This window comes from Garra rufa, chromosome 1, assembly GCF_049309525.1.
Source record: "Garra rufa chromosome 1, GarRuf1.0, whole genome shotgun sequence".
Taxonomy (NCBI): domain Eukaryota; kingdom Metazoa; phylum Chordata; class Actinopteri; order Cypriniformes; family Cyprinidae; genus Garra; species Garra rufa.
This window is the reverse complement of record NC_133361.1, coordinates 36,308,322-36,380,410: the sequence shown is the minus strand read 5'-3', so window position 1 is coordinate 36,380,410 and position 72,089 is coordinate 36,308,322. Positions and strand designations below refer to the sequence as shown.

General features: G+C 38.0%; 1 protein-coding gene across 1 annotated transcript; it reads left to right on the top strand.

Annotated features, from left to right (window-relative positions):
* Positions 1-18,448: 18,448 nt before the first annotated feature.
* cacng3b (calcium channel, voltage-dependent, gamma subunit 3b) lies at positions 18,449-69,261 on the top strand. Its single transcript, XM_073834686.1, has 4 exons — positions 18,449-19,497; positions 55,420-55,503; positions 65,733-65,873; positions 66,630-69,261. The coding sequence occupies exons 1-4, from the start codon at positions 19,287-19,289 to the stop codon at positions 67,121-67,123; spliced, it is 930 nt and encodes a 309-aa protein (XP_073690787.1). The 5' UTR covers positions 18,449-19,286; the 3' UTR covers positions 67,124-69,261.
* The last annotated feature ends 2,828 nt before the right edge of the window (positions 69,262-72,089 follow it).

Here is a 72,089-nt window from a genome sequence, read left to right as displayed (position 1 = left end):
ATCATCAAATCATTATAGCCATTAGTCATTTAGAGGTAGCTGCATAGTGAAAAGTCATACTCTAACTGCGGCGCTCGTAATTAAGCATGTTGACAAGTATGTTTCTGTAAACGTACAGAAATTCCTCTGCCTTGGAGAGGGTGTGTAATCTGACAGCTCTCACGTCAGATCCTTGGGGGATTTCCTCTATCAGTCTCAGTTTCGTGGGGATTTACAAATTGAATCTCCCAGCACAGCAAAATCACACAACATGGTCTCCGCCATTGGTTTATCCACCATTGCAGACTGTTTTGGATAAAATTTAGGAATTTTCCAAGTAAATGTTTCTTCTATAAGGTTATTTACAGGGATATATATAGAAAAAACATGGGAAAAAAACAATTGTAAAAATATTCCAACAATGGAACAGTGGACCTTAGATTGTGTTCACACTTCTAGTTCGGTCCAGACCAAAAAGAAAATTATACATTTGGTCCTGGTCTGCTTAGCATTCAGGGTGTGTTCACACTTGTCATGTTTGGTTTGATTGAAACAAACTCTGGTGCAATTGCTCTGTTAATGTGGTTTGTTTGAGTAAGTGTGAACACTACCATCCAAACCCTAGTGTGTACCAAATAAGCAGACCGAGACCGCAAAAAAATGGATCTCTGTCCGCTTCCAAATGAACTCTGCTGCAGTTCAATAAAATATGAGTGCAACACAGACCAAATACTTCTTTGGTCGTAGTCCAGCAGACGGCATTAGGTGTAGTCGACTTGAAGCGCTGCTGAGCAGACTGATCAGTGAATAGGTACTTTGATTGGCTACTTTAAGTCGTAGGCACCTATTCCTTTTGTTTGGAGTTTTCAGTGAGTTCCATCGCCAAATATACGTCATTCAAACTGTCACGAATCTTTTGCAAATGGTGTGATGACGACATATGCAAAGTTCATATGATTCTTTAGGGTCTTAATAAAAAGTCTCTAATATACTTTGGTTAAAAATTCTCAATAGTAGTGTAAAAAAACACCCTTTTACCTTAATAAAATCAGCTCTCCAAAATTTCAGCTCATTTTAAGACATGGCCCCTTTAAATGCCACCGAGCTCTGCTTGCTCTGCCCCTCTCTAGGATTATGTTTACTTTAGCCGCATTTAGCTGCATTTAGCCACATTTATCGGCGAAACTTGCCAACAAAGCACATTATTAAGAAAGGCCATTTGCAAAGATGCATAAAAAAAACCTTATACTCACTTCTGCTGTGGTTGAGGCTGCATCACGAATGATCGGGATTGGCGCTTTCCATTTAAAAACGAAAGTAATGTTAAACCTCTTTTTTTGTCAATTAGAGTCTTCCTCTGCACCGGAGTCACACAATACCAATTGTATTCGGACTGTTTCAGCTCGGTGAGGGCGGGTCTAAGGTAAGACGCTAATGTCAATCAAACATGTTTCGTCACAACGACAAGAAGCTAAGAATGATCTGATTTTAAATAGGGGATATTACTTTTATAGATTAAAAAACACCACTGGGTGGATTTTTATCATTGTGTGATGGTTGTGTACACAAACTGCCAACACACATTAATGTTCAAACAACATGTAAAAGTTGTAAAAGTTTTGCACCCGATGACCCCTTTAAAGTACCCGTTACAGCGATCTATCACGCCACATTAAAATGTGCCAAAATGGTATTTATTGCTTGGATTTTCTAATGAAATTAACAGAATTTGAAATCTGAGACGTTTCATATCAAAAGTAACAAAGCACGGAACTTAGCCTATTGCGATTTATTAGATTGGAGGCGCACTATGTAGCTGTTCATTCATCAGCTGAAAGCAGCATAGGCCAAAAGATTGATTGTGATTTAGGTCGATATTGGTAAATCAACATTGGTTCATTAAAATAAGAATATTAAATTAAATGCAACTCAAAAATAAAAGCAATTAAATGTGTTATTATAATTAAAATAGGAAAATTAAAATGACGGGTAATAATAGATTATGACAGAATTTTTACGACCCTGTTCGTCAAAATGACAGTGTTAAAAAATAAACGCAACCTCTGGTCAGGATAGAGCCATATTTAATGTTGACTGGAATAAAAAGTAGTGGAGTAGATGGTGTTTACAAGTTTTAAATTTAAAAACAATGGCCTAATATCATATGCAGCTCAATAGCAAGTAGCAAACTTTTAGTTTGTTTCCTTCTTTGAAGTTCCTGGTTCAGTATGAATACAATAATGAATAAAAGACAGAAAATTGTGATTTCATGGGCCCTGAATGCTTTTCACACAACAGATGCCATTTAGTAAATCATAGATTAACTATTCTGAATGATCTTCAGTGCCCAGTGGAAAGATGGGAACTTACTGAACTTTCAGCCTGCTAGCTTACTTTTTCAAAACCAAGATAAAATATGCATACATAATCGATTTTTATTGGCAGTGACTTCCCAAAAACAAGTTTGTTTGTTTTTATTTTACACTTAAATATGTAAAAATAAACACTTTTCCTCTTGGCCTGGACACGAGTTTTGGCCTAAATAATCTTTTAACTGCATAGATAATTATTGTGGTTGGACCCTGAAGCCTCTTTAGATTTTAAATAGCACACACTAGACTGCGATATATACTACATTAAATAGGTACATCAGTGCTCTGTTTTGTCTCTCTTAACACAATGCTTTTTCTCCCCCCCACTTTTACAGTTATAATGAACAGTGGTGCAGTCCTCTTGTGGTCTGGCCTGTGATGCTCCGCTGCACCAGAGGCTGTTCAGAAACATCATCCATTGCAGTTGACAAGGATGAATTTGAGCAATACTAGGGCATGTGTGTTTAGTCCAGGGTCAATGCACTTCACAAATGATGACAGACTCCATGGTTAATATCCATAACTGCAGTGGGCTTAGCGCTTCGGTTGTGCCCACCCAAGACTGAGGCAGCCTGTTGTCCTAAAGCTACGTGGGAACGCTGCGTTTCTCAATGTAAATGCAAATTTAGCTCTGTTTTGTGGATGGTTTGACCTTAATGAAGGTTATAGCCTTTCTCATCCGAAGCTCTGTTTAACATCTTACATAAAGTGTTTACACGGCGTAGCGCTGTGCGACAAAATTTGTCTCCGGTCCCCCTTGTTCTCGCTGCTCGACATGTTGGCTCGCAGACTGAAGCGATTCTGAAGGTCTTTGATTGTGTGGGTGAGCAGAGGCTGCATTCCCGAGCTTTCAGCGAGCGCAGACTCATCCGCAGGGCTTTACCTTACTGCTACCTGTGGCTTTATTTATCATGTTCACTCTGCAGTGACTAAAACTACTTTACAAGCCACAGCGCGGAATTAATGAAGGATTCTGACACAGGCACCTTCCCCCAGGGTTCTAAAAATAATTACCAAGATAAATACAAAGCAGTTTTTTGTCTTTCCTTATTAATTATCACGTTACAGCAAATATTAAGGCTACCAGCACTTTTTAAACTGGTTTGTTTATGTTCATTACAGAGTCCATTTTGGGGCTCTAATTGGAATGGGTACTGCTGTTCTCGGTGGAGATCTTCAAAGTGCCTCTGTAGAGCTTTTGCTTTAAACCGAGCTTCGCTCTACCCATTTTTCTGTCAAACCGGATATGGACTGGTCTTGGAGCTTGGAGTCTTCATAAACACTAGGTTAAGGTGGTGTTCATCACTAAAATTAGCCTCAGATGTACTGGGCGCCAAATGTAATATGACTAATTTTATTGGCTGAATGAATTATGTAACAAGAAAAGCAGTATTTCGTAGAAAAACAAGAGCTAGTTGCATTCCAGTTGAAAAGTCAGCACTTCAAAAACTAATTTGAACTTTTTATTTCATACTGTAGAGCATGGTGCTAGCAATGCCACGGTCATGCCAAGGGAATATAGGAATTAATAGAAACTATAAATGTATTTATGTTTGAATGAAAGTGTCTGCAGTATGTGAACTTTTAGAAAATACCTTTCATAGACAAAATGCATTTGGTGAGAATGCATATTTTCGTCTTTGATTATAGATCAAATGTTGTGACATGCAAAATCACAAAATAAATTGAAATAAAAAACAGAAAATCTGTTTAAACGAGTAGTTGACTTCCAGAACAAAAATTTACAGATAATTTTCTCACCCCTTCGTCATCCAAGATGTTCATGTCTGTCTCTTGAGGAAAACATCTCAGGAATTATCTCCATAGTGGACTTCTATGGTGCCCCCAAGTTTGAACTTCTAAAATGCAGTTTAAATGCAGTTTAAATGGTTCTAAATGATCCCAGCTGAGGAAGAAGGGTCTTACCTATCAAAACGATTGGTCATTTTCGAAGCAAATTGACAGTTTAAATACTTTTTAACCTCAAACGTTCGTCTAGGTCTGCGTGAATGCTGTTTTTTTCCGGTTCAAGACAGTTAGGGTATGTTAAAAAAACTCCCATCTCATTTTCTCCTCCAACTTTAAAATCGTCCTACAACACTGCAGAAGTACCAACCCAGTGTTCACAAAGTGAACATGCAAAGAAGATCAAACGTCCTTTACAAAAAAAAGGTAAAACAGCGATGTAGGCCGATTTTGAAGAAAACGAGATGGGAGTTTTTCAACATACCCTAACTGTATTGACCCGGATCATACAGACTACGCATGTGCATCGCAGAGACAAGAGAAGACAAGACGAGCATTTGTGGTTAAAAAGTATATGTTTGTCAATTTGTTTGCAAAAATGACCAATTGTTTCACTAGATAAGAACCTTCTTCCTCGGCTGGGATTGTTTAGAGCCATTTGAAGCTGTATTTAAACTGCATTTTGAAAGTCTAAACTCGCGGGCTGCATCGAAGTCCACTATATGTAGATAATTCCTGAAATGTTTTCCTCAAGAAACATAATTTTTTTCGACTGAAGAAATAAAGACATGAACATCTTTGATGACAAAGGGGTGAGTAAATGATCTTTAAATTACTGTTTTGGAAGTGAACTAATCCTTTAATGGACAAAATGCATAGAACAAAAAACATTTTAAGGTATTAAAAAAAAACTGTGGTTGCCAGAACTTAATAAAAATGCACTTAAAGGGGTGATGAGATGAGAAATCAAATTTGCCTTGATCTTTTGGCATATAAGAGGTCTTTGTACCATTAAAAAAATCCTGCAACTTTCATAGCTTAAGACGTCCTCCTCATTATAAACGAAGCCTTTATTTAATCAAGCTTCAGAAACGACTCTGTGTGGATCCTATAGGACAAGATGACGTCAGCTAGCACCAGTCGTTTGCATAAACTCCGCCTCCAGAGCAAGACATGAACATAGGCCCTGTCCACCGGCATTCAGTCGCTAATGGCTGACTTGATCACGCTGAATGAGAGTGTAACGTCGTGTCTAAAGCAAATAGAAATTATAATCTCTTCCGTTGTCTTGTCTAGACTGGGTACAGATACAGATGCGCGTTCATTTCTGACACAGTCCACGCAGTTGAGTCTGTCAGCAATAGGACAAATGGAGTGAAAGAACGTGCGCTTTGACACGTTTGCTTTAAACAGCTTGTTCGTGTCTTTGTACAGATATCAGAAGGATCCCAGCGTAAGGAACAAGCGGATAGTTTATTTTTAATGACATCCGAGATCGTGTCAGAGGATTGATTGGAGCATTTTGTTTTGTAAACAGGGCACAGTGTCATGGAGAGTTTAACAGAGTTCATGTTAAAAGATGAAGCGGTACTAGATCTGACTGCAGCTGCATCACAAACGGTAAGTAAATGATTTCATAAAGCTTTGTCTGTAAATGACTGTTTCATTTTGAGTGCTGATACTGTTTCCTATGCAATGGCATTAGTCAGTCATGACAGTGGTCGATTACTGAGAAGCCTTAAAGGAACCGCCCCTTAAAAACAGCCTGTTTCTGAGTGAGGTTAAGAATGAGGTTTAAAACTAATTATTTTGTCAAGTATTTATTTGTGGAATACGAACATATTAAAATAATTTAAAAAATCCATGTTATGACCCTTTTAAATTTATAGTAAAAACTATATAGTTTGAAGTGCTAAAATCTTTTTGGACCTTTACAATACACCGACAACCAAAAGTCATCATGAATCAAAGCTAGATACAAGTACCTCACAAGTAGATACTAATAATAAAGGTGCGCACAGTGTCATGCACACAAATGCAAAACACCATCAGGTACTCTAAAAATGCTGGGTTAAAAACAATCCAGTGCTGGGTCAAATATGTTTACTCAGCGAATTGACTGTTTTGACCTAACGGTTGGGTTAAATGTTTAACCCAACCTTCTTGGTAGTTTTACTTAACTCAACTATTATTTAAAAATGACTATATGGCTGGCTTAAAATGAACCCAAAATAGGTTGTAAATTAAAAATCAGACACACAATTACTAGAGGCATCAGCAATAATCAAAAGGTGAAAATTTATTAATAAGCAATTTGTTTTTAACCCAACGTTTATAGGAACTAACTTGACACAATAACTGAACAATCATTAATTTAACAACATAAGATGTAACATAAATGTAACATTTCAATGAACAACCATCAAATGTGAAATATCACAAAGGGAATTCTGGGAATGCCAATTTACAGTGTTTTACTGTATAAGAGGAGAAGATTTTCACTTCAAAAAAGTATTTTACTGTAAAATTACCTAAAATGTCCAGTTAGGTTTATGATGTTTTTTTATTATCTACTAAAAAAATACCAAAGTTATGTGCTCAACAGTAAAGGAACTTAAATTTTAAATTTTTAAATTTTTGTGCTGACTTTACAATTCTTTTGACGAAATGCAACTGGCTTTTGTCTTTCTGCAGAACTTCTGCCTTAGAACTGCTCGCATAGAACTAGTCACTGGCTGCAGTCTTTATGCGGGCCTGAAAAAAACATCAAAAGAGAGCAGGAATCGCTTGGTTATCCAAATGACATTGTATTTCGCTTTTCTGTTCCTTTCCCCCTTCCCTGCGCTCCCTCTCGTTGCCCTCAGCCAGTCTTCATTTTTGTCTTTTTACTCAACTTTTCCTCCCCTCACATCTTCTGTTTCTCTCCATACTAATGGAAAGAGAAAGTTGAGAGTTACCTGTGCTGGGTCCTGCTTCTTTGCCTCTGCCTGAAGTAATTTCTATGCTAATGAGACTCTCAATAAGATAAGACAGTCAGCAAGGGCTGCCTCTCCAACACAGACTTTATGATGAGAGGTGTTGCCGGCTTTGCCCTCTGTGTCTATCCGTTCATGCGGATATTTATCTTTTATTCATTCACTTTCATTCAGATTCTGTCAGCTTAACTGTTTGTAAGGTTTTCTTTTCCTGTCTAATGGCATTAGATGCTGTGGAGCAATGCCCGAGATCATAGGCAAGGGCTAATGGAGAAGTCATCATACTCGACTCGTTCTGCATACTGCCTTGGATGACATGAGCTGCTGCATGGGCTTGTCTCGTGTTCGTTCTTTATTATTTCCCCCTTATAGTACAACCTGCCTTTGAATACATCAGAACTTATTTCTACGCAGCTGCTAAATGTGACAAATTACTAAAAAGTTTGGAAGCAGGTGCCGTTGCCACCTGTTCTGACAGCATGGAAATTCTTGTTGTCCTTGCCGTCCAGATTGGGTGTTTTGTCCACGGTAACTGTCTTGCACTAGGACTCGCCGTTGTGTTAGCCGACCGTGATTACTGTTAGACGCGACTTAGTATGCATGCTGAAGCCCAAGTCTTTGACATTCAAAGGCATTTGGGTCTGCCATAGCAAATTAAAATGCATTTAGTTTGCAATCCCATAAGAAAGGGTTGAAAGGAGAATTTTAATGAACGGTAATGAAATGCTGATATAATGGGGAATGTGACAAATATCTGCAAAGAGAGCTGCTATTCCTCAAATGAAGAGCAGAATTGTGATTATATTCTTAAGAACAAGGGAGAAAGGAGTATTAAAACCACAATACGAGAATGTCGCTACTGTCAGAAACACAATCACAATGGATATTCATTTTTTGAGGTGACATTTTACATAGAGACTGCCTTTATAACGTGCTGCGAGTGACACTATAACTTTTATGGATTGCCTCAGATATACAATATAATAAAAGCAGCTAAATAATTCAGAAACCGCACAGCAACATTTATATATGTGACCCTGGACCACAAAACCAGTCTTGAGTAGCATGGGTATATTTGCAGCAATAGCCAAAAACACACTGTATGGGTCAAAATTATCGATTTTTCTTTTATGCCAAAAATCATTAGGATATTAAGCAAAGATCATGTTTCATTGAAGATATTTTGTTAATTTCCTACCATAAATATATCACAACTTAATTTTCGATTAGTAATATACATTGCTAGGAACTTCATTTGGACAACTTTAAAGGCGATTTTCTCAATATTTAGATATTTTTGCTCCCTCAGATTACAGTTGTATCTCAGCCAAGTATTGATATCAGATTATATATAAATCTAAATTTTGAAAAATTATTTTTTGACCAATGAATCACACCCTTGCATGTGAAAGGAACAATTAAACTAATCAGAAATGACTAAAATGCTAACAGTTTTTAGTTTAATAGTGTCAAAGACAATTTATGAGAATAACTACATATTTTTACCCCAAACTTGCGTTATAGCGTCGATCGAGTGTTTGAAATAACTTCCTTCTGTGAACTGATTCTTATTGTATAGTATGTCGATATGTCAATTACCACTGCAGTATAAATATACATTATCTACGTAAAAATACTTGAGCTGGTTTAAAGGATAAACCATGCACTGTTATAATCGTGTGGTGCTTCTCATCATGTTACATCATACAAAACATTCTTTCTGTATTTTATTCGGATACAGCAACAGCTGGATGCTTTTGTCCATATAAGGGATTTCCTGAAAAGTCGTTTGTTTTATTACACCTGTGAGTCTCGCTTGTGGACTTTTGCTTGAGGACTTAATGCTCCATAATGGTGCTGCCACTGGATTATTATATGTCATATTATCGTATGTGTATTATTCATTTTTAAGTATTGCCAATACCAGTAGATTGCTAGGGGTATATTGTACCCCTAAATTGCACAATATTGATATCTCATTTTTTAAATATCACGGTTATCGTCAGTACTATTATATTGTAACACCTCTAGTCAGGGTCAGAAATTACTAAACCTGGGGAAAATGTAAAAAAAAAAAAAAAAGAACAAAAATGCCCCATAAATTTAAGACAAAAGGGGCAAAAAAATGCCCCTGCACAATTAAACAACATGTGATGGGTGACAATGAATGAAAAGTGTCAATTTGCGCAATTACATTTAGATTCGCTTACACTGCACCAGTTTTGTGCTGCGTTAAGCCTTATAACCAGACAAATGCATTTCTGTTGAATATAGGAATACATTGGCCAATCAGAGACACTTAGATTAGTCAGCGCTGAAAATGCGGGAGCTGTTGATGAGTGCACATGCTTTCAAATTCACATAATCTTTGCTAGACTTGGCTAACGTCATGGACCGTCATGCTTTCCAGAATGTGATGTACCCAAAGCAAAACAAAAATGTTTAATATTGTTTTCTATGTCGATATTAATAATCATCGTTTCAATATAAAGAGCAATAATCTACAATAAAAAAAATTGTCCAATGAGATTCTGTTTTTTTACACGTATAATAACTGTTAGTGACAACAGTTTAAAATATTGATTAAAGTAATTTGGTAAATTTAAGTATTTGACATTAAAGACAACATAGTATGTTTTTTTATACTAATAAAGGGGCAAATATTGTCCCTCAGTGATAAAGTTAATTTAACCCTTCCCCTAGTATATAATAATAAATAAATGATTAAAACTATTAATCAATCATATAATATTTGTTATTATTAGTATTATTGATGTTAATAAATATTTTAGCTGTTCATTTTGAACCCTGTTTGGGTGTAATCAATGGTTTAGGATTTATTTTGAAACTATTTTTACCCAAGAATTGCTACTAAATTTACAAAGAAACTGAATGTGACATGTTGAATTAAACATGACATTTCGACTGAAATAATGTTTTCTTGTAAAACATACTCTAAAAATCTGTTTCATTTACAACTTTTCATTTACTGAAGGCCAAGATCTGCTAAAAGTCAAAGTGTGCACATGGGGAAAATCGATGTTTGCCCATAATACACTGAATTTCTCTGTTTCTTCTAAAATTCTTTATTTCAGCCATTAGCTTTATTGCTGAAGGAACAGATTCCTTGTGCTTCTCTGTCACCCTTAAAGCTGAGCGATCTCACTGCATTCTAGCTCCATCAGCAAATGACACAGCTATGTGAACTGACCTTCATGGCGCTGGTCCCTCTAACATAAAACCCCACATCCCCATTTAAAGACAATCTGGAGCTCATTCACGGGCATTCATACAGTGCCAGATCAATCAAGCCCAGTGCCTCTGTGGGGAACTACTGTGAATGAGAGGTTAAAGAGGGATGTGAACAGAGGGGTTATCGTAATCACTTCACAGGAAATGGCACATGGTGAATAAATGGATTCATCTCAAAAGCTTGATGTCTTGTTATTGCAGTGTTCTTCGGGTGGAGTTCACCCACTCGCTTGGTTATTTGATAGCTTTAAAAATTATTACCTTTTTTTACTAGAATGTCATTCACATTGATTTCAGAATTGTATTATTGATTTGAATATGATATGAACAACGCAAAGCTGTGTCAGTGGGAAAGAAACCAAGTTTTTCGATTTAGACGACACTCTTTCGATTTGTACCATCTGTCATTATCCTTCCAGAGATTTGTAGCTAAGCATTTGAATTATAAAGCATTATTCATAGGATAACTTCATCCTCAATGCTTACGCTGGCTCTGGCAGAGGAAAGCAGGAAAAGCAGGCTGGGTTAAAGGTGCTTGCCGCTTGGTGAAAGAGGCGGGAATCACTAGCGTGGTTCCATGCTATATGCATGCATTATAAGGACCAAGTGAACAATTACAATGAAGTAAAACAGAAATGTCATTTCCAGGCTATATTTAGGGGTAGTGAAGACGGATATGTCATGTTAAACGAAGGGAGGATCTGTGAGAAAGCATATAACACTGAGCTGAAGTGGGAGGCAGACTTTGATCTGATCTTCACCCAGTGCAGGAGGTGATGTGTCACATTAGGTGTGACACATGCGTTTCTCATCTGCTCATTTATTTCACAACTTGAAATAATGTGCAAAAAATGCACCCTGACCTAGTGCACTTAATTACAATATTAAAATTAAATATAATAAATACATTAAAAATAATATCAAAATTGTTTCAATTTGCCTTAAATGTTACACTTGCACATAATAAAGCTATTTAGTCATAACATCAATTTGTAGGATTAGGCCAACCTTTAAGCCTATTTTCCACAAATTAATATAATTCTTTAGGTTCTTAATAAGAAGTCTATAACATGCTTTGGTTAAAATTTCTCAAGGGTAGTGAAAAAAAAAATGTTACCTGTTGCATGTTCCTTTAAATGCTCACCCTGCCACTTTCTACAGTGGGATGATGAGCCATAATGTTTACTTGAGCCGCATTTAGCTGCAAAACTTGCTAACTAGCACATTATTAAGAAAGTCCATTTGCAAAGATGCATAAAAAACCGTTATACTCACTTCTGCTGTCTGTAAAGGTGCATCTTGAATGATTTGCGTGCACATAGACGCAAATGTAGATTGAGTTCGGCACTTTCCTTTCAAAAACGAAAGTAACGTTAATCCTCTGCATCTTCAGGGGCTCAGATATCGGGAGTAAATGACGACTGCTATGTTTATTATTACAACCAACAACAGAGCACCTCAATCTGAGAAATTCTTGTACTGCACCAGAGTCGACACAATGGTGATCAGAGTCAGACTGTTTCAGCTTGGTGAGGGCGGGCCTAAGGTAGGTCGCTCATGTCAATCAACTATTTTGGGAGTGGCCTCAGAAGCTGAGAATGACCTGATTTTAAAAAGCGTATATTACTTTTAAAGATTAAAAACATACCACGGGGTGGATTTTTATCATTGTAGGGTGGTTATGTACACAAACTGCCAACACACATTAATGTGCAAACAACTTTTTACAATGTAAAAGTGAGTTTTGCATCCGTTGACCCCTTTAAAAACACAGTAGATTTTTCCATTGGCTTTAAGATAATTGCAGGAAATAAGCTCTGTGACTAACAAAAGTTGGTGTGAACATAGCTTTTATGAGTTTTGAAGCCTAAATTAAGTTGCCAGAGGCTAACCATGGCATATATAAAAACTAGACCACAGTCGCATGACTTCAATGTCACCATCACTAAGCTTCTGACAAATATTTTCCGTCTTTATTTAGAGGAGTAGTTCACTTCCAAAACAAAAACTAACAGATAATGTACTCACCCCCTTGTCATTCAAGATGTTCATGTCTTTCTTTCTTTAGTTGTAAAGAAATTATGTTTTTTGAGGAAAACATTGCCGAATTTTTCTCCATATAATGGACTTCTATGGTGCCCCCGAGTTTGAACTTCCAAAATGCAGTTTAAATGCATCTTCACAGGGCTCTAAATGATCCCAGCCGAGGAAGAAGAGTCTTATCTAGTGAAACGATCAGTTATTTTCTTTTCTTCTTTCTTTTTAACTTTCTTTTTCTACTTTTTAACTTCAAATGCTTGTCTTACTCTTAAGTGTACTCTGTGGTTTCGGGTTCAATACAGTTAGGGTATGTCAAAAAACTCCCATCTTATTTTCTCCTTCAACTTCAAAATCGTCCAACACAACTGCCAAAGTACTGGCCCCGTTTTTACAAAGTGAACATGCAATGTAAGTCAAACGCCCTTTACAAATAAGGTAAAACAGCGATTTAGGGTAATTTTGAAGTTGGAGGGAAAATTACATATTGATATTAAATGAAATTATGTCGAAAAATGGAAGTTTTGAACCAGAATACACAAGAGTTCAGGCAGAACTTCATTTTTCCTCATAGTATAACGTACAAAACTTGAGTGTGAGTGCAACTGCAAACACAACAAGGCTGTGAAAGGAGTTTTCCTGTTTGGCATCATGATGTCCCCAAAAACCTCTATAATCTTGTATTATCCATAGACTTTATTTCAGGCATTTAACCAAAATCCTTTAAAAAAACATTGACTTCAAAACAATGGAACCAGAAGTGCTAAAATACTAATTCGGCCTACATAATTATAGCATCCTTGGGACACATTAGACATCTGCAACACATATTTTGTACAAACAAATGTTGGATTTCTTTTATAGGCAGTAGGTAGCCCAGGATGGTTTTAATCATTGCACAAAGGTTAGAGGATGCAGTCCAATTAGAATGGATATTCAAATATTCAAAATCTCTTTTACTTCCATACACAATGTGCCCAAAAAGGCATAACAGAGGCCTTAATTTTCCTGTTTCACCATATATATCCAATCAGGATGTATCATGGACCAATCATGGTCAAAGTTAAACTATTCTAGACAATCAGCTTAAAGACTTTACTGCATGAGGACTGCTTGCTTAAGAAAAAGAAAAAGAAGAAAATAGGTTGCATTTGTCATAATGAAGGAGTGGGAGATAGACGTCTTCACCATGAGTAGGGCTCTCCATTCACATATAAATGATTATAATGGTTGTGCTGTGATAATGACACTCCGTGATTTGTTTAGTAGATTTTGTATATTGACTGTTGATATGAGAGATTATAACGTGTTGTTAATTATCAAGACTGTTGATATCAGGGGACATTATCATCTGTTATCAGCAAATATATAACAAATCAGCTGAAAACTTATATTAGCAACTAGTACAATTTGATGAATATTAATACCTCACTGAGCACTACTAAATGGATCCAATTCTGATTCCTCGTAATGATTTATCTTTCTTAACAGTTAATTTACTGATAAAAAATTAAAATAAGAGCAGTAACTCTTTATTTAAGGAGGTATTTTCATTACACCATTTTCAATTCAAAACAAAATACTTATGTGTTTTGGCCAACATGGCAACAGGGACTTGAGGGCCTGAAAACACAAAAGTTTTAAAAAATCTTTGAAAGTGATACCATTATCATCTTCGTGTAAACTACAAAAACAGGAAATCGTGAAAATGGTGGCATCATGCATATGCTTGTTACCTGTTCAGTCTACCCACCTTATTTTTCCTGTAAAAGTGGGCGTAGCCATTTGTAAATTTTATGGGTATGGCCTCCACATCCGGCTATTTTTAGCTTTACAAAATAGCTTGTTTTGGCTACTTTATATTGCAAATTGGTGACCCATACCATGTTATTTTAATGTATTATCTTATTTAGAACACCCTGGTTTGTAGTCCAAACAGTTTGACCATTTACTGCACGTTGTTATTCTTGTTATTTCCCTATAGCAGCTAATGAACTGGAAGTTTTGTTCATTAGGGTTACTTCTGCATTGAAGAATAAGGTGCAGGTACTGTATGTGCACAGATGTGTAGTTTTTCTTTAAAAAGTGACATCGCCAACTACTGGTCTGGCATGCATAGTATACATCATTTATAGTCATTTTCGCAAATTCATGTGAACAGGGTCGATTTAACAGCATTGTCATCTGTTTGCAAAACCTTTCAAAAATGCAAGAGACACATTTTTTTCCCATTTTTGTCATGTAAACATATACTAATTCTCACAGCATAATAGGCCATCAGTTTTTTCCTGTAATAGTGGATGCAGCCATTTGTAAATGTACTGTCTAGCTTTTAGTCTCATCTGTGTCCAGCTATTTTTAGCTGTACAAAACAGCTTGTTTTGCTACTTTATATTGCAAATTGGTGTGCATTACCATAATATGTAATGCACATAATGTAATGTAATGTAATGTATTATCTTAATTATAAACACTACTTTTTAGTGCAAACTTTTTTACTGTTTACTGCAAGTTGTTATTCTTCTTTTAGTTATTTCCGTATAGCATCTAATGAACCAGAAGTCTTACCCAACGTCTTACTTCCACGATGAATAAGGTGGATAGGTACTGTATGTGCACATGCACATATATATTTTTTTTTACTTTTTTTAGTACATCTTTGTCATGTAAATGTACCCCAATTCTCACAGCATAATACGCCAACAATTTTTGGTTTAGATACGGTTCAGTAAATGAGTCAGTCACAGATAATATTCAGCTTTTTGATTCTCTAAAAAGAATCAGCGCAAAGCATGTTTAGTTATTCACTGAAAAGAACAGATTAAAGGGATATTTTACCCAAAAATGAAAAGCAGCCTATTATTTACTCACCCTCCAGGCATTCTAGGTATATATGACTTCCTTCTTTCAGACAAATGCCATTGGACATATATTAAAAATTATCCTGGCACTTCCAGGCTTTAGAATGGCATATGCAGGTTTCTCTTCATCCATTCAAAACAAGTCCAATAAAGTGCATCGATCCATGATAAAAAAAAAGTGCCTCACACAGCTCCGGGGGGTGAATAAAGGCCTCCTGTAGCGAATCGATACGTTTTTGTAAGAAAAATAGACATATTTAAAACATAAGAATCACTTTAATCCAGCTTTCGCTCACTGTTGTACACGGAAGCAGCATTGAGCATGCGCCGCTCAGACTTGACGGATGCAGGCACATCGTGGAGTGAGGTAAACAAAGCACTGGTCATTAATTAGAAGTTCAAACGAGGATTTGTAATGAAAAATGTCAGAGGATTTCGATATAAACCAAGAGGAGACTGGTTTTCCTTTGCTAAAGTTAGGAAACTTTGCTTCCTTTGCTTCTGTAAACAAACGTTGGTTTTCACGAGACTTATGGTGCGTTCACACCGGACACGACTTGCGCGGAAAAAACGCGCTATTCGCGCGTAGTTGAATGCTTGAACATTTGAGTTTACTCGCGCCATTCGCGTGGTAAAATTCGCGTCATTCGCGCGTGACATTTTCTTCACAACAGACGCGAATTCGCGTCATGGGAGGGGCTTCAGTTCTGCCACTCGTCAGCGGGAAAGTAGTTGTAAAATAGGTGAATGAGCTCAATTTGCCAGCTTTAGCTTGCTTGTAGTCTCAATATGTATGTATATGTAGGTCAAATTGAGTAAAGAGCGTTTTTTAAAACTAACCAGATTGTCCGCCCTCTTCACTCACTTTCTTCCTAGCAAGATCCTTTTTATTCCTGTTTCTACAAAAGTCCAAATATTAGGGATGCTCATTTCGGTTAATTTTCCTGACCGACAACCGCTGCTCGTTATCCGATCATTAACCGTTAACTGATAAAATTAGAATAATAAATTAGTTTAAAATAAAAATAGAATGCACGAGTATCTGTGATGATACATTAAAAATACAAGCAAATGTTTTATTTTAACGTGCAAACAGCAGCATACAGAGCAACAACAAAAACTGTATTGACATATATTTAAATTATCATGCATCAGCAGCGCTTCTGAGAACAGAGAAAATCTGAATGAAAAAAAAAAGAATAATATAAATAGGCCTACACTAAATATGTATAAATTAAATAACTAGCTAATTAAGATGACAAAACTAAAACACACTGAATCCTTTTATGCGCTTTGAAGAACTGTACCCGGTCTTAATATATTCTTCTCGTCGGACATAAAAATATATAGCAGGCCAGCCAATACCTCAGTGTGCCTAGTTTTTAACATGTCCACATGCTGTACGGATAGGCAGGACCGCTGCCTGTTAACTCTTAGATCCGCGAAAAAAACACCATCACAAAAACCCTTTCAATTTGCGGTTCGGGACTTCCATCCACTGTCATATGCGTGTGGAGAAGCGCGTGTTTTACAGCGTTCAGCAATAGCCAATCACAGACATGTATGTTGATTTGATTATCGCTGTGGCCAATCACAGGAGGCTATGTTACAATCCACTCACCAACCAAAGTGCCGGTTTCAGTTTTGCTGATTTCTACACTTTCGCGAACTCTCTTATTAAAACAAAGAAAGTGTTGGCATTATATAAATAAGAGATTAATTGTGCAGTCTAAAGGTTATTTTATTACTTTTTAATAACTTTATGAGATTGCGATGAACTACTCTAGGATGAGTGATAGCTTTCCAGTGATTGTAACGGGAGCGCCTATTGTGCACTTTCTTGACTATAATTCATTCAAAATTTGAATACATTCACTCACGGATTCACTCTCTGATAACCCAATAACGCCACTTGCCATTGAGTTGCATATACTACATCTGTTTACTAAGTAAAGGTGAAGCGAAATATGTCTGTACAGCCACACTGCGCGTGTCGACACGCGCACGTGAGTAAACAGATAACTTACAAATAGCATTATTTCTTTCACCATGCAGCAAACGTAAAAAAAAAAAAGAAGAATAGAAAAAAAACTTTTAAACCGTTTAACTGATAGTAATAATCGGTTAAAATTCTTACTGTCGGTTAACGGTTAAACGGTCAATATGAGCATCCCTACCAAATATGTATCGTACAGCTCCGAGGAACCACAGACAGCAACGGTGATTTTGTCCGCCATTGTTGTTTCGGATTTCTGCCTCCGTCACTACTAGAGCAAGCTCCTGATTTGTAAACGCGGCGCGGATTTTCGCCAAAGTTCAGATTTTTGAACTCGCGCGTTTCGTGCGGCAATCGCTTGAAACGCTCAATGCGCGCCGCTTCATTCGCGCTATTCGCGCGTTTCGCGCCGCAGGATGGCTATTCGCGTCTTTGCATTGACTTAACATGTAAATCACTCGCGCTTGCCGCTTCATTCGCGTCCGGTGTGAACGCACCTTAAGAAGCGCATGTGCAACGCAAACGTCCTACGTCATCCGCCCGGAGCTGCTTCCATGTACGACTGCTAGCGAAAGCTAGATTTAAGTGAATATTACATTTTATATATGAAAATTTTTCTTACAAAAACGTATCGATTCGCCCCCGAGCCGTGTGAGACACTTTTTATTATGGATGGATGCACTTTATTGGAGTTGTTTTGGAATGATGAAGAAAAATACCCGCCTATTGCCATTTTAAAGCTTGAAAGTGCCAGGATAATTTTTAATATAACTTAGATTGAATTCATATACACCTAGGATGCCTTGAGGGTGAGTAAAACATGGGCTCATTTTCATTTTTGTGTAAACTAACCCTTTAATTCGCTTGTCATTCGCTTGTCGTTATACATTTCACTCTATAGATTCAGTATTTTCTTTAGAACAACAGAATCAGAAAACAGTTCCATGTTGTCCCTGACCTAATTCAAAAACCAGATCAATGCAAATCATGCAACTTTTGATTGTACTGTTAACAACATATCCCTATGAATTTAGTGATCTATAAAACTCTCCAGAATTGGTCATGTGAAGGTCTCCATGAGAAAAAAAATCATCGAAAATGTCTGTGGCTCTTTTAGGACGTTCCTGTTCTCCAGGGTCCGATTTTTCATGCATCGCTTCATGCCAATATCTTTGCATATGAAGGCCTTAAGTAGCACATTGGTTGAGCCAGGGGCGCTGTGCGGGGAGAAACTCAGAGATTAGACGAGAGCCTTCGTCCATTCAGCAGCGCGGACAGCAGCCAGCGCGCTCCCTCCGCTCCGCTCCCTCTGTGGGCGGTGTTTCAAACGAGCGGATTCGGGAGGAACGTGGGAGCTGTCATTGCTGTAAGACACATTTGCGGGGACCAGCATCATCGTTGACAGCAATTACAAGTGCTGGGATTATGTTCATTTAAACGATCACTTCTTGATAGGTGCCTTCATAACACGCTGCTCCACATGTAATCAAATGAAATTGTCTTTAGATTCGCCACATCTGAAGGGGAATTTTGGACAGACACAAGCTGATCATGAAGTGGGATATTTTACTCTTCTCTCGTGTTTTAGAGAAAATTACCGGATGCATCCGTTGAACGACGGTGTTTGCCGCTGGATTAACAAAGGACAGTATTTTTGATACTTACTCTCTGTGCATAAACACTGATTTGTTGCCGTTCTCGGGAAACAAAGATGTTCTTGTGAAGTCACAGGCGAAACATCGTGTCATTCGTTTAGCCTCGTGCCTCAATAGCAAAATGGTGTGGTGCTGATGAGAGACTGTTCCTCGATAACAGTTTTTTCGCAAGCCAGAATGAGAAACAAATAGCTCTCCGCGTAAGCGATGGAAACACCGTGAGGTTTCTTACTGAACTTGAGAAGCAGCAACAGCGACTACAACAGTCTCGACACCCCAGAAATTACCACATAATAATGGTATGGGCTTCTGAAGTCGATTGGAGCATGGAGTCCGCGCACCAGGCAGGCTAGGAGGCTTTACGAGACACGCTAAGAACCCTGTTTTGACCCCCCATCCTGAAATGAGGCAAAATGTTGATGTGTGACAGAGGAGTCCAAATGCTCATCACCACAGTGGGCGCGTTCGCCGCGTTCAGCCTGATGACTATCGCTGTGGGAACGGACTACTGGCTGTACTCACGAGGAGTGTGCCGGGTCAAAAGTAATAACGAGAACGAGACGAGCAGGAAGAACGAGGAAGTCATGACCCACTCCGGACTGTGGAGAACCTGCTGTCTAGAAGGTAAGTAAGACATTTCGTGTGCTTCTGAAAGTCCAAGGGCTCCAACTTATGTGCTGTTCTATCTATCTATCTATCTATCTATCTATCTATCTATCTATCTATCTATCTATCTATCTATCTATCTATCTATCTATCTATCTATCTATCTATCTATCTATCTAGTAGACAGGCTTTTCTAGGATACACTAGGATAATTTAATGTGTCACTTTGGAAGCACTACGTGGAAGAATGTATTTTATACCACAATATTTAGATCATTCCTGTTTAATGAATACCTGTTTAAATGAATTGAAGGTTCTGTGAAGCTCTTTCCACAAATCGAGTCTTTTTAATAGGCAGCGTGATGATTGCAGCTGTCATATAACCAATAGATCAGGGCTAAATTGTCTAATTACTCACTTGTCAATTCAAAATAAGATGGGCAATCATATTGATTACCTTATATTGCAGTTCAATAAAAGCACTCTATTCTACGAAGCATAAATGTCTCAGTGTTGACACTGAACTGAATACTTGGCTGATGCTGTTAGTGTCATTGCAATAATGTTACCAATAAAGATAACATAAATAAATCTGTCCCGTACACAAAGGAAAGAATCTAGAAGACTGGAAATTACGAGAATATATTTTTTGGAGGTGCATTGTATTCACTCATAAAGCCGTCGGTTATGTCAATCAAGGTGCTCTGAACAGACTGTTGCCCCCCTCACACACAAAGCAGCTTTAAAAGGCTTTTTGAGGGGAAATCAAAGTCAGTTCAAACTAGAAGCCTCCAGCCTTACATAAGTACAGTGAGCTCAACAAAACACCCTATGGAGTTGAAAACATACCCTGTTATTCAAACGTACATCATATACCCCCAAAACATGATGATGACTTGCTCCTTTTTCTCTCTTTTCCTCGTTTTCCTCCTTATCTTCCCTCGTTTTCCTTGGCTTTGTCCTCTGGACGGATTCATTCTAATTCCAAGCAGTTTAGGTTTTGGCAGCCCTGACACTGCTTGACTGGGAGCGAAATAATGTACTTCATAATGTCTTTTCAAACTTTGATTAATCTCCTGCCCCAGGGAACGCAGAGAGGTGACATGACTGCAGTGTGATGGGAAGATCCTCATCTTTAATTGAAAGGGATGGGCGCAATCCAATGGATGTGGCCATGGCAGATTACACAAATCCAGTGATTGACTTTTCAGTATTAATTTAATTGAAGTGTATGTCACTGTCACCCACTGCACAGATACCCACAGCCATATTTGATCCACTTTAAATCTCAAAAAGATTCTCATGATTTATTTGCACAATATCAATGAGGGATTGATCCGTCTAAGTAGAAACCTATCACTCTGAGTCATGGTCTAGGCTTGTCCGTACATAAATCTTTGAGGAAGGTAATAATGAGGCTTTCTGCTGGACAAGACTACATGACCAGCCTCTCTGAATATAACCTTCAAGATTGTGCTGCTCTACAGCCTATCACAACCTTATGTGTGTTCCTTCATGCATGACGGCTTTGCTTTGCCTGTTGATGTTTTTCAAAACCAACATGGAACCAAAATTGACCCTTAATGCACATGTCCGATCTTATTTCATTGAAAAAAATTGTTGGCCTTTATAGTCTTGAATTAAAATTTCATTTTTTACTCTTAGGGCTGGGCGATATGGCAAAAAAAAATTATCACGATAATTTTTTTCATATCAGTCGATATCGGTAATTATCACGATAAATGTCAAATCTTTATATCTATCAATTTTAAAGGCAGATTTTTAGTCCTAAATGAAAGAAAAACCAGACAGTTAATTATTATTTATGGTTTATTGTCAGAACATGACAAATACTTTCCAAACAATGATCAATTGAGGTAGAATACAGATTAGAATATTACTAGTAAAATCAACATCAATAGAATACAATATTATTAATAGAATATATATATTTTATATTTTAAATAAGAACTGTAATATGATACACTTGTAACATGGCTCTGACTGTAAATGCAGAGTTAAAGTGATTAAGTATATTTATCATTCAACAAAAATAAGAATAGACAAATCTTTTCAGCATGCCAATCCCTTTGTGCAGCTGATTTAACACATTTTGTAAAATGGTTTAGCTGTCTGACCCTATAAATAAAATAATAATGGGGGCTCTGCGCTTACTTTTCTTAGGAGCACAGTCAAAATTTTAGGAGCACATTCTAAACAATAATCAAAACTCTGATAAAAAAATTATCCTTCCTAATACGAGGTGATATTTGACTCCTCAAAATGATTTACAGGGGAATTTAGTTTTTTACCTTTGTTTTTACCTTTTCATATGTTTAATGAAGCTCAGAGGTGACATGACAAAATCATAAATTCATGTTGAGATTAATGCTTTAAACAACATTTTGAATACAGAAATATTAAAGATTTAAATAACTGAACAGATCTGCCAGCAGGTGGCGTCAAGACACTGATTTAATTACTGAATCATATCATTCATTTGATTCGTTCGAACGGATGGTTCATTCGGGATTAAAGCAAGTGGCTGTCTTTATGAATGGGAAATTGAACCATTTCACTAGATTCGTTTAAAAACTCATGTTTCATTCATAAACGAAACACCGCTGTGTTTGAATGCAGATGCGCAGCGGCTCAGTTGTGACTTGTTTCAGATTACTTTTGACGACGAAATAGAGCAAAATCAGGCAATAGTGTTATAGTCAGACAATGTAAGTCACTTAATAATAACTTCTTGTTTAATTAACTGCTGTATTAGATCAATATCTCATTTACAAACTCCCTTAAAAATAATTAAAAGCTGTCACTCATCTTAGTTCGCGATATCACAAAGCTCTATTATAAACAACGACGCTCTCTTCACTGCACAGTCTCTTATTTACACTCTCTCTACACTTTATTTATGAAAGGATTCGTGAGATATGTCTGTGATGCAAACACAAATATGCTGATCGGGTCAGTCTCACATGGTGCTCCTAAATATTTTTTACAGTCGCACGTACTAATTTTTAGTCGCAAATGCGAGTGAAATGGTCGCACTGTAGTGTCCTGTGGCTGTAAACTAAAAACTGTGTGCGGCATCCGGAAGTGCAGGCTGCAAAATGCCTGCGCAGCGTTACTCATAGTGCGTAAACATTATCGAGCTCTTATCGAACTGTCATTATCGTTTTATCGGGGGAAAAAAAACTATATCGTGATAACTATCGTTATCGAATTATCGCTCAGCCCTACTTACTCTTAATGGAAACAAATTCACTGTCGTGATGACGATTAGCCTATTTGATAAGGGTAACCAATACCCAAAAAGGTATTTCGACAAATTTTAGCAAACTCTTATTCGGTCTGCCTCCGTTCTGGTATGAAATGCCTACTTATCACAATCCAATTAATTCTCAATTGATAAAAATCAAAAATGTTCCCCTCATCAAATAGTCTTTCTTGATCAGAAAAGTGTTGAATTATAAAGATAAAAAGGGTTGCAAAAACCAATTCAAATTCTTAAAAATAAAGGTTCCAAAAGGGTGTTTTTGCAGTAATGCCATAGAAGAACCATTTTTGGTTACCCAAAGAACCTTTCAGTGAACAGTTCTTAAAAGAACCATTTTGAAGAACATTTTAAAAATCTAAAGAAACTTTTTTGACTATAAAGAACTTTTTCTGCATTTGAAAGGTTCCATGGATGTTCAAGGTTCTTTGTGGAGCCACTGATGCCAATAAAGAACCTTTATTGCAGATTGACTTTAAAAATACACATTGACTTCTTATTGTTGAGAGATTTAGCCTTTTTGTGATATCGGTCTTGTGTTTGAAGTGATAGTTTAAAAAAAAAAATGAAAATTCTGTCATCGCTCACTCACTTTCATGTTGTTCTTTAGCTGAACATAATTTTTGTTTTCTATATATTTTGAGGCATGATTTTATGTTTGTCCATACAATGAAAGTTTCTATGCAGTCTTTTTTGGACCCCATTTGATTTTCACTGACTGGACCAAAAAAAAAAAACACTTCTCGAAAGATAGGCTTGGCTTGCTGTGCTCAACGGAGGTTGAACCCGAGGCTCGGCTTCAGCTCCAAGTTCAACACCCCTATTGCAATACTACTTAAAGGGAGAATAACAGAAATAGAGGAGGAGATGGGGAGGTGGAGGAGTGCAGGAAGAATTGACCCAATGACTGCTGCTTTTATAGGCTCATAATGATGATTGACAGGACTGAATGATTAGACTCCTTCCGAACCTATGTTTTCATTTTATTGTACCTAATTTTATGTTCCACAAAGAAAGTCAAAAAGGTTTGGAATGGCTTGCTTTTGAATAAATAATGACATAACTTTAATTTTTGGGAGAACTATCACTTTTGATAGTTTAGATGCTTAGAATTTGTAGAGTAAAGCATCAGAAGAGATATGTTTGCACTGAGAAAAAAAGCTGTACGGGTGTACAGGCAGAGCCACGGTGAAGAGACTGAGGGGCCCATGGGGCACTGGGCCATGCGCCAGTTTGGGACGACCCTGTGTACAGGTGCACATTGTTGAAAAGCCATGAATGCAGCATTAGTGTTAGAGAGTGAGTCCTAGTGTGTCTGTCAGGTCACACTACCTTCGTCTTCAGCCTCCTTACATGTCCAGCAGCCAGGTGTGTTAAATGCTCTGGGGGAGTTCATCAAGTACAGCTCTGTGTGCCAATATGTAAATGGCTGTGTCTCTGCAGGAGGCCTAAACGGCAGCACTGATCGAGACTTCCTGGAAAAGCTGTGAAGTGAAGTGCGACTTGGATTTGATGGGCCATAAGAATCGCTTAAGATCATGATTCTTACCGCATAATTACAGTTTAAAAGCCAAAGGCTGATGGTACAGTCATATGTTTAAAGCAAACATCATATCAGACCATTAGAATTCATATGAATGATATGAATCAGCGTGAGAATGTGATTCACTGCTCCAGTTTTTCATTGAAAAACAGTTACAGTTAGCCCTGTTCTTTTCCAAATTATATTTATTGTTTTATATGTATGGGATTACAAGGACCCCCATGTGTCATGATCTGGGCTGTGGGTTTTCCCTCAGCCACCTGAGGTCGTTGTTTTGTTTGTTTGTTTGTTTATTTTTACATTAAAACTCAACTTCCCTGCAATTGGACCCAGACCCCTTGTTTTCCGTGACAGAATGCAGACATCCACAGTGGGTCCAGCGGGGGAGAGTTCTTTTGAGGAGGCATCGGCCGCTCGCTTTAGAACCATCTATGCGTGCCTGGCGGCGATGGACGCCCGTAGCGCCGAGGCCGTGTGGAAGCGCGCTTGCGGGACTCTTGAGGCGGCGGTGTCCGCTGGCGATGCTTCCGAGGCGGCAGGGTCTGCTGATGATGTTCCCGAGGTGGTAGTGACCGCTGGCGATGTTCCCGAGACGGTGGGGTCCGCTGACGATGATCTCGAGGCGGCGGCGACCGCTGATGATGTTCCTGACGCGGTGGTGACCGCTCTCTCTGTTCCTGACGCGGCCGTGACCGCTCTCTCCGTTCCTGACGCGGCCGTGACCGCTCTCTCTGTTCCTGACGCGGCCGTGACTGCTCTCGCTGTTCCTGACGCGGCGGTGACCGTTCTCTCTGTTCCGGACGCGGCGGTGACCGCTCTCTCTGTTCCTGACGCGGCGGTGACCGCTCTCTCTGTACCGGACGCGACGGTGACCGCTCTCTCTGTTCCTGACGCGGTGGTGACCGCTCTCTCTGTTCCTGACGCGGCGGTGACCGCTCTCTCTGTACCGGACGCGACGGTGACCGCTCTCTCTGTTCCTGACGCGGCGGTGACCGCTCTCTCTGTACCGGACGCGACGGTGACCGCTCTCTCTGTTCCTGACGCGGCGGTGACCGCTCTCTCTGTTCCAGACGCTGCGGTGACCGCTCTCTCTGTTCCTGACGCGGCGGTGACCGCTCTCTCTGTACCGGACGCGACGGTGACCGCTCTCTCTGTTACGGACGCGACGGTGACCGCTCTCTCTGTTACGGACGCGACGGTGACCGCTCTCTCTGTTCCTGACGCGGCGGTGACCGCTCTCTCTGTTCCGGACGCGGCGGTGACCGCTCTCTCTGTTCCTGACGCGGTGGTGACCGCTCTCTCTGTTCCGGACGCGGCGGTGACCGCTCTCTCTGTACCGGACGCGACGGTGACCGCTCTCTCTGTTACGGACGCGACGGTGACCGCTCTCTCTGTTACGGACGCGACGGTGACCGCTCTCTCTGTTACGGACGCGACGGTGACCGCTCTCTCTGTTACGGACGCGGCGGTGACCGCTCTCTCTGTTCCTGACGCGGCGGTGACCGCTCTCTCTGTACCGGACGCGACGGTGACCGCTCTCTCTGTTCCTGACGCGGTGGTGACCGCTCTCTCTGTTCCTGACGCGGTGGTGACCGCTCTCTCTGTTCCTGACGCGGCGGTGACCGCTCTCTCTGTACCGGACGCGACGGTGACCGCTCTCTCTGTTCCTGACGCGGCGGTGACCGCTCTCTCTGTACCGGACGCGACGGTGACCGCTCTCTCTGTTCCTGACGCGGCGGTGACCGCTCTCTCTGTTCCAGACGCTGCGGTGACCGCTCTCTCTGTTCCTGACGCGGCGGTGACCGCTCTCTCTGTACCGGACGCGACGGTGACCGCTCTCTCTGTTACGGACGCGACGGTGACCGCTCTCTCTGTTACGGACGCGACGGTGACCGCTCTCTCTGTTCCTGACGCGGCGGTGACCGCTCTCTCTGTTCCGGACGCGGCGGTGACCGCTCTCTCTGTTCCTGACGCGGCGGTGACCGCTCTCTCTGTTCCGGACGCGGCGGTGACCGCTCTCTCTGTACCGGACGCGACGGTGACCGCTCTCTCTGTTACGGACGCGACGGTGACCGCTCTCTCTGTTACGGACGCGACGGTGACCGCTCTCTCTGTTACGGACGCGACGGTGACCGCTCTCTCTGTTACGGACGCGGCGGTGACCGCTCTCTCTGTTACGGACGCGACGGTGACCGCTCTCTCTGTTCCTGACGCGGCGGTGACCGCTCTCTCTGTTACGGACGCGGCGGTGACCGCTCTCTCTGTTACGGACGCGGCCGTGACCGCTCTCTCTGTTCCTGACGAGGCGGTGACCGCTCTCTCTGTTCCGGACGCGGCGGTGACCGCTCTCTCTGTACCGGACGCGACGGTGACCGCTCTCTCTGTTACGGACGCGACGGTGACCGCTCTCTCTTTTCCTGACGCGGCGGTGACCGCTCTCTCTGTTACGGACGCGACGGTGACCGCTCTCTCTTTTCCTGACGCGGCGGTGACCGCTCTCTCTGTTCCTAACGCGACGGTGACCGCTCTCTCTGTTACGGACCCGACGGTGACCGCTCTCTCTGTTCCTGACGCGGCGGTGACCGCTCTCTCTGTTCCGGACGTGGCGGTGACCGCTCTCTTTGTTCCGGACGCGGCGGTGACCGCTGATGTTCCACTGGCGGCGAGGCCAGCTCACGTTCCTCGGGCGGCGAGGCCAGCTCGCGTTCCTCTGGCGGCGGTGTCCGCTGATGTTCCTCTGGCGGCGAGGACAGCTCACGTTCCTCTGGCAGCGAGACCAGCTCACGTCCCTCTGGGGGCGAGGCCAGCTCACGTTCCTCCGCTGCATGGGCCTGGCCCGCCATCCCTCCCCCTGATTCACCTTCCACCGTTCCTCCTCCCTCCAGGTTTTTTGTTTTGGGAACGTCTGGAAGCCGTTCCCTAGAGGGGGGGTAATGTCATGATCTGGGCTGTGGGTTTTCCCTCAGCCACCTGAGGTCGTTGTTTCCCTTCCCTGCACTACACTTCCCTGATTGTCTACACCTGTCTAGTTGTCATTAACACTCATTTACACTCACACCTGTTGACACTTAACGGACTATAAAGTTGCGCTTCATCCACTACCCATCATGTCTGCATTGTCTTCTGTCCTGTCATGTCAACTCTGTGTTCCTGAACCCAAGCTCTAGATCGTGTTCTCTGTTCTGTTTATTTTGTGTTCCAGTTTTGTGCCGTGCTTGGCTTTTTGTTGCGTTTTTGTTTATTTAATAAAATCATCTCTTACCTGCACCTGGACCCATGCCTCGTTTTCTATTCCGTGACACCATGATATACACTACAGTTCAAAAGTGTAAGGGTCAGAATGATTGTTATTTTTTTTCCAGAAAGACATTAATTGTGACGTTAAAGACATTCAAAATGTTACGCAAGAAAACTTTTCGAATAAATGTTCTTTCAAACTTTTTATTGATATAAAAAGCCTAAAAAATATCACGTCATGGTTTTCAGAAAAATGTTAAAACAATATGACCATTTTTAAAAATGATAATAATAAGAAATGTTTCTTGAGCAACAAATCAGCATATTAATGATTTTTGAAGCATAATGTGACTAAATACTAGAGTAATGATGATGAAAATTCAGTTTTGCCACAACACGACAAAATTACATTTTAAAATAGTTGCTTTAAATTGTAATAATATTTCTCAATATTACAGTTTTACTGTATTTTTCATTAAATGCCCCTAGTAAAAAGTAATACATTTAAAATACATTTGTTTTATACCAAGTATAGTTCAAATCTATGAACTTTTACTATTTACTGACATATGGCTCGAGACTTACTGATGTTAATATTACAATTAAACTGGATTTGTAGTGCTACTCGAGCACAATGTACATTTCTTAATATTGAGCCTAAAATGTCTTTTAATGTCACTATTGATAACGATTGTTTTATCTTTGAATAATATTAGTCTGTAAATGCAAGATTTGTGAAGTGTACCTGAAGCATACTTGCAATAGTTCCACTTTAGCACAGTCAGATAAACTTAAGCATATCTTTAGTTGGATTTCAGCACTACTCTGCACAATTAAGTGCATTAAGCACAAAATTAGTTGTTCCAGTTTCGCAATTTTCCAGTTTAGTATACCGAAGTATACCAGGGTATTTTATCAAGTACTTAAATATGTAAATGTATTTGGAGTATACTTAACATGAAATAAATTGTATTTCAAATGCATTTGTGAATCTGGACCACAAAACCAGTCATAAGGGTCAATTCTTTTTCAATTGAGATTTATACATTATCTAAAAACTGAATAAATAAGCCTTCCATTGATGTATGGCCAAGATACAACTGTTTAAAAATCTAAATTTTGAGAAAAATTGCCTTTAAAGTTGTCCAAATAAAGTTCTTAGCAATGCATAATACTAATCAAAAATAAAGTTTTGATATATTTACAGTAGGATATTTACTAAATATATTAATAGAACATAATCTTTACTTAATATCCTTATGATTTCTGGCATAAAAGAAAAATCGATCATTTTGACCCATACAATGTATTTTTGGCTATTGCTACAAATATACCTGTGCAACTTATGACTGGTTTTGTGGTCCAGGGTCAGAGACGTCCTTTTAAAAATCTTTCTGGTAGTGTATGTATAAAAACAATAATTTCAAAATGAAACTTTCTGAATTACTTTAATATGCTCCTCTAATTTAATCAAAAACCCAGTCAGAAGATCATTTTGAAGCTTTAACTGTCTGATTAATCAAAAAGTAAAAAAAGACATTTTAAAATACATTAAAATAGAAAAGAATTATTTTAAATTGCAATAATATTTCTCAATATTACTGTTTTTGCTATATTTTCCATTAAATGAGTGTAGCCTTGGTCAACATAAGAGACGTCTTTTTAAAAACCATACTAGTAGTGTATGTATAAAAATAATCATTTCAAAATTAAGCTTTCTGAATTATTTTAATATGCTCAGCACATCTAATTTAATCAAAAACCCATTCAGAATATAATTTTGAAGCTTTAACTATCTGTTTTTAAAAAAAAATTCAAAATACATCAAAATAGAAAAGAGTTGTTTTAAATTTTAATAATATGTTTTTGTGAGATTTTTTATTAAATGAGTATAGCCTTGGTCAGCATAAGAGACGCCTTTTAAAAATTCGTACTACTAGTGTATGTCTAAAAATAATTTTAAAATGAAACTTTCTGAATTATTTTAATATGCTCCTCTTATCTAATCAAAACCCCGTCAGCAGATCATTTTGAAGCTTTATCAAAAAGACATTAAAATAGAAAAGAGTTGTTTTAAATTGTAATAATGTTTCTCAATATTACTGTTATAGTATTTGCTATTAAATGAGTACAGCCTTGGTCAGCCTAAGAGACATCTTTTCAAAAATCGGTAACACTTTACAGTAACTACATTAGTTAGCATGAACTAACAATGAACAACTGTATTTTTATTAACTAACATTACCAAAGATTAATAAATAGTGAAATAAATGTGGTGTTCATTGTTTGTTCATGTTAGTTAATGCAATAATGTGAACACATGACACCTTATTGTAAAGGTGTTACCCAAAATCTTACTAGCAGTGTATGTCTAAAATTAAATAAAAATAATTATTTTAATATGCTCCTCTTATCTAATCAAACTTTACATTTTTGTTCCCGTCTATATCCTGAAGGTTTTTACAGAGGGATTTGTTCATATAAAATTTGCTTGATTTTATACAACATTTTATTCCCCCAAAAAACTGTAAAAAATAAATACATATGTGACCCTGGACCACAAAACCAGTCTTAAGTCGCTGGGGTATGTTTGTAGTAATAGCCAAAAATACATTGCATGGGTCAAAATTATTGATTTTTCTTTTATGCCAAAAATCATTAGGAAATCAAGTAAAGATCATGTTCCATGAAGATTTTTTGTAAAATTCCTACTGTAAATGTATCAAAATGTAATTTTTGATTAGTAATATGCATGTTAAGAACCTAATTTGGACAACTTTAAAGGTGATTTTCTCAGGATTTTGATTTTTTTGCACCCTCAGATTCCAGATTTTCAAATAGATGTATCTCGGCCAAATATTGTCCTATCCTAACAAACCATACATCAATAGAAATCTTATTTACTAAGCTTTCATATTTTATATACATCTCAGTTTTGTCAAATTTAACCTTATGACTGGTTTTGTGGTCCAGGGTCACATATAGTTTTTTGCCTGTTCTAAGTATTTTCTGAATTATGTAATGACAAAATGAGATACCCAAAATTCCTTCTGTAAAAACATTTGACTCTAATATGTCAAAAAATAAATAAACAAGAATGTTGAAACTGACTTCATCCAGTGTTTAGATTTTTGTACTAGAAATGTTGCAAATTAGCACATATTTCATTAAAGAATGCCTCATTTGCATATGAAAACAACATTTTAGAGAACTTGTAATACAAAAAAATGTTTGCAGTTATCAATGTAATCAATCAACTGAGTAAGTATTGTGATAACGCTTAATTTTTTTTACCCTGTTCACCTGCAGTGTCTCGTCTTAATACATTAATGTTAACAAATGACTTAGTAAAGTGTTACTCAAAAATCATAGTAGTGTATGAAACTTTCTGAATAATTTTAATATGCCCCTCTTATCTAATCAAAACCAGATCAGCAGTCCGCAGATCATTTTGAAGCTTTAACCATCTGTATTATCATAAAGTTAAAAAGACATGCACTTTTAGATACATGACTATTATTAATTCCACTAACTCTAATAAAGAAATATATCAAAACAAATCAAATAAACAACTGGCAGGAGTGTATTTGTACAGTGTCAAAGAACTGAGCGTGTTAAAATGCATTACATTTAATCTAGTTTTATATCTTGGGTCTGTGAGACCCAAACAGAAATGATGTAACATTTTTCAGAGGAGGGTTTTTGAAGCGCAAGTCAAAATTGTGTTTATAATCAATTCTCAGAAGATTAGGAGAAGTCCAGAAGTATCAGCCTGATACTTTAATATTAAGTATAATTGTCAAGCTAGTAAATTGGCCTTCAGGCCTCCCAAACAGAACATGAGGGTTAAATATATGGCGCGTTGCATCGCTTGTCGTCATAGGGAGACGCATTAGCGGTTATGTACGTAATAATAAGGGAACACTCCGGTGGAATTTAACACGGGTTCATATGCTGAATGGAGGTGTAAGATTAATGCAGTACGTCCTCAAGTGCAGGTGGATCTCAGGGGAATGGTTTGGCCGTGCTCAGGATAAATGATGACCTGGGAACTGAGGTAAGGAGGGGGAGAGAGAGGCAAAGCAGGGAGTGATGAAGAGGGACTCTTCCTTCCAAGTGTGCACCCAAGCAAAGCCTGTCTCATACACTCTCATCACGCACACACATCTCCTTGGAAACCAGCCGTTCCTGCCTGCGAGATAGGCCCACTGCTCTATCTCCATACCTTCCCCCATCCTCAACCCTGCTTTGCGTCCTCCTCCTTCCCTCATTCACCAGAGCTTTGAAGAAACACAAACACGTAAGGCTGCCCGGCCATCACACGGCTCCTCAAACATGTGTCAAACATGCATGCATGCATGAGCGCACATATTGTGAAACGGACAATGGGATTGGCTCGTTGGGATGTGAACATACTACCTCATAACCACTTACACTGCCACTCGGGACACTTCGCAGCCACGCGGCCCTTTGTTTTTGCCTTTTTAATGCGCACTAAAGGTGCGAGTGCGGGCTGTTAGACTGGGAACAAAAGGTTGGGCTAATACACACGGCTACAGTGGACTTCATTTATTATGGCAGTGGTAATGGAAGAAACTTGTCAGCACTTTGCAGTACATTGTCGAAATACACTTTTTATCTATACGCTAGCAGAATTTTTTTTTGGTGGCAATTTGAATGAGCAGAAGAAATTAATAATGAATGTTTCTTTGTGTTAAAGCCCAGTCTGTATAACAGTCAGATATGCTTTCACCATTTTCATTTAGTGCCGCTGACATGAGCTCCTACACGTCTTTGTGTAAAGACTTATGGGGCTATGTGAGGAGACTTCCTGATTTTAAATGACGACAAGTAAGCAGACTATTCTTTCTGGTGAAGCATGTAAGTGATAATGTAATCCGCTCTGAGTTGGGGTTTATTTTTAGTTAAAACGTATTTGGACATTAGATATTCTTTGGGGTTGAATTTATTTGTGCCTTAGTTTATTATGTTAATTAAAGTATAGACAGTGTGGCCTTGGACAACAGCAAATATCAAGAAATATCTGACTGCTAAATAATATTATCAGTATATTCCAGAGTGCACTGGGTCTCATTCATTAGTAATTATGTGGATTATTTGCACAATTATTTATAGATTTTACCGTTAAAAGATTAGTTCACTTCCAGAATAAAAATGACTGATTATTTACTCACCCCCATTTAATCCAAGATGTTGATGTCTTTCTGTCTTCCATCAGAAAGAAATAAGATTTTAGGGAAACATTCCAGGATTTTACTCCATATAGTGGACTACAATGGGGATCAATGGGTTGAAGGTCCAAATTTAAGTTTCAAAGCAGTTTCAAAAGGCTCTACACGATCCCAGCCAAGGAATAAGGGTCTTATCTAGCGAAACAGTCAATGGTTTTCTAAAAACAATAAAAATGTATTTATTCATTAATCACAGATGCTCGTCTTTTAATTCAAAAGTTAGTAATTTGCATTAAACAAGTTTTTGCTGCTTACTATTTTTGTGGAAACTGTGACATGCTACCATTCAAAAGTTTAGGATAAGTGAGACTGAAAAAAAAGATTACTTTTATTCAGCAAGGATATGTTAATAAATTGATGATAATAATACTAATTGATAAAACTGACAGTAAAAATATTTTTAAAAACAGTTTTATAGATGTCATATTACACACAAAAATAGTAAGCCGCAAAAACTTGTTTAATGTAAATGACTAACTTTTGCATTAAAAGACGACCATCCGTGGTTAAAAAAAAATATATAAGTACTTTTTTAGAAAATGGTCGATTGTATGTGTATGTGTATATATATATATATATGTATATATGTGTGTGTGTGTGTGTGTGTGTGTGTGTGTGTGTGTGTGTGTGTGTGTGTGTGTGTGTGTGTGTGTGTGTGTGTGTGTGTGTGTGTGTCTGTGTGTTTTTAACAAATAATAATAAGAACCTTTATTAATAGTTGTGCACTAAATCAGCATTCAGAAATAAATCACAAATTAAATCACATTGCTTAAAATAGAAAACAGTTCTTTGATTTTCTATATTTTTTAAATAAATGTAACATTTGTGAACTTACAGTGATTTTTCAAAAACATTATTAATTATTATTCCAAAACATATTTTGGCATGCATGTGTTTATGTGGGTATCATTCATTCATTCATTCATTCAACTTGAATGAATTTCAGTGTCAATTTTTTTTTTTTAAAAATCATGATTTGTTTAATTAATTGAAAAGTAATAAAAAAAAAACAAAATTCAGAACCTCTAACGTCATAATTTTCCCATGTTGGTTATTCAGTTTTTTGAATATTGTTAATACTTTACCATTAAAAAAACATACTACCACATGTAGAACGTCATGTCTTGTCATATCAAAATTACGGTAATAACTATATGGCGTGAAACCAGCATTATCTGCCATATTGGGCATTACACTTTCTCCCATTCACAAATAATAGGAGTGCACAGTCTTCATATATATAAAGTCTTTGGCGCTATATGGGCATGTATGAGCGTTTCGCTTGCGTCTTTTGTAGCGTCTCGCTCATGAGTGCTGCATTTAAGATGCTGTTAACACACAGCGCCGCTCATTAATGTCAGTTCTAAAATGGTGAACCAATCAGAAGACCGCAGGGGCGGGGCAAGCATTGCAAGCTTTTGTTTACAGTAGAAGGTTGGCATGGCAACTTTTGTATTTGATTGCAACATGCCAGAGTATTCAATCTACGCTGCACTTTTTTTTTTCTTTTATTGAGGATTTTAGACGCAAAGACGTTTTCTGTGTGAATGGCCAGTAAGAACCTAGAGCAAATACTAGTGAAAATAGGTTGACAGGAGAAGATCACTGTGTGACAATGAGATAGATGCGTGAAGCAGGTGGATCCATATGCAAGCTTTTATTCAGGTTAAGCACAGACATGGTCAAAAACAGTCAGGGGGTCGATCAACAGCAGACAGGAGTAACAAGGGCATAACACAGAGTAAATTCAAACAGGCAAAGGTCAATAACAGCGGCGAACATCATCCAGAGGGGCTAGGCAAAAGACTATTCCAAAGGCAGGCAGAAGATCGGAAAACCGGACAAGGAATAGCAAAACACGGAAAGACAAGACTAGACTAGGAGACAATAGAACGCTTCGTAAGGTTGCTAGGCAAATGCAGTTCTCGGCAGTGAATGAATGTAATGGCCTCATATTTATACAGTTCATGATTGGATGTGGGTGATGGCACATGGGAAGTGGAGTACAGGGTGATGTGTAACAGTCAGTGAGATGTAAGAGTCAATGAAATGCGCGGGCGACCTTCAGTGGTGAGCAGACCGGAAGATCACATGCAACAGCGATAATGAGTCAGATTCACATCTATAACTATGAGAGCAAAATTGTTGTTCATTAATTGTAATTGAGGTAAACGTTCAATTAATCAAGATTTAGATTTTAGGTCATATCGTCCAGCCTATTGTCTAGTGTATACGATGGGAAACTCAGGGACCATTTTAATCCCACATTCCTCAATGTTTTGGAGTGTGCTTCCACACAGACCAGCAAACATTCACGCACCGAAAAGCAAATGTTTTTTTAACAACCATTCCGACGAATCTTTTCAGTTTCATGAAGCAAAACCACGGCCGTCCAATAAGATTTGAGCATTACATCACGTGTCCGGAGCAGCTGCCGTCGCACAAAAGGACGAGAGTGATGGCGCTGTTTCGAAAACCAGTGTAAACGAACACAGAAGAAGAGTATTCCGAGGGAGAAGAGGATGCGCTCTTGTTATTATTGCATCTGAGAACAGATGGTTATTCTCACATGTTCTTAATATAATTTCTATTAGTTCTCCAATAAATTATGTGATCTGGAGGAGAACTCTGTCCGTTTTCTTCCACGTGAGGGAGTGTATATGAGTCAGAGGGTGTTCACTCTAGATCTTCCGTATTTAAAAAAAATAGATTTCAACATTTTTATACTGTTCTACACATTGTTTATATACAGGTAGTCTCGCCTAGCCAGACCTTCAGACTGACAGACTGTCTGGAACTCATGGCAGCTTTCATTGGCCAAGGCCCGCCCATAAGACCATTTGATCGACATGTCAAACAACCAATCGCAGTTTCGTTCAGCGTCACGTTTCGGTGCGTGGAAATGCCCCCACAACAATAGACTGGCGTGCAACAAGTCAGTCATTGAAATAACCAGCATTGAAAGATAACGAAGAAGAGGGAGAACAAGCAGTAAGTCAGTAATTTGTTCACGAACGTCGCATATGTGTATAACAACAATGGCGTCTGCATAAGCACATCTTAGCAAAACGCTGAGTAAATCAGTCTGCACTTTGTTTCCTGGCAGACCGAAAATAAACGTGACACTCGCGTCTCCCGGAATTCCGGTCAAATTCAACTAATCAGATGACGACTTCGACATTCCTGAAGTGTTTCCAGTTAAGTGTACCATATGCATCAGACATTTAGCCAACGTTTGGTGGGCGTGACGTCTGAGGCTGAGACTAATATATATGGTATATTTTCTGTATCTGTTTTGTATGCAGCTTATGGCATTTTTATAACAATAAAGGATGTTTATGAGCAGCATGGCATTATTAAACATACAAAGAGTGCATGTCTGCCTATTATAGAATCAAAATCAACTGCAGATCACAATCAGAAGTGTTCTTGTAAGCATTATAGATAGTTTGTGTTTCTCGCGTAGAACCAAACCAAATCGGTTCGTGCTTGGTGTGAAAGCGCAATTCGTCGGCGATTCGCCTCGCGTTTTCGTATCGTGCTCAGTGTGGAAAGGCCACAAGACGTTGCTAAAAGTAAGCGTACCCACATGCACTGTGACAAACTGCAAAAGAGCACAATTTTTGCCGTCTGTATAGGCTGGGCTTCAGAAAGCATGCAACGCTTAGCAAACCAATGTATTAATATCTAATGCCATGCAAAATCAATACAATATTGATGCTAGTTTATCCCTCCGTGACAGCGTGTTGATTTGATGTGGTGGGTACATGGCGTCCTGTGAAGCCAGCAGGAGAATGTGGACCATAGTGAGTCACTGCTGTTTCAGGCTCCTGCCTGTGATGCTGCCTCTGCCCCTGGCTGCGATGACCTTTGTGAGGCAAATTACTCTTGATAGATCCTCTAACAGCATTGGTTAAGCTTGCAAAAATAGCTCCCCATGTCTCCTCCCCATCTCAGAGGCTCAACGACCAGAGATAACACGGCCGGCCTTCACTCCTTTGGGCCGAGCTGGAGGAAGTAAGGCCGTGTCAGATTTTACGACAATGCGTTGTGTGTTAACTTTAACAACTTGTTTAAATTAATCACACATTAGTCTCAAAGGTAACACATCACTGATTAAAGACTAGTGACCCGTAACTGGGTTTTCAACAAGGAGGAGAGATTGTATATATATATATATGTGTGTGTATATATATGTGCTGTTATCTAAAAGACATTGACTAAGGAGCGTGATATAGTTTTATGGATGTCGTCAGGCCTTCTGATGACCCTAAAGCACTCTCTTTTGGAAACATGCCTGCTGTGTACAGTACATAAACACGCACACATATTCACACAGACCTGCCAGAGATACTGAGTGGCTCACATTAGCTTGAGATGAAAGTGCCAGGGCTAGGATGAATTTCATATTGGTTACTGTGAAAAGGGGAGTGTGGAATAAAGTAAGAGACTGTATTATATTGACGAGAGAGACAGGTTGCCAAGAGAAAGCAGGCCTGAGAAATCTGTTTGTGCAAACACTTTTCAATGAGTGTTGATTTAGGTGATAACAGGGCTTCTGAGAATGTGTTGCTGGCAATCCGTCTTTGTGTGTGTGGCCTATTTGCTCTGCCACTAGTACTTTGTTGTCATTCACAAAGGAGACTGTCATAAAGGCAAAGCGTTTGAATGCATTAATCAATATTTTTTTATACTCTTTGCATAGTTTTATAGACATTAATAAATTCTGTTCATAAGACATTGTTAGTGTTAGACTTCATACCAAATCTCATTATAGCAAGTATGCTTGTTACTGTGTTTCGAAGTATATAAAAACATTTGGAAAGTAGAGGGATGCATGATATGTGGCTTCCATATATTTTTTGGTTATTTATTATTGTGTTAGTTTACATTGTTGGCTTATTTGCCCTATTTTTACATTTTGAATTCCTTTGCCATCATCAAATGGTCACTTACAGTTCATTTTTAAAAACATTAATAATGGAATACTTTTAAATGTAATCTGTAGCAAAAATAATGAATATTAAGTTTTAATACTTAAATACTTTAATACTTTAAAAGCAACCCAGCGCTGGGTAAAATATGGACAAACCTAGCAATTGGGTTGTTTTGATGCAGCGGTTGGGTTAAATGTTTAACTCAACCGTCTGGGTAGTTTTATTTAAGTCAACTATTGCATAAAAGTGCTTATATTTTTTGCTAAAAATGAATCCAAAATAAGTTGAAAATGAACATGTATTAATGTGTTCTATAAATGAACATTTACTAATAAGCTGAATAAATAATAATTAAATAATACACTTTTTTAAATAGCTTATTAATAAATGTTCACCTTTTGATTATTGCTGATGCCTCTAGTAATTATATGTCTGATTTTTAATTTACAACCTAATTTGGGTTCATTTTAAGCCAGCCATATAGTAATTTTTAAACAAAAGTTGGGTTAAATAAACTGCCCAAAAGTTTGGATTAAACATTTCACCCAGCCGCTGGGTCCAAAAAAAAAATACAATTACTGGGTTTGTCCATATTTCACCCAGCGTTGGGTTATTTTTAACCCAGCATTTTTTTAGTGTATATAATTTTAATGCTGGTTGATGAGGCATGGAAATAAATATTGGCTTATCACATTATTATTGCTGAGAAACTAAATATAAGTTCCTTCCTCTTTTTCAAACTCACAAAAATATTTTTAAATATGTTTATTTCACTCTCATAGTTGTAAATACGTATTATTTATTTATTTAATGGATTTCATATGTTAAAGTCAGCTTAACTAATTTCTAAATGCATGTAATCAATCTCATTTTGCAAAAATAAAAAAATGCAAAATTCATCAGTGAATGTAATGTTTTTTTTAATAAAATTCTTGAATATATATATGAACAAATTAATACCTTTTTTCAGTAAAAATCGGATTACTAGTGACAGTAAAGACATGTATAATGTTACAACATGGTAATAAATGCTGTTTTTTTTACTTTCTATTAATCATAGAATCCTGAAAAAGGTATGTAAGCAGTTAACAGTTTTCAACATTTCAACAGTAATAAGAAATGTTTCTTGAGCTTTAAATCAGCATATTAGAATGATTTCTGAAGGATCATGTGACACTGATAACTAAAGTAATGATGCAGAAAATTCAGCTTTGACATCACAGGAATACAAAATATAGAGGAATAAAATATATTCAAATTGAAAACAGGTATTTTATATATTACTGTTTTTACTGTATTTTTGATCAAATAAATGCACCCTTGATGAGACTTCAAAAGTATTTTCTTAAATCTATTCCTAAAATAATTGTTCTAATTGATCCATTTATTTATTTATATTATAACTTGATCTTCCAGTGACACAGCAAACTTCTCTCTAGTGACGTTTCTTCTCGATAGCAAGCTTACATTCAGATCTGCCTCCATCCAATCAGCAGCTGAAAGGCAGAACAAAGTCCCGCCCTACTTTTTTTTTTCTTTTGAGTCATTTGTTTCACTTGGATGTACAATGAAATAAGGAAGAAAAATGGGTCCGTTTCAAAACTGACACTTGTGAAAAGTTTCTGTAATAGTTTTATGTGACCTTCATATAAAAGAAAAAGAAAGTTAGAGCTGTGTTTCTAGTTTCAGCCGTTGGGATGTACTGTACAAGCGGCCATAGTTGAAGAAACACTTATATGCAAGTGTGCGTGCATGCCCACACAGTTGTTACATCGAAACACTCAGCTTTATCTGACACTAACAACAATATAGGTCCAGCAGTCCCAAGGTCCTTGGCAGTGTCAAACACAGACTTTCACACTCCTTGGGCAAACATTGATTGCGTTGGCCTCTAGGGGGTTTCTCTTAATGTACTTAGAGCTCAATAGCATCGCTATAGCTCTTCAAAGTAGCACCCACACCGGCCTGTCCACACAAGTCACCGCAAGAATTATTGTGGCTTTGGCAATGAGTAAGTGTCTTCAATATCTGCAGCATGTCCACCTGCGGGGTTTCATAAGCTCACCGCCGAACAATAGTTATGGCTGTGTCCCTGTTTTTATGAGCTATCCGTCTTGTGTTTCTGCGATCTCCTAGTGTATTGTGATTAGGAAGCCCGCTGAAAAAGCCGTGTTCCTCCCCTGTGTTATTAAGTGCTGTTATCTCCCTTAAGCCCCGGTTGTTTACTCGCTTGCATCCACTCATGTGGAACAGTTTTTGGCACATTTCATGTAGATGTCCAGCGCTATTCCCGAGCTCTTGTATGATACGCATTTTATTAGGGATAGTGGGAAAGCAAAGGGATCAGGGAGGGATAGAACTGAATATTGATGCGTATGTGTCGACTTCACCTCTGCGTGAACGCGGGCAGCGCTGCTAGAGTGTTAACAAGCCAAATAAGTCCATTAAACTCGATGTTGGCCCGCGCCTGAGGAGACCTCTCTGTGGAGAATGGGCTGGCAGCAACCTTTGGCTGGCTTGCGCAGGCAGCTTCCTCCTTTCCATGGAAAACTAAATCAAGCATGTTGGCTCTGAAGAATAGCCATGAGATGAAGGCCATTCGATGTGTGTCAGAAAAAAGTGCTTTCACAGCAATCACAGCGTCAGCACTGGCTTACACGTACGTACCAGCTGGCTTTGAGTTCCTCCCATACGTAGCAGAACGCTCCTCATCCGTCGGATCAGGCTTCGATCTTATCCGGCAAATGTTTATCGGCCGAACATACGGCCTTTTAGAATTAGCCCCCACACAAAATGTGTTCACTTTCATGGCTCTGCTGTCATGTGTTGCGCAGTAAGCCCAAATATTCATGAGCTCTGTCTTTGGCAACCAAAAGACAAGATGGTCTCATTGAATTACAAATAGGGAGCGCAGCCCACTTTAGATGAATACTGTCATTCCTCTGTCGAAGCACTTTGGCCTCGCTCGGGTGAGTTAGCAGTTTGCAACCCAACAAACTGGTGGGTGTTAGGCCAGGTTTGGGTCAGTTTTTCATGTATATATGTATATATATATTGTTTTAGGAATATTTAAGTGGATCACAACACACAGTTTCTGCCAATCTCATGTTAAAAGGATAGTTCTCCCCAAAAATATTCTGTTATTAATTGCTTACTCTCATGTTGTTCCAAACCCTTAAGACCTTTGTTCATCTCCGAGAACACAAATTAAGATATTTTTGATAAAATCCAAGATCTTTCTGACCCTCCATAGACCTAAGCACAACAAAAACGTTCCCAGGCCCAGAAACACAGCAAGGACATCGGTAAAATAGTCCATGTGAATATTTTTTGTGTGCAAAGAAAAAAAAAATAACGACTTTATTCAATAATTCTTTTACTCCTCATCCTGTCTGCTGTAGCACGCTGCCATTGTGGAGAGTGTTACGACGCATATGCGTGCTTCCTCTTCGTCCAGCTCGCACATACATTGTGATAATTTAGTTTTCTTGGCACACAAAAAGTATCTTCGTAAAAGCTTCATAGCTTCATAAAAGTGCGGTTGATCTGAGCATTGTCACATTGAGCATTGTCATATTTAAAACATCCTTGCTATGTTTCTTGACCTGGGAACATTTCAGTTGTGTTGCTGTCTGCAAGGTCAGAAAGCTCGGATTTCATCAGAAATATCTGGCGAAAACATACTTGTGGGAACTTTCGCAAGACACGAAACACGAACTTCGTACACAGTTACGATTACAGCTCTATATGTTTCAGTAGATTGAGTGGCACAGCATTGGACTTGGGATGCGGAATCCTTGGGTACGAATTCTGTGAAAAGTATATGAATTTCCTGTCTCTTTCCAACAATGACTGTATGATTTTGAGATCCATCTTTTCACACTGAGGACAACTGAGGGACTCATATGCAACTATTACAGAATGTTCAAATGCTCACTGATGCTCCAGAGGGGAAAACTATGCATTAAAAGCCAGGGGTGAAAACTTTTGAACAGAATGGAGATGTGTACATTTTTCTTATTTTGCCTAAATATCATATTTTTCATTTAGTAATGCCCTTCAGAAGCTCTTATTGCATGGTTTTTCCTTCTGGAGCACCAGTGAGCATTTGAGCCTTGTGTAATAGTTGCATATGAGTCCTCTGTGTGAAACCACTTCCCTGGTTTGGGAAAAGCACGTAAAAGTCCACCCACTATGTCTGTGTGCATGTCAACGTAGTAGGTGGACTTTTACGTGCTTTTCCCAAACCAGGGAAGTGACGTCGACGTGTCGCCATTTGTCGTTTTTGAGACTAGTAGGAATCGGGTAAAAGTTGTTTTTAAAACACTCATGGTGGACACAAATTTTCCAATGCAGCGTTTTGTGAGTACATACACTATTTACACTACTGTAGAAGTTTGGTAAGATTACGTGCACGTTTAGTGGTGCAATTTACGAGATACATCACATGTACCATGTACGGCAGTAGCAAGCCATTCGAAAAACTCTGATATCTCCCTCAATGTTTGACTAAGGTAAAAAAAACTTCGGATGGGGTATTTACATGGGCTTCAGAGTGCATAGCAATATAGTCAAATCTACTCCGAACCATCCCTTTAACAGTGTAAATAAGTCAGAATGCATGAAATACCTTTAGACCTTCTCTTTAAAAGGATAAGTCACTGAATGAAGGGGAAATTCTGACAATATTTACCCACCTTCAAGTGTTTACAAACATGTATCACTTCCTTTTTTATTTCAATTATAGTCAAAATGAAACTTCAAAATGTAATTTTTCGTCATACAGATTTGGAACGACATGAAGGTGAGTAAATTAAGACTTTTTTATCTAAACAATTTTACATTTTTTGGGTGAACTGTCACTTAAAATTAATAATTCTGGCATGTAAGTAACAATGTCTTTCCACACCTGAATGACTATTTTTTTTTCTATTTTATTTTATTTTATTACGGGTTACGGGTTTATTTAATTTAATTTATAAACAAATTAATACTTTTATTCAGTAAATATTCAGTATGCTGTTCTTTTGAACTTTCTATTAATTGTAGAATCCTGAAAAAGTGTGTGCAAGCAGTTGTCAGTTTTTAACATTTCAAGAGTAATAAGAAATGTTTCTTAGGCTTCAAATCAGCAAATTAAAATGATTTCTGAAGAAACGTGACACTGAAGACTGGAGTAATGATACTGAAATTTCAGCTTTGACATCATATAAAAACATTTAAAATGTATTTGAATTTAAAACGGTATTTTATATTTCACAATAATGCTGTGTTTATGTATTTCTGATTAAATAAATGTACCCTTGATTCGCCTAAGTAAGAGACACAAATATTTTTTTAAAAATCTAAAAACCTCAAATAACTTATTTTAATTATCAAAGATACAAATAATATGATACAATATGATTTTTTTCTTGGAAATTGCATTGTTAATCCGCTTCTAAGGGGCCACTTGGTTTGAATGGGCATGACACTTCTGGAAGGGAAAGAAGCGATATTGTCCTGGAGTGATGTAAACCTGAACCCCTCAGGATTGCTTAGACTATTCAGCCCCTGAGAGGCATTCAAGAGCCCCTGTGGTTCTTGAGGAAGTGGCTGCCTGTATCAGCTGCTGCACAACCCCTCTACCCGTCTTCTGAAGTGCGCTGTCGTTTGAAAAGACTCCATTTAATGGAAAAGACCAAACCAGAAGTAGCGGACTTAAACAAACAAGAATAGTTATTGGGCCCTGCTGAGACAACAGTAATAAGCAGCTAACGGCATCCGAGTGTGCGGGCGAGCGGGAGAGAGGAGGGGGCATGCGATGCCACAAGTGGAAGAAAATTGCCTCTTGTACAATTTAAAGTCTTTCAGCCCCGTCCCAGTTGTCTTGGACAGGCCACATTGCACATTTATTACCCCATTCTCCAGAAACATGATTTAACATGGACACTCATGTCTCTGCTTATCACAGAGCTAGAAATAAAGCGTTCATTGCCTTGTTATGTTTAGTTGAATTAGCAGGCTGGTAAGTGAGCCTCTCGTGTTGGTAGGAATATTATTGTGCAAAGATATCGTGCCCTGTGGAGGATCATTAAAACCATGCCTAATAAATGTGGATGACTCACCGTGTCAAAACCATTAGGCCAATCAGTCTCTCTGCAAGCTGGGCCTTAATTTTCAGACTCTACCTGCAAAATTAAACACACACAGGTCATTAAAAGCAGCAGAAAGGTGCAGTGTTGTCACTAGAGCAGTGATTACAGTCACACTCTAGCTGGCACGAGCCACTGCTAGCTCAATTTCAATGTGGCTACGGAAATTAAGCTTCTTTCCAAAACCTAGTGAGCTGCCTTGCTTTTTACATACATACATAGATATTTCTATTTTGCGGGACCCCCGCAAAATAGAAATATCTAAAAAGCAAAATATTGTTATTCATCTATTGCACAAAAGCAGCAAGAACAACTAGTATACAACTTACAGCTATGATTAGTAAGCACAAGGATAGGCAGTCATCAGAGGTGTTTAAGTTAGAATCCACTCACTGCTCAAACATTCTTGCACAGTGCTGAATATTGCGTGCTCGCGAATTAAAACACACGAAGTGTAGACATTGTGAAAGATTCATTGTGCATAATACTCATTGTGTTAGAGCTTTATGAGATCGCATATGAACTGAGATGTCAACTTTAGCTTTGTCTGCTTGCATTCTGCAATGGATACACACAGTAGCTCATGCTTGCTCTTCTGTTAAGAATAACAGTGGTTTGTGAATGTTGATGCTTAGCCTATATAACAAATATTTTATCAGGAGCGTTTATGCTGGGGTTTTGTGAAATTACGAGATGTTACAAAACTGTTTCATGCAAATTCAATTGATGTACTGAAAAAAAACTATATAGGTTACTTTTATGCGGGCAGGAGCGGGACAAAACATGAATGTCGAGGCGGGAACTGAACGAGATAAACATATTTCTGCGGATGCGGGACTGAAAAATCCGTCCCGTGCATGTCTCTACATGCAGTGTTAAAATGCCCCCTATTGGTTAAACTCTGCATCAAACGTAATATAAGCATGAAGACGTAATATGCACATGAAGTGACCTGTCAAAAATGACTTATATGCTTGTTACCACATTTGATAATCAATCGAAATAATCGCAGCTCTTGCGATTTGAAAATCGCACCCTTTCAAATCGCGATTTCGGTTTAAAAACGATTAATCGTGCAGCCGATATAAATGCTTATTTGCTAAAAACGGTATAAGAGAGTATTATAGCATTTGCCTTCCTTTCTACTATTAACAGAAAGGCAAACTCTATAATACTTTTCATATACCATTTACTGTTATTGTTTAGCAGTTCAGTCAAATTTATTTGGCAGAACTAATTTCTATTATGACAACTCTTTGAAGATTTTAGCATGGTAATGGATATGACAGTGGATGTATTAGCTTGGTAATGGATATGTTGTGGGGCAGCCGTGGCCTAATGGTTAGAGAGTCGGACTTGTAACCCAAAGGTTGCAGGTTCAAGTCTCAGGTCCGGCAGGGATTGTTGGTGGGGGGAGTGAATAACCAGTGCTCTCTTCACCCTCAATACCACGACTGAGGTGAGTCCCTTGAGCAAGGCACTGTACCCCAACTGCTCCCCGGGCTGCCCACTGCTCCAGGTGTGTGTTCACGGTGTGTGTGTGTGTGTGTGTTCACTACTATGTGTGTGTGCACTCACTTCACTTTCCTTTCAATGTTAATGTATTTGGTCTGCTGAAGTGCTGCTGCTGTTGTTGTTGTAGATTATTACTGCTGCAAACCAAGTACAACAACTTGCTACTGCCGATACATATGCTGATACACTGCTGTGAGTATTTAAGATATACTGCTGCTGCACAAATATATGTAATAACTCATAGTAGATCTATACAGGTGGAACTGGGGGAGGTGGAGGGTTTCAGAGGAACTCTGAAAGTGCATTGCAAAATGCTCTAGTGAATGCTAGCCAGCCATTACAGCAAGCTCATTGGCTGTGGATGCAACATGAACCAGTCAGCTTGTGCCAAGTAGTTTAACCCTTTAGGCGCCAGGTTTTTTTTTTTTTTAAATGCTGGATTTTGACATCAAGATTTCAAAAGCTTGTTGCTTGAAAGGGCTTAAAGATAGAGATCTACTGTAAATTAGAAAAATGTTGGGCATGACCGAATGTTTATGTGGGGTGTAAATATATTAATCTAATTTGCATATTATGACGTCATCACGGGGAATTATTGAATTTCATAATATTCAGGTAATAGTAGATATTGAATTGATGTTTTTTGTCTTTTTATCCTCCTTCCAAATGATCAGAAAAGAGAAAACCAACAATAAAACAGGAAAAATTACTAAATTATTACTATATTACTATACTATATAGAAGTAAAACGCATGTGAACAAGTAGCCTAATTTTTGATTAGTTCATCAGTAATATTCAGGAAATAACAGATATTGAATGGATGTTTGAACTTATTTGCACATTTTTTTGTCTTTTATCCTCATTCCAAATGATCAGAAAAGAGGAAACCAACAATAAAATAGGAAAAAGTACTAAATTATTACTATTCAATATAGTAGTAAAATGCATGTGAACAGTAGCCAACTTTTTGATCAGTTCATCATAATATTCAGGAAATAATAAATATTGAATGGATGTTTGAACTTATTTGCACCTTTTTTTTGTCTTTTATCCTCATTCCAAATGATCAGAAAAGAGGAAACCAACAATAAAATAGGAAAAAGTACTAAATTATTACTATTCAATATAGTAGTAAAATGCATGTGAACAGTAGCCAACTTTTTGATCAGTTCATCATAATATTCAGGAAATAATAAATATTGAATGGATGTTTGAACTTATTTGCACCTTTTTTTTGTCTTTTATCCTCATTCCAAATGATCAGAAAAGAGGAAACCAACAATAAAATAGGAAAAAGTACTAAATTATTACTATTCAATATAGTAGTAAAATGCATGTGAACAGTAGCCAACTGTTTGATCATTTCATAAGTAATATTCAGGAAATAATAGATAATAAATGGATGTTTGAACTTATTTGCATGTTTTTTTTTTCTTTTTATCCTCATTATCCTCATGATGAATATCATCAGTTTGCATTAACAGACTATCAGTCTGTGCCATCTAGAGTTTTGTGACAGAACTTGGCATAAATATGGAGAAAGGGCACTCCTGTGTGTCTGTCACATGAGAAGCGAGTGGTCAAACATATTTCTTCAGCACATTTTTACATAGAAAAGCAATGGAAAAGCAGCTCAGTGGAATACAGTAGCATGTTCTGTGCGAATGTCCCCATAGTGCCTGTGATGCTGTCAAGATACATTAGGTAGCTTACTACATTTTGGAACACAGCTAAAATGTATAATGAAATGTACAACACGCTAAACAGAAATGCTTTAAGACTGCCTCCGACATCGTCAGTGGATTTGGCCATCATATTCCAGAAACAGGGTGAAATCTTGCTTGACAGGAAATTTTATGGAAATGCTGACTTCTGCTCCATCGCTCCGTTCAGCACAAATGAAGTCTTTACACTTTGACTGTAAGTTCCCTTTAAGCTGAGGGTGAATGCATAGGCAAATTAAGCTGAGCATGTATTTCTCTGAAGTGTGACTAACCATGTGTCAATCAGAGCGAGGCAGGCAGCCCGTGTGCTATCAGAGGAGCTTCAGCGGCAGAGCTCTTCACTGCGCCCACAGCCACCCACCGCCGGCCACACAGGACCGAGAGAGGACAGCGGCAAAGCTGAAGCTCAGAGCAACACAAAAGACCCTTTTCATCCCCCTTTCTCCTTTTGCTTTTATAAAAGTGTCGCTTTATCTGTTAGCAGTGCGCTGAATAGGCGAGAGAGCCGCACTGGCTACACAATTCAAGAGGAGGAGGGGATGAAGGGAGGGCCGAGTGGAAAATGTCTCCATCAGTTCTTAATCTTTCTGGTCTCCTCCAACAAAGCTGTCACCTTTGAGGAGATCTCTGTTGAATTATTCAAACCGGAGGTGTGTCGGTGCGGCGACAGCCCCCAGCCCGCGGGACTCGCCGCTCACCGCTCGGCTCACCTTCTCTCCGATGCGGAGACCCAGAGGCTCAAATCAACACAAGTGGATGAGTTGTTTTCTAATCCACACAAAGGTAGCCTTTAATTGAAAACATGTCTCTGGTGATTTTACCTCAATATTGACTGTAAACTACTTGCTTTCCCACTTTTCTCTCTCTCTCCAGACGTCTCCATTGATATCCGAGCACGAGCACTCCATTAGCTTAAAGTGTGAAACACAGACTCAAATGTGACTAATTGTTTTAAGAGGGTCCTAAGACAAAAGGGTCAATGAGACCTCAAAGTGTGATGAAGACAAATCTGTCCACCTGCAGACGACAACACCGAAAAAAAAGGTTTGAGTGTGAATTTACGGAAACAGCGTTCGAGTTTTCTAATCAGATTATTCTGATTGCATTGTCAGCATAGAAACCAAATTAGGACTTTTAATTCCAATGCAAAGTATTCCTCGCAGGCGTTTTTTCCAGGGGACCCTTTCAGCTAATAGCATCAGTGTTCTTTTTATTTATTCACAGGCTGTTTGTGATGATAGTAAACACAGAGATAAAAGCTAATGAAATACTTCCTCGCTAATGCATTCACCCGTCCTCCGGTGAAGCTCTCTGACAGGTCCGCGACTGGAGTTGTGACAAACACGCAGTCATTCTGCAGGTTTGTGTTATGTAAATGGAGACAAAGAGCCAGGCTCTAAATCTGAGTGATTGTTGGTAAAAGCAGCTGCTGTGTCTTATGATGCTTTTAGTGCCGCTGTAATCCATCGCAGCTCGGTGGAGGATGGAGAGGCCTGGTTGTACTTCACACTACGCCAGACAGATAAGTGTGGACATGGCCAGTGGACAGGTGATTTATTGAAATATGATATGAGATGACTGTCTTTCAGTTGACATTCCAATAGGCAGGAGTGGTAGAAACTACCGTTCATGTGTGTGTGTGTGTGTGTGTGTGTGTGTGTGTGTACTGATTTAATCATATTGTGGGGACAAATTCATACCTAGAACCAGAGCTGGGTAGTAACTGATTACATGTAATCTGGATTACTTTTTTTTTTAAGTTATATTTTTTGGGCTTTTATGCCTTTAATGGACATGACAGTAGAGAGATGACAGGAAATCAATGGGCAGAGAGAGGGGAGTAGGATTGGCAAAGGACCTCGAGGCGGGAATCGAACTCGGGTCGCCGTGAGCACAGTTGCGCTATATGTCGGCGACTAATCTGGATTACTTAATCAGATTCCAAAAATGAATTACTTGTAAGTAAAGTAAGTTACATTTTAAAATACTTCTAATCAGACTACAGTTTCTTTTTTATGGATTACATGATTACATATTATTCACACAATGGCAATAAATTATTCATAATTCATTGATTCTTCCTAGTTTCTCTTTTTGATCTTTTACGTTTTCCTTTCTAAAACAGCGTACTGATTATATACATTCAGAAAGTCCGGTTTTCTGGACATTCACACTGTTCAGGTGGCGACCACAGCATTTGACCAGTGGATTTACAAAAATCATTTCAGGTTTAAAGGATTAGTTCACTTTCAAAACAAAAATTTACAGATAATGTAATCACCCCCTTGTCATCCAAGATGTTCATGACTTTCTTTCTTCATTCGTAAAGAAATTATGTTTTTTGAGGAAAACATTTTTGGATTTCTCTCCATATAATGGATATGTATGGTGCCCCCAAGTTTGAACTTCCAAAATGCAGTTTAAATGCAGCTTCAAAGGGCTCTAAATGATCCCAGCCGAGGAAGAAGGGTGCTATCTAGCGAAACAATTGTTTTTTTCAAAAACAAATTGACAATTTATATACTTTTTAACCTCAAATGCTTGTCTTGTCTCATCTCTGCGATGCGCAGTCTGTGTAATCCGGGTCAATACAGTTAGGGTATGTCGGAAAAACTCCCATTTCGTTTCTGTCTTCAACTTCAAAATCATCCTACAATGCTGTTTTAACTTTTTTTGTAAAGGGTGTTTGATTTAAAATAACATACAAAATACTTATGTTATTTTAAATTTAGTACTGACCTAACTAAGATATTTCACATAAAATACATTTACATATAGTCCACAAAAGAAAATAATAGTTGAATTTATAAAAATGACCCCATTCAAAAGTTTACATACATTTAATTCTTAATACTGAGTTGTTACCTGAATAATCCACAGCAATTTTTTGTGTGTGTTTAGTAATAGTTCCCGAGTCCCTTGTTTGTCCTAAACAGTTAAACTGCCTGCTGTTCTTCAGAAAAATCCTACAGGTCTCACAAATTCTTTGTTTTTCAACATTTTTTGCTTATTTGAACCCTTTCCAACAATGACTGTATGATTTTGAGATCAATCTTTTCACAGTAAGGAAAACCGAGGGACACATATGCAACTATTACAGAAGGTTCAGATGCTTACTGATGCTTCAGAAGGAAACACAATGCATTAAGGAGCCAGGGGTATAAACTTCTGAACAGAATGATTTTTCGATTTTTGCGTGAATATCCTATTTTTTCATTTAGTTCTGCCCTTTAGAAGCCACAAAAGATACTTATGTGTTTCCTAGAAGACAAAACAAGTCAAATTTACCCTGATCTTAGTGTATCGTGTTTGCTCCTGAAGCATCATCGAGCGTTTAAACCTTCTGGAATAAAAATAACTTAGGATTTTTTAGAGTGTACATCATATTTCACCCAAAAATCAAAAGAAAAGAAAATACATTTTGCCTAATTATTATCATATTAATCATTTTATTGACATTTAAAACATTTTCCTTCCAAAAAGTCATCACATTGATTTCATTGATTTAAAACATGCTTAGTTTATATTTTAAAAAGTGTTTAGCAAAACCACAAATCTTAATAGTCTTAAAAATGTTTAAATCCAAAATGTAGTTTATTTTTATTTTTGACTTTGTCATTTCTTGATCCTTTTTGTGAGATTTCCCCCCTCTTTTAAGTCTTTTTATATAGTAGTTTGTTATTTAATATATTTATTAAATTATTAATCAGTTGTGCAACATGTAAAATTGTATTAATGAATTTGTAGCAAAAAAAATAAATTATGTAATAGTACATACTGTTAAAATGACTCATAAAACTGCCAATCCCTACCTGCAAATGTGCTGTTTTGTTTCATGATGTGTTCATGAAGTGCCATAAAAACACAATGGTACGCTTCCTAATTCTTTATCATTGTGCGTTGCAACCTTTAGGTGAATTGGTTGATTCATGCCGTGTTTAGTAGTGCAATTTTTCGATCATATCAAAATTCTAATTGTTTTATATGTAAGGACTCGCATCACGTTAAAGCCCTTCCCACTCAAAGGATAAATACGTCACAGCAGTCACAGTCACCATGACAATAACCGTCCCTCTCTCCGAGCCTTCATCGCCTACTCGTTTTCTGATCTCCCTCCATCTCTGTGTTATGAGCAGCCAATGTTTGTGTCTGTCTATGTGTGTGTGTGTGTGTGTGTGTGTGTGTGTGTGTGTGTGTGTGTGTTTGAGGGAGTGAATAGAGCTGAATGGCTTTGAGTGGCCAGTCTGTCAGGTCACCTGTAGACAGTGATGGTGGGAGAGGGCTGCGGGCTGAGCCAGAGGGGATTTCTGAAGAAGCCCGAGTGCCCCTGATTCACTCTGAATCATTGAAAGCCCTCGCCATGCACCACAGAGACCTGTTCTGTCTCTTGCTTAAACAAAATGGCTAAAAGCATTTCATAGAAACACAAACAAGCACAAAAACCTATGAAAATTATGAAGTTGCTCTATGTGGCCTCTTCAGGTGCTGTTTGTTTAATATTTATTCAGAGCCATAACCACACATTCTTATTCATTATGTTATGTTATGTTATGTTATGTTATGTTATGTTATGTTATGTTATGTTATGTTATGTTATGTTATGTTATGTTATGTTATGTTATGTTATGGGTTTTTCAATGACCGATTCTTAATCATCGTGTTCTGTTTGTGGTCTGAGATGTCAATGCCATTTTAATTTATTTTATATTTAATTTTTAAATATACCTAACATTTGGTTGATCCGGTTTAAATGTTGTTCTGATTTTTTTTTTTCCTTTTGTAACTGTATTTTCAGATTCTGTTTGTTTGTTTGTTTGTTTTTTTTGTTTGTTTATGTAATGTTATAATTTAATAATTATTTTTTCAATATTTTAAATTATTATTTAATATATTAAATATTAATTTTGTCATGTCATTTTCAGATTCAGATTATTTGTTTGTTTATTTATTTACGCAATTTTATATTTTAATTATTTTTTTAATATTTGTTCATTTTTTATATATATATATTAAATATTAATTTTGTCATTGTTCATTATTTATTTATTTACATAATTTTATATTTTAATTATTATTTTTCATATTCAATGTACATTTTGTCATGTCATTTTCAGATTCAGATTATTTATTTATGTAATTTTATATTTTAAATTTTTTAATCTATTTTTAATTATTAATTAATATATTAAATGTTCATTTTGTCATGTCATTGTCAGATTCAGATTATTTGTTTGTTTATTTATGCAATTTTATATTTTAATTATTTTTTAATATTTGTTCATTATTATTTAATATATTAAATATTCATTTTTTTCATGTTATCTTCAGATTATTTGTTGGTTTGTTTGTTTGTTTGTTTACGCAATTTTTATATTTAATTTTTTATATTTGTTAATTATTATTTATTGTACTAAATATTATTTTTGTCTTGTCATTTTTAGATTCAGATTATTTATGTAATTTTATATTTTATTAATTTTAATTTTATTTTTATTTTATTTTTTATTAATTTTTAATTATTAATTTTTTTAAATATTTGTTAATTATTACTTAATATGTTAAATATTCATTTTATGCCGTTTTCAGATTATTTATTTACATAGTTTTATTTTTTATTATTATTTTTCAAATATTTTTAATTATTATGTAATATATAAAATATTAATTTTGTCATGTCATTTTCAGTTTCAGATTATTTATTTATGTATTTGTAGTAGGGGTGGGCGGTACACCGGTGTCATAGTCAGCACCGGTGTGACATTGCGCCACGACATGGATTTTCTAATACCGTCAATACCGTAATAAATCAATTATGTGCCTCGAACGGCTGCATTTACATCAATAATAGCTCATTCTAAATAATAAGGCATTAAATTTTCTTCAAACGTTCAGTTGTGGTCTGAATACCTGTCCTTATACTTTATATCTTGTTGTAAATTAAAAAGTAAAATATATTCGTATCAGCTTTGCAGGTGGTAGGTAAAAGGGGAGTGGCCATTAAACGACTGGTGAAACATCGTGAAGAAAGGTCGGGCCTGTTAAAGGCAAAGCGCAGTAACTACACATTTGGTCAAAATTGAGTTAAGGCTTAAAATGGACTTTGTGACAACTGTTTTGTCTCATGGCAAAGTCTCCTGGTTCAATTTTGTCCCGTTTCAGAGAAACGAGAGTGTCTGAATAGCTGTCAAAAAACTTTAAAGGCATTTTTTTCAGTTTCAGTGTTTGCGTAGTTACTGCACTTTGCCTTTGGAGGGCAGTGTAGCTCTTTCTAGAATGCTCTTAGCCCGGCTCCACGGCCACCCAATCAGAAGCTTGGCCCACCCGACACGAGCCCCACACTATATAGCCAATCACAAAATTGGCGCGATATTATTTTCTTATCGGCGCACCCGCAAATATTCTAATATTGTATATAATTTTTGCACTTTCAATATGCAGGGTATAGAAATCGCTTTTAAATGAGTGCTCGCGCTGTTTACTTTTACTTTCGATTTTGCAATAAAGCACACTCTGTGTAAAGGGAGCAGCACATCTTATAACAGATATTTGTCAGTGAGTACAAGACTGCAGCAAATCCTCCAGTCTATTTTTGTCATCTCTCTTTACTTTCGACCCGTGATCAGTCAAATATAAAGGTCATTGTACACTGAGTCCGATTTTCGTATGCATTTTTTTTTTTAGTTTTCTCATATTCGCCATCCTTATCAAAATGCTTATTATGGATGCGAAAATGCAGAAAATCAAACATGATCCGAATTTTTTTATGACGGACGAAAGTTTAAGAGGCAGTGTGTAAACTCGATAATCTCGGACGAAAATTTCATACTCATGTGTGCAATGACATCAACTCCAGCAGCTCGTGTTGGATGCAGGGTTGCCAAGTCCGCGTTTTTCCCCTCAGAATTGGTCTACTTTTAAACTGTTGCCGTGGGTTGATTTCCCCCAGTTATTTAAAGGTTTTAAATATTGCAGAAATTAAATTTCAATAAAAAATAATTTTTGTTTTGTTGTACACTGTTAAGTAAGATCTTAAGTTTTTTTGCAAAATAAATATGTTGAGAATACATAATACTCTCCCATGTCTCTTTTTGATTAGGATACCTACCATTTACTTATTATATTATAAAAATATTAACTTTATCCACATACTAAAGGGACAGGACAGACTTCTCCTCCCAAAATCTACCAAAAAAAAGTAATACCGTGATATTATACCGTCACCGTTCAAAAGATGAAAAATACCGTGATATTAATTTTAGGTCATATCACCCACCCCTATGTATTTGTGTAATTTCATTTTTTTTTTTCTGTTTTATATTATATAAGAAAATATGTATTTTGTCATGTCATATCATTTTATGTATTTATAGACATAGTGATGTTTTAATGTGTCATGATGATTCATTCATTTTGATTTTTAAATGGATTTTATTCTATTTTCCCACAGTGTATTTGCATGATCAAACTGAGCCTGAATGGATAGCAGTCACATATTTGAGAATATAAATGATAATTATATGATAAAACAGAGGTTTAATGATTCAGTAAAATCTGTCAGATGGGTTTTGATTTGGTCCAAAGAGCATATCAAAAGAATTTGAAGAAAAAATAAGGGGTTGATTTAATTTAAATTATGTAAATCGTAGGGATCTCTGAAACCACAAAGATATCTAACCAGAAAATGGGTTAAATATTTAGTTTGGAATTCATCCATTTCACCATTTACTTTGTATTAAAACAGTACTGTTCACTGACACTAGCTACAGAGAAGTTGATACATGAGTATTGCTTAAAATGGAAACATTTCAAACACAAACAGAGCATTTGAGCTGTGTACTCCCCCTTTAATGCAGCTGAGAATGTGACAGTATGTGTCAGAATGGTTTCCCTCTACATAGGGCGCATGTATTTGGTACGATAAACCTCTTCATTAGCCGGTCACATGTTACGCTCGAGGGCAGAAGCGTTATTTTTGTTCATTTGTCATCTTGAGCGCACAGCCGAGTGAACAGGGGTTGTCAGTGAATGCACAAGACGGCATGCATACGTGCACATACGCACACACATATATACACATAGCAAGCGGCTTACTAGGACTGTGCTCATTGACCTGATAAATGCATAAGAAAATGCAGCAAAATAAACACACCAAGACACGTTTACTTTTGTATTTACACATGAAATGGACTCCTGTGGTGTGTGTGTGTGTGTGTGTGTGTGTATTTGTATGCGCTCCAACACATGCGCACAAAAAATAGACTAATGGTATTTGACTCTCTCTCTCTTCTCTGCTCTCTGTTCTTCATGGCTGCAGGAACATTTCGAGGTGTCTGTAAGAAGATTGACCACTTTCCGGAGGATGCAGATTATGAGCAGGATGCAGCAGAGTATTTACTACGTAAGTCTGTCAGAACAACACACATCAGGGGCGTTTTCTCTGAGGAGGCAAAGCACCTCTTCGAAATAAATTGGATGAGAAAATAATCTAATATAAAAAAAGAAAACAAGAAATAATTCAAAATATGAGCAGATGATTGTGTAAATCATTCATTTTTATGAAGTACCACTGTCCAACAGTAATACTAGCAGATAAAAAGCGAGACAGCATCTCTTTTGCCTCCCTTTGGTTCTCATTGAGATCCCACAAATTTTCCAGAATAAAAATTTCCTGATGATTTACTCACCTCCATGTCATCCAAGATGCTCATGTTTTTTCCCCAGTCAAAAAGAAAATAAGGTTTTTAAGGAAAACATTCAAGGATTTTTCTCCATATAGTGGACTTCAATGGGGATCAACGAGTTGAAGGTCCAAATTGCAGTTTCAATGCAGCTTCAAAGGGCTCTACATGATCCCAGTCGAGGAATAAAGGTCTTATCTAGAAAAACGATTTATCATTTTCTAAAAAAAAACAAAAACAAATGTATATACTTTTAACCACAAATGTTCGTCTTGCTCTAGCTCGACTTCACACATTACATAGTCACATTGGAAAGGTTGCGTGTGACCAGGGCTTGATATTAACATCCGCCAAATGTGGGTGGATTTTAGCAGTGGTGGGTAACATGGTCACTTCCATCCTTATAACAGAGCTCGACATTAATGCTCGTCTTGGACATGGGGAATTTTTGAAGGGGCAAGTGTAAGAGAATTTTACTTGCCCGCTTGGACAACTAATCTGATTAAAACATCTAATTAGGGAAGCACTGAAATTTCTGCGAGAATGATTCTGATTTTATTACATTTGGTGTAAACGGCAATTGATAATGGATAATGGAATTGACAGTAACAAGGTCACACCAGTTGAGGATGGCGCAGTCTGTTTGTGAGACAATTTTGTTTAGAAATCAACACAAATGAACACAACTGCACACAACTGCACACAAAAGAAACATACTGCGGTTAAAACCTTGTTTTTATATTTATATAAATGTTAAAAATTTTAAAATTATAAAAAAAAAATGTACTGGCCATAAAACTCTTTTTGAAAAAAACAGGAAGTTATTACTACTACAATGACTAAACATATTTACAATGTTTTTGTCCTTTGCTTAACTTACAAGAAAAAAGCTACAAACATATTTATTTATCTTTTTTTGAGAAAGAGAGAGGGATTCTTGTCCTTTGCATGTTTTTGGCAAACGTAGCAGGCCATCGTGTTACGCCTGTTTCACACATACTCTGTTTGCTGCGTTTCTTTGACTGTTGACTGTTTTTGCTCAATTTGGTTAACGAAAAAAGTTTAAAACAAATATCACAGCAGAACAGTCACACATCTCTGAGCAACATACCTAGTTCTGTTATCACAAAGTTATACGACTTGGCACAAGCTGATTGGTTCATGTTGCGTACACAACCAATGCAGCTTGCAGCTATTTAAATGGCTGGTTGCATTCACTGTTTTCAGAGTTCCTCTGAAACCCTCCACCTTCCCCAGCTCCACCTGTATAGATCTGCTATGGGTTATTTTATGCTATTTGTGCAGCAGCAGTACTTGCTTGCAGCAGCAGCAACAATAATCTACAACTACAGCAATAACCAACAGCAGCAGCAGCGTAGCAGATCTATTCCACCAAGACCAAATACATTAACATTGTCCTATCCATTACCATGCTAAAACTTTTCAGAGAATTGTCATGACAGAAATACAGCGGTGTTTCATTACTGAATGATCTGGCTTTTCTGAATGAATCATTTGAGTCAATGCTTCAGTGGTCCAATCATAAAGACAGGCACTTGCTTAATTCATAAATGAATCAGCCAATTGACAAATCGTTAGAAGGCATGACTCAATGATGAATTAATTAAGACTTGCTGCCAGCTATTGGTGGTTTACTTTCATATTTAAAAGTAGCTTATCTTTGCATTATTTCCAACATTTCATACTTTTATATCAATTTTTTTTTTAAACACCAAGCTCATTAGCTCATAAGACCTGGAAATCAATTTAAATACATTTTAGTATGCAGTAACTTTATTCATATAAAACATAATTACCCAACAACAAAATTGTGGCCACTGAAAATGCTAAGTGGCTAGTAATTTTAGAAAACCACTAGCCACAGTGGCTGATGAGCAAAAAAGTTGATGCAAAGTCCTGTGCTTGCAAACGTGCAAAGGAAGTTAAACGCCCTTTACAAAAAAAGGTAAAACAACGTCTGACCATTTTGAAGTTGGGGGAGAAAATGAGATGGAGTTTTTCGCCCTACCCTATTTTTTAAACCAGAGTACACAGACGAAGAACTAATCTTTTAAACATAATAACGTAATGCGTAAAGTCACAGACGTGCATCACAGAGCTAGTGCAAGACAAGCATTTGTGGTTAAAAAGTATATAAATTTTAACCTTTTTAGAAAATGACAGATCCTACCGCTAGATAAGACCCTTATTCCTCGGCTGGGATCGTGTAGAGCCCTTTGAAGCTGCGTTGAAACTGCAATTTGGACCTTCAACTCATTGATCCCCATTAAGGTCCACTTATGGAAACAAAATCTTGGAATGTTTTCCTCAAAATCATTTAATTTCATTTCGACTGAAGAAAGAGAGATATTAACATCTTTCAAGACATTGGGGTGAGTAAATTGTCAGGAAATTTTTATTCTGTAAGTGAACTAATCCTGTCTAATTACAAACAACTGACTCAAACAACAACCACTCAGACATCATCACTGTCAGTTTTGTCTAAATCAAAACAAACTTGTCAAAAATGTCTTTAAACACAAAATTATTTGTGAGTAAATTTGTTTTTTAGCACACACTCTGAAATTGAAACTTGTATTCGACAAGAGCACATTAAATTGATAAAAAAGAACCATGCTGCTCCTTTGATATTTCTTTCCACAAAAATATTAAGTTTATTATATTAAATTAGAATGATTTCTGAAGTATCATGTGACACTGAAGACTGAAATAATGGCTAAAAACAGCTTAGCCATCACAAGAATAAATGACATTGTTAAAAGTATCTAAGTAGAAAACCGCTATGTTAAATTATAATAATATTACATTTTTTTCTGTATTTTTGATCAAATAAATGGAGCCTTGGTCAGCATAAAAGACTTCATTAAGAAATATTACAGGCCCTGAACTTTTGAACAGTAATGCAAATGTACAATAATGTTATAGTATTGGCTTGTTATTGTAAAATGCTGTTCTTATAAACCATAAACCTCAAATGAAACTTGAATTTATACTGGACTAACATCTCAAACCCCGAAAGACGACTTTCTGAAGTCCACTACATGCACAGTCACAGCTCCCTGACTGCTATACGGTCCCCCCCCACACACACATCTTAACCGTCTCACAATCACCCAGACTGATGATATGCATAGAGAAGGGTCATATTGGTCAGATGAATTTTTCTCGTTTAGCCCTGCTGGGTTTCTTCAGTTTTTGCAATGACCTCCACACTTTTTACCATCTTATAGATTAGGTGCAGCGTGTCTTGAAATTGCCTGGTGACTGAAGCCGAACAAAGTAGATGCACGCATTCAAGCATGTCATGGTTTATGCTTAGTGATAAATCATGCTTACCCACAAGCCTTTACACTGTCATGGCCATTTGGTTGTACTATTTAAGTGACATCTTCTTTAACTGGCTCCCCTGTGTAAATTCATACATATTCTTAGAATGTGTTTGTTCTCGCATTTGTGTTTTGCTTGTGTGTCAATTACATCATTTTACGATGAGGCACCCAGCAGATTCCTGTGATTATGAACCTCTGCTGCAGTGCATGCAGTCACACATTAAAGGGATAGTTCACCAAAAAATGAACATTCTGTCTGTATTTACTCAACCTCATGTTGTTTCAAACCTGTTTTCTGTTATTTGTCCTGTGGAACATAGAAGTACAGCATTTTGAGGAATTGTTATACTTGAATGAACATCACTGAGAAAGCTACTGTGATGGTACAACATCAAACTGGACAATTTCATGATTTCCATTCATCCCCCGCCACCTACTCACCAACCCACATTTATTTATTTTCACTCCATTCAATTAAAAGTGTGAGGAAAAAGGCAAAAATGAAATAAGTAGCGGTAGTTTCTCAGTGATGTCCATTCATCAAAAGCAGCCAATCATGTGTAATTTAAATAAATGTGTGTAGAGGGAATGCTTACAATACTGCTAATGACCCATAAAAACACCCCGGACATCAGTAATTAGACCTTTTATATTAACAGGCAATTAAAGGTGCAATTATAAATCATATAATGTTATTTGCATAATAATGATTTAATGATAATGTTTTTGAATTATATACACTTTTGGCAAATATATCAGTCAAGTGTGGGCAAATACCTAGAGTTATGCATTCAACAGGGTTGGAAACATGTTATTTATGTTACATGTTACAGGTATTGCACTTGATGAACCAAACCCAGTTCATATTAAGGGTTAGTTCACCCAAAAAATCCTTATTTTTGTTTTCTTTGCATACAAAAACTATTCTTGTTGCTTTATAAAATTAATGTTGAACCATTGATGTCAGATGGACTATTTTAACAATGTCCTTCTATGCCTTGATCGTGTCAGTTGCGTTGCTGTCTATGCAGGGTCAGAAAGCACTCGGATTTTATCAAAAATATCTTCATTTGTGTTCCAATGATGAACAAATGTCTTACAGGTTTGAAACAACATGAGGGTGAGTATTTAATGACAGAATTTTCATTTTTGGGTGAATTATCCCTTTAAAGTGAACCAAAAAGAGATCAATTTGCAAATGACCTCAGTGTATCTGGTGTTCAAAAAAAGCATTGGAACCACAAAAGAACCCAAGATAAACCAGACACAGACCTCTGTATACAATTAGTTTTTGTGCTTCTGTTAAGGGGGATCTGAAATCATTTGGGGTGTTTGAGTGATTAAGTTTAATTAAACATTACAAAAAAGAAATATAGCTGCAAGCAGCAATTACCAGGGTTCAAGCGCTTTAAGGCATTTAAGCACATATATAAAAAAAAGACATAATGCAGCAAGCCTTTTTTGCAAATACAGGTAATTTACCATAGAAATATTATGTTTTGTAACGTTTATGACTGTTATAATGCCAGCTTTGATCTGATCTCCTTAAAACTTTGCATGCTTGTTTAGAATCACCTGCCGCATATGCTCAGCAGGTTTCGTGAAGTTTTGAGTTTTCCTCTAAGCTTTATAGGATTTTGGGTAACTTTGGACAGGCTACTGTTCTAAACGACCCTGTTTTAGCTTCCCAAAGAGTACATTTCAACATTTTTTTTTGACAAATATTGCCCTAGAGAGTCAAGAGAATTGTACTTCAGTGTTTTTTTCAGATTGAGCAAAAAAAGTAAAACGTTTTTTCCAGATTGAGCTGCAAAAGTAGTAATTTTTTTTACATCTCAGTCATTTAACAAACGATTTGATTGATAGCAGTGGTTCTAGAGGCAAGGTTGTCCAGAGTGAGGAGTTCTGTCATATGATACGAATATTGTGAGTATGTGTAAAAAAAAAAAAAAAAAAAACCTTTACAATCGTTTACACAATATTGCCCCCCAGTGGCCGACTTATTTAAAATTTCTCACAGACCTTTGGGGCCATGAGTCAAACAGGCCCAACAAGTTTCGTTCCAATTGGCCATTGTTAACCATGTCTAATAGGCACTCAAACTTCATCGGCCATGTGTTTTTGAAATACGCAAATGTTATGCTTGAAAAGACACTTGCGGCACTTTGGACCAAGGTTGATAGGACAAATGGTTGCATAGGTATAGCCATTTTTATGTTTTTTTTCTTATAGCACCACCAAGTGGCCAAGCTCCGCAGTTTTTGTCCTGTGATCTCAGATTTAGCTCTTACAAAAGTGTTCTGAGTTTGGCAAAGATATCTCATTCCGTTCAGGAGTTATAGGCATTTTACTTAAAGTGGCCCTGCCCCTTTCGAACGTTTTGGCGTCCCTTTGAGACGGTGAGTCGAAAGTTAGACTTTTTTTGGTAATTATAGATATTCGCACTCCAGAGAATCTTTCTGCACTGGTTTGGTTACGATCGGATGAAAAACCTAGGACTAGTTCGCAAAAAATCCAAATTACCAAAGGATTCCAAAGACATAAGACACTTGAGCCTGCGACTGATGGTTTAGGAGTTATTTCGTACTTTCGAAATCGCTGACTGGGGTGAGCCTTGGTGATGTTGTTGGTGGTTGTGAGTGCTACCATCTCTTCAAGTTTCAAGTCTTTATGACTTACGGTTTGGTCTGCATGATCAGTTTTATGTGGAGATCACTGATCTACGCGCTTGAACCCCTAAAAATATACACAGATGAATCTTGCATTTAGAATATAGATAGGAATTTATATTTTCATACTTCAAGGCACTTTTTTGTTTATCAATTGGTGACTGTGCACTGATATGAGAGGTGTAGAGAGTGAAAATTCTTTCAAATAAAAAATAAATACTTTGTGTTCTTTGGGGAAACAATTCAAGCATATGGGTTTGGAATGACAGAATCTCATTTTTGGTTGAATTATCCCTTTAACAAAGAGTCCAAGAGCAGATTTCCACACTGGAGCTTTATGGAGAGACTGATGTGATGTGAGATCTTCCTGCATGTAAACAACAAACCACAGCAAGCGGGGTTTCTGCCAGTAACTATTTACACTAGATGTCTTAGAGTGACGTTTCACAGGAGGCGAGCCTAGAGTGATCGGTGTCAGCATGTCGACTGTTTGTGCAATTGAGAAGCCACAAATACAGACATCCTACCCAGACTTTGAGGCCAAGAAAGAGAGAAAATGGAATACTGCAGCCCTGTTTATAGTGTTCATTCAGAATAAACAATGCATTGAAATACATTCATGAGCACTACAAATATAAATTTCTGAGCTGATTTTTGAAGCAAAATGCAGTTGAAATGCATTTCCCTTCTCTGCTTTTTCTCTGCCTCTGATTCCCTCGATCTTTATCTGTCTCTCTCATTGCGTACTTTAGTTACCCTTGAGATGGCTGTCTCTCGCTATGAGCACTGTTCTAATTTCTGTGTTATTCGTTTGAAGCAGAGGGCCGTGTCCTCTGGCCTAACATGCTCTGCATGCAAGTTCAGGCAGGCATTTCACATTCTGCCCTGCACATCTTTGTGTAGAAAATGCCCACCGCACAGACTTCAGGGGATTCACGAGGCGTATAACCTCGACTTGTTAACCAGAGAGGCCCAGTTTTCAAACTGAAAAGTCTCAGCCAAGCACGAACAAATGTTTCAGTCGTCCCAAGGAGGTCTTACCCTGCGTAGATCTTACCTGTCAGCGAGACGATGGACCCATCAAGGACGCAGATGTCATCCTTTTTGTTGCATGCTAATGCTCGGTACAATCCTCCTCAATAAATATCTCCCGTTTCCAGCTGTAATTAAGCACGGCTCGGCCACTGATCCATTTTTCAAGGATGGCAGGAAAATTGGATGATGGAGGAGTAGTTTGTCTTCCCCTGGGCACGAATATATTAATGAGGTGTGCCATGGGAGACTGCTGATCCACTAAGGAGAGAGAGAAGTGAAGGAGAGGGAAGGAGAGTGACATTTGTTAGAGAAAGACAATGAAGCCATAGTGCAGTTTTCTTCACTTACCAGCTGATCGTGTTGAACTGAAATGATCAAACAACATTTAAAGTCGTTTCTTTTTCTATCTGACATCACTGTTAGTTTTACATGCACTGGGATGAAGGATAATTTAAAAGCTAAATATCAGGAAAAAGCTAAACGGCCGCTGGTTATTTTATCTGTAGACATGATTGCCCCTCTTGTGCCAAAATATTTATTTCTTGGAGGAGAAGCGCTCAGAAGGGCAAATGCTGCAGCGCTGCGGTATGCATAGCAATAGCGTACTGATAAGGGCAGTCAAATAGGCTATTGACATTGATCCTGACACTCTCAGACGCCCCTCCTTTAGCTTTTATCCTATTTCTGAAGAGGCTGATCAAGCTTGATCTGAGGCAGAGCGAAGGAGCGACGAGTTCAGCCAGTCTGAGAAGCCCCATGTGTGCTGCGTTTTCTGATCCAGAACTGTCCGCAAATAATTGGAAGGAAGTACGAGGCATTTTGGACAGATGCTGTCTGTTGCAGTGCTCAAATCTGTGAAGACTTAACTAAACAAAGCGCTTCGAGGAGACATTCTTTCTGCAGAGCACCATCAGATGGCTCACTCGGGATGGAGCGTACAAATGCAGGGTTATTAGACCAAATACCTTAGATGAGACAGACTGATTTATAAGATAAATCCAAAAAATACTAACTTATATGTGCCATAAAAGTCATTGTATCAGTAAATCCTAAAGGCATGTATCAGTAGATCCTAAAGGCATAATTCTCCAAAAATGTAAATTTTTTTTCATCTATAACAAAGATATATATTTATGCATAAGTAAATAGATAACAACTAAATTAAAATTATTTTACCAAAATAAGAGGGATTATACAAAATGCATGTTATTTTTTTTATTTAGTACTGACCTGATTAAGATATTTCACATAAAAGATGTTTTCATAATGTCTACAGGAAAAAAAATAATAGTAGAATTTATAAAAATGACCCTGTTCCAAAGTTTACATACACTTGATTCTTAATACTGTGTTGTTACCTGAATGATCCACAGCTGTGTATGTGTTTTTTGTTTTTGTTGTTTTTTTTATAGTTGTTTATGAGTTCCTTTGCCCATTGTTCTTCAGAAAAATCCTTCAGCTTCCACAATTTTTTTGGTTTTTCAGCATTTTTGTGTCTTCTAACAATGACTGTATGGTTTTGAGATCCAACTTTTCGCACTGAAGACAACTGAGGGACTCATAAGTAACTATTACAGAAGGTTTAAATGCTCACTGATGATTCAGAAGAAAAAACGAGCCAAAGCTTTTGGAATTTGAGGATCAGGCTAAATTTAACATATTGTGTCTTCTGTGGAACATGTAAATATATTCTGTAGCCTCCGAAGGGCAATACTAAATGAAAATAATATGTTTTTTAGGCAAAATAAGAAAAATGTACACATCTTTATTCTGTTCAAAAGTTTACACCCCCAGCTCTTAATGCATCGTTTTTTCCTTCTAGAGCATGAGTTGTTCTCAGTGTGAAAAGATGGATCTCAAAATCATACAGTCATTGATGAAAAGGGTTTAAATACAAAGATTCTGTGCGACATGAAGGACTTTTCTAAAGAACAGTGGCCAGTTTAACTGTTCAGGACAAACAAGGAACTCATGAACAACTATCACTAAACAAAAAAATCACACCTGTGGATCAATCAGGTAACAACACAGTATTAAGAATCAAGTGTATGTAAACTTTTGGTAATTTAGGTAATTTAGGTAATTTATAAAAAATTCTACTATTATTTTCTCTCGTGGACTATATGTAAACGTCTTTTATGTGAAATGTCTTAACATGCATTTTGTATGATCCATCTTATTTAAGTTAAATCATTAACATTTTGCAGATTCTGCAAGGTGTATGTAAACCTTTGACTTCAACTGTAAATTCAGTGTTGGTGAGCATGAAACTTAAAAAACCTGACCTCAAACTTTTGTCAGCTGTATTTAAAATGCCTAATAAATAATAAAATGTTAAAGACAAAATAAAGTTTCATTTAAAATCAAGCAAATTCTGACATCCTTCTGTTGGATATAAAATATATGTCCTGGCATGTTACCAAAATTATACCGCTTAAAATATGTATTTATTTCATTAAGAGGTATTTCTAACAATTCTAACCCGTACATTTATTTTTGTTAATCTCTAAGTTCAATTGATTTTTTTTTTCTTGAATAAAATCAGTTAATTAGGATGTTATCACTTGAAGATTCAGCCTGCATGAAGTCCTTTTTTATGTAAGGATAATATGTGGCCTCTATGTGTGCTGTCCTGTGATAAACAGTAGCTGGTGGACCGGTGTTTTTATCATAGATGCATTATGTTGTTTATTTTAGTACAGTTTGTATCCAATCAGTATCCAGAACCAAAATGCTCTGTTTTCTAAATAATCAATTAAGCATAAATGTACCTTTAATTAAGATCTGTCATTCACGTAAAAAAAAAATGTTTTTTGACTCTGTAAATAGTACAGAGGGAAACTCTCCATATACAGTGTCACTAATGTGCTTGGGTTTTGCTTGTATCTCCCTCAGGAGCAGTGCGAGCGTCCAGCATCTTCCCCATCATGAGCGTTGGGCTTCTGTTCATGGGAGGTTTGTGTGTGGCTGCCAGTGAGTTTTACAGGAGCAGACACAATGTCATCCTCAGTGCTGGAATCTTCTTTGTCTCCGCTGGTAAGAGATTAAACCCACTGCATCAGTGCTAGCGTGCTCAGCCTGTTTATATTTTTAGCTTTAGCATATTAGTCAATTGTCCGAAACCAGGGATTCCCCACAGGACAAGAGAGCATCATCGGGTTCAGAATACGGCGTGTCGAGAATGAATTAGTTCACAGACAGGTTAGGATGTCATCCTCCCCATAGACTCGGCCGATCCGTGTTGACTTCCCAGATTAACTCTGATTATTGACAAAGGAAATGGATGGGCCGGCTCGAGCAGTGTAAACAAACAGCAGGCCGGCATATTGACCCACTGCTGTAGTCCTGGCCTGGAAAACGGTGACAGACGGGGATCCTCAAACAGAACCGCATTTTGGTCAAATATTTAGAGAAGACCCCATTAGGACCTCATGAGCACACAAATGAGCCCTCTGTTACAATTGAATTATAATGAATCAATCCTCATGATTGCAGCCAACGCGCTGACGATGACAGAGCGTCGCTTTGTACACAACAATGCGCTTGGAATCGCCTCGTCCTATTGGTTGTGATCTAAACATTCGACGGCAAACTGCTAATTATTTACCCTTCATTATGATGGCGATGATAAAAGGCTAATTAAAATGTTTCAATTGTTCTTTTTTTCTGCGTTCCGCATGGCTGATAAGCGATGCATTCTTGTGTAATGATACGGAATGATGAGCCACAGCTGCGTGCTGAGCCGTAACTTTCTCTCTCGCTCTTCTCTCTTGCCCTCTCCTCTGCTTTTAGGCCTAAGTAACATCATCGGTATTATCGTGTACATATCCGCCAACTCGGGCGACCCCGGCCAGAGCGACTCGAAGAAGAGCTACTCGTACGGCTGGTCCTTCTACTTCGGCGCGCTGTCTTTCATAATGGCCGAGATGGTGGGCGTGCTCGCCGTGCACATGTTCATCGAGAAACACCGGAAGCTGCGTGCCAAGTCCCGCACCGAGTTGATCAAGAAGTCGGCCTTCAGTCGCATCCCCAGCTACCGCTACCGATTCCGCCGGCGCTCCAGCTGCCGCTCCAGCGAGCCGGCCTCTCGTGACGCTTCGCCCATGGGCAAGAGCGGCTACACGGGCCCCGCCGCGGCAGACATCTCCATGTACACCCTGTCCAGGGATCCCTCCAAGGCCGCAATGGGTGCCTTGCTCAACTCCGAGAGGGAGTTTTTGCAGGCTCACAACTCCAACGCGAAGGACTTCAAAGATGCGGCCAACAGGAGGACCACTCCAGTCTGAGAAAGTATAAGCACAGAGGAAGTGCCACGGCCAAGACGTTACAACCACAGACTTGAGCTGGAGCCCAGCAGGAAGAAGAATTCACTCGAGGCCTGCAGGGCAATAACCCTCTTTCTATAACATTATATATAAATATAGATGGTAATTGTTAGATCATTGGTGCTTCCTTTTAATCCTCATTTTTCAGTCACTGTTTCTGTCGTTTCACCTGACTCACACATCCCTCCCCCTAAGGGCTACTCGAGTAGAATGCTAGTCCTTTCCTCAGTGTCATTTGTTCTGCGATTGGAGTTAGCCCAGCGAAACTGTGAAGCCCTCTGAGGGGGAGGATTGTAACGCTTCTGACAGACGAACCGAAAGGCTGTCCCGAAACTCGCCTTATGCACAGCTCAGTAGCCCATAGCTGGTGAGTGCTGCCTCACACTCACAAGATTGTATACATTGTTGGTTTCTCTCCCGGGTCGGAAATTGAGCCCACAACTAGTGCCACTGTCTCATGCTGATCACCCCCACTCATCCCACCTACACGCTGCCCACAAGCTACTTGGCCGGGCTCTGCATGCCATCCACACAGTTCTGTTATATATTTTTTTACGTTTACTTCCATTATTTCCATTGCGAATCCTCTGCATAAACTTTTATAACAGGGTTAAAATGCTTGTTATTAAATATGATCTTTTAGCCCACCAAAGTTTTTTGGTATTACATTGTTTTCATTGAGATTTTTAAAAAATATATAGAGACAAAGGTTTTCTGTGACTTACATTAGTAAGAGATTTATTGGAGGCCCTTGTGCTTATTAATATGAATATCGTGATCATTGTTATACCATTGTTTTTTTTTTTCATCTGTTAGTGAAAGACAAGCAGTTGGCTGCCAAATGTAGATTTCTTAAATGTCTATAGTTAAAATATTTTTGGAAAAAAAATATTGTTCATACATTTACCAAAAGCTGGGCATCAAGAGTTTATAAAAATCGGAACGTTATAAAAACAAAAGGAACTGCCCTGCGTACTTGGACCATTCACATATCACGAATTGACGAGCCTCTAAATGGGCTGATGGGATTTTCAGGTTCAAGTCTATACACAAAAACAAACGCTGTGCTTATGAACATGCATAAAACACTTCTTTGAAAATATATATTGCTCATTCTATCTACATTATTGCTACATCAATGCTATAATGAACTTAACTACAAAATATAAATGTATACTGTAATTTAGTTGCTTAGTTAATGTTATCAATATCATACTGATGAATATAAACTCCAAGGGCTTTTGGTTTTCAAATAACAAGCATACAAGGGCTTTAAAGAAGTTCAGCCAACAACAGATCTGCCCTTAAAATAGTTACATTGAAAAAAAAATTGTGTTCATGTATGCAAAACACATCCAGATGTAATGATATATTGTATACAGTAAGTTTTTCTTCACATCTGTCGCAATTATTAATCCCTGAGTCAGTTAGGTAGAAACGGAACATTTATAATAATGTAGTTTTTTCAGAAATCCACCTCATTTCAGACCCCCCGAGAGCTGACGTGCATGTACTTTAGCCTCCAGATTCATGCAAGCCAGTTGCTCATCTCCAGTTTTATTTCATTCAGCTTACCGAAGTCATGCTAGCGATCTGCCGCCTCACTGGGAATATTACTGTAAATGTTGCCTTTTGTTTGGATCCACTTTATGTTGTGAAATCGTGCTGTTCTGGGTCCAAAACTTAAGTGTTTCATAATTGAAGGAGTCCACCGGAGTGCATTCGGCACAGTCGAACAGTTCAACCCTTCAAGTCTCTCTCAGAGCACCTAGTGCCTGTCTCTTCTGCCTACTCCGAGCGCTCGTCGCCGGTTCTCTCACTTACGCTCGCTTGCTCCTTCATCTCCATCACAGCCTCGCATCAGCTCCTCTTACCAGGACTGTTATTGCTCAGCCGATCACATCCCATAGAGTCTTAGGCCCTGTCACTCACCACTTAGGCCTGCAACATTGTGTATGTGACCTCTCAATGAAAACAGCAGTCTCAGCTTGAAACATGCTGTAGAAAAAAAGCACACCTTTTAAATACAGTAGTTTACATCAATAAAGATAATAGTCGGAGAGATATTTAAAGATTTAGAAAAAAATAAAGTCAGTTTTAAGAATGCCAACAATGCACTCTTTGTCTTCTTCACAAAATGCGTGCAAACTGACCTTCGAATTCGAAATAATGCAGGAACTAAGGCAATGGTGTATCACAACTACACTGTTTTGGTTCAGAATCAGGGATGGGAGAATATTAAAGTCAACATGAAATCAAAATTGGCCAAATATAGTTTTTGTTAAATGACTCATGGTTCAGTAAGGCAGTGAGTTAAAAGATTAGTTCACTTCAGAATTAACATTTTCTGATTATTTACTCACACCCATGTCATCCAAGATGTTCATGTCTTTCTTTTTTCAGTCGAAAAAAAATGAAGGTTTTTGAGGAAAACATCCCAGGATTTTTCTCCATATAGTAGACTTCAATGGGGATCAACAGGTTGAAGGTCCAAATTGTTTCAAGTTGCTCGTCGTGCACTCGCTCTATTACAGTCAAGTTGGAAATGTCACGTGACGTAGGCGGAAATACCATTTACAAAGCGAATGTGCAAAAAAGTCAAACACCCTTTACAAAAAAGGTTAAACAATGATGTCGGGTGGTTTTGAAGTTGGAGGAGAAGATGAGATGGAGTTTTTCGTCCTACCCTATTTTTTTACACAGACAGCCTGGTCTCATTGTTTATATGTAGATATACATAACATTTACAAGCACAAAACTTATATTTTTGTACATTTTTATTGATGCTAAGATCTATTTCAATGTTTAAAACTTTCGATACGTATTTTTAGCAAAAAAAAAATTAAATATTTACGATTTAGATTTTTAGACCCTAACTTCCCCCAAACCTAAACCTACCCATTTTATTGCGAATATATAAAAATAATTGAGCAAAATATATAGGGAAATTACCATTTTAGTAACCATATAGGATTAAAAAGATATTTTTATTGTCGCTAATCCCATTCCTACCTCTAAACTTAACCATAACTATTTCTGTAACGTCACATTAATGTTACAGAAAAACATGACAGACAGATAAGCACAATCACAATCATTTAAAGTAAGGGAAAAAATTATTTGATCCCCTGCTAATTTTTGTATGTTTGCCCACTGACAAAGAAATAATCAATCATTTCAGTGGTTTAATTGAACAGTGAGAGACAGAATAACAACAAAAATCCAGAAAAATGCATTTCAAAAAAGTTAATTGATTTGCATTTTTATGAGTGAAATAAGTATTTGACCCCTTCACAAAACATGACTAAGCAAAACCCTTGTTGGCTATCACAGAGGTCAGATGTTTCTTGTAGTTGGCCACCAGGTCTCAGGTGGGATTTTGTGCCACTCCTCTTTGCAGACCCTCTCCAAGTCATTAAGATTTTGAGGCTGACGTTTGGCAACTCAAACCTTCAGCTCCCTCCATACATTTTATATGGGATTAAGGTCTGGAGACTGGCTAGGCCACTCCAGGACCTTAATGTGCTTCTTCTTGAGCCACTCCTTTGTTTCCTTGGCCGTGTGTTTTGGGCATTGTCATGCTGGATTACTCATCCACGACCCATTTTCAATACCCTGGCTGAGGGAAAGAGGTTGGAGGATGGTGGGGATGGTGTTCTTGGGGTCATAGGCAGCATTCCTCCTCCTCCAAACACGGCGAGTTGAGTTGAAGCCAAAGCTTCCAAAAAAAAAGCCAAAGCCAAAAGCTTGATTTTGGTCTCATCTGACCACAACACTTTCACCCAGTTTTCCTCTGAATCATTCAGATGTTCATTGGTAAACGTCAGACAGGCCTGTACATGTGCTTTCTTGAGCAGCGGGACCTTGCAGGCGCTGCAGGATTTCACTCCTTCACGGCATAGTATGTTACCAATTGTTTTTTGGTGACTATGATCCCAGCTGCCTTGAGATCATTGACAAGATCCTCCCGTGTAGTTCTGGGCTGATTCCTCACTGTTCTCATGATCATTGAAACTTCACAAGGTGAGATCTTGCATGGAGCTCCAGACCGAGGGAGATTGACAGATTTGCGAATAATTACACCAACTGTTGTCACCATTTCACATTGTGTAGGTCTTCTCGCCTTGTGTAGGTCTACAATCTTGTCCCTGACATCCTTGGACAGCTTTTTGGTCTTGGTCTTGGCCATGGTGGAGAGTTTGGAATCTGATTGATTGATTGCTTCTGTGGACAGGTGTCTTTTAAACAGGTAACAAGCTGAGATTAGTAGCACTCCCTTTAAGAGAGTGATCCTAATCTCAGCTTGTTACCTGTATAAAAGACACCTGTGAGCCAGAAATCTTGCTGATTGATACGGGATCAAAGGCAGATTTCACTCATTAAAATGCAAATCAATTTATAAATTTTTTAAATGCGTTTTTCTGGATTTTTTATTGTTATTCTGTCTTTCACTGTTAAAATAAACCTACCATTAAAATTATAGATTTATCGGTTCTTTGTCAGTGGGCAAATGTACAATATATCAGCAGGGGATCAAATAAATTTGAATTCACTGCAAAAGTGTCGAAAGCAGTGCCAAAAGCAGTCCAATCCTGATACGAAGCAGGCGAGAGCCAATGAGCGCTTGAGATTCCTGCCATAAAACGTCTCGGGTTACGTATGTAACCCTGGTTCCCTGAAGGGAACGAGACGCTGCGTCGAACGCTTTGGGAACGCCTCCAGCGTGAGCACGTCCTGAATCATGTGTGTAATCAGTCCAATATGAGTGTGAGACGTCACGGGCGTCATGACGTCACCGACCGGGAAGCATAAGAGCACGTACGGTGAAACACAGCGCCAGCTTCTGGAGACAGCAAGCGCTGCAGGGATGCCGAAGTATGGCCTCGAGACGCAGCATCTCGTTCCCTTCAGGGAACCAGGGTTACAT

Bases quoted from the DNA above. Each gene is read 5' to 3' on its own strand.
- cacng3b (XM_073834686.1), top strand. From the start codon at position 19,287: ATGTTGATGTGTGACAGAGGAGTCCAAATGCTCATCACCACAGTGGGC. The intron at 19,498-55,419 runs GTAAGTAAGACA...TCATGGCTGCAG, and splicing joins GAGAACCTGCTGTCTAGAAG to GAACATTTCGAGGTGTCTGT. The intron at 65,874-66,629 runs GTAAGAGATTAA...CTCTGCTTTTAG, and splicing joins AATCTTCTTTGTCTCCGCTG to GCCTAAGTAACATCATCGGT.